Genomic DNA, 60,700 nt, shown 5'->3' with positions numbered 1-60,700 from the left:
GTAATTTTTCATTAACAAATCATTATTTTGTTCAACCACGAGAAGATGAGAAATCAGTTCAGAATATTTTTTGAAACCTTTCTCTCAATATTGTTGCTGTAGGAGCACATTCGAGGCATGAAATGTGGAGAACGTTTTTTTCATCATATCAATATTACTAACCGTATCTCCACATAGTTTCAATTGAGAAGTAATTTTAAACATGACAGAATTGTATTTATGAATAGACTTAAAGTCCTATAGTCTTAAATGCATCCAATCATATCGTGCCTTTGGATGTATGACTATTTTCAAGTGGTCATATCTTTCTTTCAAGTTATTCCACAGAATGAGTGGATCCTTGACTGTGAGATATTCAATTTTTAAAATTCCGTCAATATGATGACGTAAGAATATCATTGCTTTAGCACAATCTTGGTTTGATGCTTTATTTTCAAGTTTAATGGTGTCTCCAAGACCCATTGCATCCAAATGAATTTCAGCATCTAGTACCCTGAAAGATAGTTCTTGCCCGACCTTTGAAGGGCAACGAACTCAAGTTTAATCAGATTAGCTATAATAAATAGAATGAAAATTATAATACCTTAGCCTTCAAATTTAGTCTTCAAACTTTGAGACAGTAGAGTCTCGTGCTAATAACGTGTTACTAAGTAAAGATTAAATACTAAAATCGAATTAGTATCACTAGAGAAAACCAAGAAAAAGGAGTAATAGTAGAGAAAAAAGAGAGAGAAAACTTTATATTCTTTAGTTTTTGTGTGTGATTTTCTATCTAAATAACAATGCCTTTTATAGGCATAAAAAAAATATAATGGGCATTCATAAAATTATTTACGACATATATAAATATGTAAGTCATTACTAAACAGGTATTCCCAAAAAGAGAGAATGAAGTAAACAGTAAATAGAATTATTTCAATTACATAAAACTAAAAAGTGTCTTATTTTATGAATTTTACCGGTGATCGGCAGGCCCAATACTAGAAATTCCCAACTGGATTAATTTCCCGTTACTCACTCAGAGAAAGCAAAAAGCTCCGTCCGGAGCCTCGTCGGAGAGAGAGAGAGAGAGGGGTAAAGTAAGAGAAAATCTTGAAATTGTCGTCGTCCGAAGAAGAAAAGTATGGGTGTGGACTATTACAAGGTTCTTCAGGTGGACCGCAATGCCAAAGATGATGACCTCAAAAAAGCCTATCGAAAACTAGCCATGAAATGGCATCCTGATAAGAACCCTAACAACAAGAAAGAAGCTGAATCCAAATTCAAACAAATCTCTGAAGCCTACGATGTAAATAATTACACTTCTCGGGTTCGATTTATTTTTTCCAAATTATAAATTTCTCGTTAATTCTCAGAAAAAAAATAGAACTTATATTCTAACATAACCGATTGTTCCAATTTTCAAGTGTTCGATTTATTTCCGAAATTTGATGTTAATTTTGAACAAGAAAAATATATAGATCTCTGAATTCTGAGATGTAATAGGTAACCTCTATTTTCATGGGGGGTCGATTTATTTTTATTTTCCAAATTTTTAGTTAATTTTGAAGAATTTTGGAGTGTTTATTGCAGGTTTTGAGTGATCCACAGAAGAGAGTAGTGTATGATCAATACGGAGAAGAGGGGTTGAAAGGGCAGGTGCCACCACCAGGTGCCGGTGGATTTTCCAGCTCTTCAGATGGGGGTGGTCATGGGTCGTTCCGATTCAACCCGCGTAGTGCTGATGATATATTCTCTGAATTCTTTGGGTTTTCGACCCCGTATGGTGGGATGGGAGATATGGGTGGACGGGCTGGTGGTGCTCCAAGTTTTGCTAGGGGTATGTTTGGGGAAGATATTTTCACTTCGTTCAGGAATGCCGCTGGCGAAGGTGCATCGGGTAATGCACCACGAAAGGCCGCTCCAATAGAGCGGACACTGCCTTGTAGTTTGGAGGATCTATATAAGGGAACCACCAAGAAGATGAAGATATCCAGAGAAGTTACTGATGCTACTGGGTGAGTTTTCAGAGTATGCCTGCAGTGATAAAAATCTTACCTTTTCTCCCTTTTTCTTGAATAAGAAGTTTTAAGTTGGTATTTGTCAGGAGTTGGCATGTAGTCTGTGTAGGGATAAGAGTGAGATCTAGAGAACCTCAATGAAGGAAAAATATTGTGTATTGGAATAAGATTAACCTGAATAGAGTAGATACAAAGGATTTAGGCATATCTTTTGGAAATGCTCATGATTGAGGTATGTCATTTGGAGATGGTCACATTAATGGTGGTTTCTTTTTAAGTTAAAATCTGTAACTGAATCATTCATATGCAGACTTAACTTGAAAATAAAGATTTATATAGTACGATCCTAACTTATCTTATCTGATTGAGGCATAATTGATGAATTCATATAAATGTTAAATTTCAATGTGGTGGCAATAGCTTTGTATTTATCATTTTTCTTTTTGCAATGGGATGATCTGAGTGAATGCTATTTAATCATTGGTTGAACCCAAATATGAAAAGCCTTGTGTTAAAGATGGTGGTACCTATTGCTGATGGGAGGTACAAATCCTAACAGAGACAAAAATATTATGTGATTTCTTCCTACCTGTCCTAGTCTTGGTGGACAGAGTTTTCGGGTACATGTGGTAGGTGGAAGGTATCCCGTGGAATAGTCTAGGTGGGTGTAAGCTGACTCGGAAACGACGGTTATAAAAAAAAGACGGTGTTTCATTGTATGTGTCTCAAGCACTTTAGGGGTTCAAATTGTGAAAGAGGAAGGAATATGAATATTTATGAAGAGAGGGAGGGGTCGGGAAGAGGGGGTGGGGGTGGAGGTGGGGGGTTAAGAGAGAGAGAGGGATTATGAATGTTGCATTTTTATGCTGGGTACTACTTTAGCATGAGAAAATCGAGAAAGCTAAAACTCATAAAAATAAGACAGGCAGTAGGTTTGGTTTCCCTTTTTTGTTTTTATAGCATAACCTTGTTAAGGCTGAATTAACATTTATATTGTGCAAATGGAGCATCAAGTGGCCAATTATTATTTTCTGTAGTGTGAAGTGTGTTAGGTAGTCTAGTGGGAAACTTCCTTACTTCTTGAATTGGAAGAAGTTCTAGGCTAGTTATATTTGAACTTCTGTTGCTGGTAGCCGCTAGATCAATTGAGATGTCTTTAGTGTTGTCAAAAGCTTGCTTAAGTCCCCAACCGATGCTCAAAACATGTTGACCGCTTCACCCCGCTCAATGTGCGCTTCAGTGTCGTCATTAAGGCTCTAAGATAAGTTTTTCCTTGAGAATAATCGTTTCCTGAAGAGGCGACCATAAACAATTTGGTATTTCACTTTATTGTAAAAAAATCAATTTCTTTGTCCATATATTTGTTATTCATGCTTATATTTATTTGTCTTGGACTAAACACACACACACACACATATATATATCTTCAGAGGGTTGAGAAGAGACTAGCAGGGTGGTAGAAAGATATTTGCCAAAGGGTGGGAAGGAAGTGCTTAATAAGAGCACCTTGTCAAGCATTCCCACTACATGTCTCTATTTCATTCTGTCTCTGAAAAGTTGGGAAAAGATTCAGAGAAATTTCCTTTGGATGTGGTGCATGAGGCAAGGAAATTTCACTTAGTGACTTAGTGTCACATCTCCTAAAAAATGGGGAGGACTTAGAATTAAAGATTTGAAGTAAATGGTTATGGAGGTCTAGGGTTTGTGGAGGGGAGTGATAGTTGATAAATATGAGAGTATGGAAAGTGGATGGAAGACTAGAGATATCATTTTGCCTTTCGGTTGTGGTTTGTGGAGTAATATCATGAAGGAATGGGATAATTTTGTGCAACATATCTCATTCAAGTCCAGAGAGGGGAGGAGAGTTTATTTTTGAGGACATAGCTGGTGTGGGAACATAATATTGAATGTACAAAGTATTCTTGTCAAAGAGACTTGACAATTCATCAAATTAGGGGGGCACAAGGTGGAGAGATATTTTGGGATTTTCAAAATTAGGAAGTGAGTGAGTTTCAAAGACTATTAGCCTTTATGAGCAAGTCAATCTGATGGATAATTCCAACGTTTGGTGGTGGGGCTTGGGAGTAATGGAGTGTTCTCGGTCAAGTCCTTTTATGAGAAATTGTTGATTAGGAGGGAGCTTGCTTTCCCATAAATGCAATATGTGTTCCAAATGCACCGAGGAAGGTTTTTTTTTTCACTTGGCTAGCTACTATAGGGTGATTCTGATAGCCAAAGATCTGGGAAAATGGAAGGTCGTCTGCGTCAGTTGGTGTTACATGTGCAAGGAGGCGGGCGAGGATGTGGATCATCTTCTTTTATAGTGTGGGATAACCATGAGATTATGGTGGGATATGTGCAAGTGGTTTGGCACTCCTTAGGCAAGATGTTGAGTTGGAAGAGATGGAGGAGGAGAAGACGAAAGGTTTGGAAAGTGGTTCCGCTTGTGCTGAAGTGGGTCCTGGATAGAGGGGAATAAAAGAGCTTTTGAAGGAGTAGAATTGAGCTTCCCTTAGTTGAGAAGTAGTCTCTATTTCCTTATTTTCTTGTGGTGTAATCAGAAAGCCCCTTGTTGTATAGATGTTTGGGTGGAGTTTGTAGAGAATCATATTATGTAGATTCTTTTCCTTTTGGTATACCCTTGTAGACGATCGGTTTTAGCCATGTTTATGAAGAATATTTTTTTACTTGATCAAAAAAAGATATTCATTATTTTTTCTATTTGCGCCTTTTTTCATTAAAACCCATGTTTTATTTGCTCTTAAAGCCCCAATGTACCTTAGAGCTTTTTTGCGCTTTTCACTTTTGGTAGCACTACATGTCTTTAGAAGCTAAGTTGCTTGGACTCTTCTCTTTCGATGTCACACCCGTGTCGTCACGACATGGGTGTGGGCGTGGGCGTGGGATCCTTACTGAATTTGGTCAATTGATTTTGGGTACTTTGACCAAAATTAATGGAGAAATTTGGAACAGATACAATGAGATTTTTGTGTAATCAAAACAAAAGGTTGAGGTGAATTTGAAGAAAATGAAGTATATATATAGAAATTTCTATGTCAGTCTTTTTTCTTTTATTACTCCTTCCTATTGAGTTAATTGTTGGGGTATGACACACCCCGTACGAAAATTTTTTAAGGACATTCCACTATTACCCTTTAAATTATTTCCAAATTAGTCTCCTAGAAAATATAAAGTAGTTAAGAACCTCGTTAAATGAAGGGTAAATATGGAAAAAAGTTCCAACAATTTTCTTGAACTTCGAATAATTCATTGAATTTGAACTATGAAAAAGTCTCAGCAATTCACTTAATATGAACGAGAGGGAGTACAACTTTCTTTAATCTTTCCACATAATGTCTCATAATTTAGACATATAACTCTTTTTAAAAATATTTGAATTATTTTTACCCATATCTCCGCTCCTTATTCGTACCTGGAACCGTACCCCGAATCTTAAAATTTTGATCATGAAGGATCCAACCTCTAAATCCGCACCGTATGGACACCCGCACCCGAGTCCGAGCAACTTTGTGTAGAAGTAGAAATTTATATCATACAAAGAAGATGACCTTAGATTTGTTATCAAATCCATATTATAACCTCAACCAAGTTCATGATGTATTCTTTTAATCTCTTCTAATGGAGTGATGGTGATCTAGATTCTAGACAATGCATAAGACACACAAGTTATGAAATAAGCTCATTCTATGACTATGAGTGCCCATTTGGCCATGTGATATAAAATCATATGAGATGAAGTTGAAGTTTGTTTAGACATGCAATTTGGATTTTGAAGTTGTATTTTTTTGCTTATAAACATCAAAATCCCATAAGTTGTGAAAATTATCTAATTTGCCTCAATTCTTTAGAGAATTTTACCAAATAAGCAAAAGTTCATAAAAAAGGTATAATATACTATCACAAAGTTATTCTAAAAAAAATTCAACATTGATTGTTTGGACTTCAGTTCAATAAAAAAGTAAAAATGAACGTGAGTTGTAGTGTACTACTCTTTAAATTTGGTTGGTAATAATAAATAAAGTAGGCATTGGTTTGAAGTAATAAGAAATTTGGTTGGTGAGAGTAATGGTTTTATCCGATGTAAATGGTTTAAAAATTGGTAGGAGTAATAATATCAACTATAGATTTTGTTTACATATGAAATAAATGGTTGGTAGATATAAAATGGTGATTTTTGTTTTACAAAATATAAACTTATGGGTTAGTTTTTGTATTTGAAAAATGTGAAATCATGATATGAAATTCCCAAATCAAGCTTTTTGGAGAATTAGAGATTTCATATCATGATTTCAAATCATGAGATGAAATCGCATGTCAAAACGCTGATGTAATCTCATGATTTCGAATCACGAGATGAAATCGCATGTGCAAACGCCTACTAAGTTTAGAAGAAGCTGTATCAAAAAATCTGTTGCTTCCGCTTCTGCAAAGTCATCATAGGCTCATTTTCCTCTTCCGTTTTCTGCATTATTGATGTTGAGAAAGGAAAGGCAAGGTCTCATGTTGACGTATGCACCAACCGGTTTTTAGGCCTGACAATAAGCTATAAACTAGCATAAAGGAAAAAGTAGAAACTGTGATCTAAGAATTGGAACGACTTCCTTTATGAAAAAAATACACTAATCATTTTAGTGCTTGCTTTTCTCAGTAAAATGGTCTACAGTATCGCGAGTTGGTACCACCGCGGCATTAAGTGACCTCACTGTGTGCTCCAGAAGGAGATGAGTTAATCAATCTGTCTCACCAAAATGAGGATATACTGATAACTAGCTGGAGAATGTGAAGCACAGATATAAAGCATCATTTTACGGAAGGACACTTATGATTTGTATTTATCGGTGCCACTTCATTTAGTTATTACCTGCAAGCTGTGAGTATAAGTTACTGTATGAATGGTTGACAGAATAGTTATTAAGACTTACTGAGATCGTATTTTACCCTAGAACAGTTATGCAGTATGTGCCTAATAATCAACAAGTTGGTTGCTCATTTGAGTAATTTAATACAACTTTTTGTTTTGTTCTCCATTTGCCTGTTGCCCCTCCCCGGTTCATGCTTGGTAAGATCAGAGTCCCAAAAAGTGCAAGGGAGTTACCTCTTCACCCTTTTTCTTTTGATAAGTACCTCTTCCCTTTTCCTTTGGATAAGCAATAAAGTCCATGCTTGTTCTGAATGTTAAGAAATGTAAATCACATTTTCAAAAGATGATGGTAAATCAAGACTGAAAAGAGTGCTGTCCTCTTGTGATGTCTGTTCGAGACAAAAGCACTCTCATATTTATGGTGCTATTTCTCATTTCTTGCAAGCCTTGTTTGGTTTCAAGAGTTACTATTATCATCCTTTGTTTCTCTTTTGGAAAGCATCTGTGGATGTTTTTCCCGTGTGCACAGGGAAACAAGTCATGTTCACCTGTTTCATTTGTTATTATTATGTAGAATTCAAGGGTTTGTAGTAAACAAAGCGACAAGCCTAGGTGGAAGAACAAAATAAAAGAAGAGAGGAAAAGTAGAATACTGGGGAAAAGAAGTTTGATGCTAGTTCTTACAAACACTTATATCTTATTACTATTATTTTTGAATGCTTTTTGTAATCTTTTATTTGGATGGTTGAAAGTTTAAGTGACTGCTTGGTATGGGTTTTACTATCAGGGTAATTCCGTAGTCCCTCTAATTACGTAACCATTTTGTCTCTGGCTTTTTCCCTAGAAGGAATTAGTTGGTTTAGGGAACTGGTAAGTTCTTAAATGGATTTTAAATTTGGAAGAAAATATTAACTCATCACTTTTCTTTGGATTGGGAAATATAATGTGTGCATATACACACACATATACATACATATTGTCATTTTCTTTTGATGATGTAAAGATTATACATATATATCATCTCTTCAAGTGAAGCTTAATATTAAGTTGCTAATTTTGCTGTGATTTGAAGTTAGGACATTTTGGATGTGCAAATGATTACTTCGGTTAAATGATATCGGTCATTCATTCGAACTCTCGATGCAAACAAGAACCTGGTACTTTGGTGGGGAGGAAAATACAGGGTCAGCCTCGTTTTCACCGAGTTTCAAACTGTGTGCCATAGATCCTCGGGCATTTTTCCTATATGTGTTTGTATGAGTGTGTCGGTTCATGTCAATTCTTTTTTGTTTCTCTCTTTTTTTCAACCCAATCAGTGTGAAGTTTTCGCTTCCCACATTGTGAAGTGCTTTCTGCTTCTTATGAAAGAAACTACAGGTCCTTGGATTCCTGCTAGTGGGGCGCTTGGTGTTTTGGTGTTTAATGTTGAGTTGTATTTTTCATTTTCCTTTAATTATATTTCCAGTTATTCCTAGTAAAATTTTGTAATCGTGTTCACAATGTTGTTTGCACAGGAGACCCAGTACGACCGAGGAAATTCTAACGATTGATATCAAACCAGGATGGAAGAAGGGTACTAAAATAACATTTCCAGAGAAAGGAAACGAGCAACGAGGCATAATCCCGTCGGATCTTGTCTTCATAATTGATGAGAAGCCCCATAGTGTCTTCAAGAGAGATGGCAATGACCTCGTTATCACCCAGAAAATCTCCTTGGTAGAGGCTCTTACTGGATACACTGCACAAATAGCAACACTTGATGGCCGGAATCTAACTGTACCTATTAATTCCATCATTAGTCCAAATTATGAAGAAGTTATCAAAGGAGAAGGCATGCCCATTCCCAAGGAACCTAGCAGAAAAGGCAACTTGAGAGTAAAGTTTAACATCAAGTTCCCCAGTAAGCTTACTTCTGAGCAGAAAGCTGGCATTAAGCGATACTTGACATGATGAATGAACATTAGCTCCTAGAGTTTTCCATCAAATGCTACATAAGCCTCGCCTCATCTCATCTTTAGCATGCAAAGAAATGTGCACTCTGTTTATTTATTTATTTCTTCTGCAACATTTACGTCTGTTATTTCAATATCACTTGCCTTCTAGAGCTCACCCTTTTTAGAGCATTCCTTTGAATCTCTATTTCTTTTCCATGTTTTGTGTGGCGATAGAGTACAATTGGATCTAACGCTCTTCCTCTTGTGTACTCTTATGTCAATACTAGATGTGGGTGCTCGTGAGTGTAGGCCTGATGGCATGCTTCTCCTTTTCCTAGTTTATTATCATTTTATGTACTACTAATTATAAGAAAAACTGATTATTGAAGGCTAAGCCAGTTGGTAATTGATGTTAATTAAGCTTGACACATTATACTACTTTGTTTTTTGATATCAGAAACTACCTGGAAACCACATCTAAAGATTATATAATTCGAAAATTGTCTCAATATTACTTAGGTTTCACCTGTTGTATGCTTCAAGATAATATTTTTATAGACTCTTTGATCTTGTAACATAAACAAAAGTGCTTAAAGTTGAAAAATAACAATTTTGAATGGAAAAAAGTTGGCTGTTTTCTCTTGCCCACATTGAAACCCAGAACTGGAAATGGCTTGAGTATTTGTGTTGTTTTTTCAATTGACACAACTTCTGGAGTAGTTTCCTATATTGGCAATTCCTTTTTTCTGTTTTTGCGATTTGTCATAGACTTCAATCTTTATTCTTGTTTGATATGTCCTCACTATGGCTATAAAATCTTGAGTCCTCCAGCCATGTCTTTAAACACTTGAACCAAAGCAGACAAAACATGGTATCAAATGCTTCAAGCTGCATAGTTCTGTTGGCAGTGGCAATATCACTAGCCAATTTCCAAATGGTATCAGCTGGTGACCCTGATATTCTAACAGACTTTGTGTAGAATAGAATTTGTTTTGCCACTGGAGGTGCCATCAGTTGACCCTTCTTACTTCACCTTTTCGGGCCTAAGGGGTCTGGTTGGAGCTCCACCACCGAGTTTCCAGCCTTGAATGGACAAAGTGTTTCATACACGATCCTGCAGTACCCTGCAGGCTCTGTCAACCCTGTCCACACTCATCCACGTTCAGCCGAGCTACTCTTCCTCATGTCAGGCACACTGTAAGTGGGATTCATCGATACCACTAACAAGATCTTCGATCAAACATTGCAAACAGGTGACGTTTTCGTGTTCCCTAAAGGTCTAGTTCACTACCAGTACAATGCTGATGCTAACAACTGTGCTTGGGCTATATCTGCCTTTGGAAGTGCAAATGCAGGCACACTGTTTCTCTTCCTAACTCTCTGTTCAATGCAAGCATTCCTGATTAGTACCCTATTTGCTTCATTCTTATTTCATATTCTTGTTTTTCAATTTCCAATGTATAAAATAATTAACCTTCAGAGAATCTGAATAAGAGTGTTTATGGCATGGAATCAAAATACAAAGTATAAAGATAATTGTCTTTTTTAAATAATAAGGTTTATGGCATTGGAATGCAGTGATTAGACATAATTTATGAAGACTTAAAAAATATTCATTATCTTTTTTTCTTTTTCTATCCCTACCTAGTGACGGTTGTTAAGTACAAAGAATATAGACAAAGAAATTAAAGAGGTTATCATCTACTCTATACAACAAATCAACATTAACATATCTATTATAGTTTTACAAGTGGAGTTTGTGGACGATAGAATATATGTAAACCTTATTCCTATTCGTGTGAGATATAAAGTTGCCTTCAATAGATTCTCGACTAAGAAAATCATAATTTTAAATATAGAAAATAAATAAATGCAATCACAAAACAAATATGAGAAAAATAACCCGTGCTAAGCACAAATCCAATAATACTATGCTAGATGTTAGAATATAATTTTCTTTTCATAAGAAGAAGAAGATTATTTGCACCGTCTACTTTTTTCTATATTATTCTTTAAATTTTCTTTATATTAATTAACATGTTAAATTTAAATGACCTAAATACACAATTCATTTTACCATATTTTCTAAAATTTTCTACCATTTGAAAAAATTACAAAAATTCATACTTTCTCCTATTTTTGGACATATCACTTTATGCGATGTATCGATCGGATACATCACTTTACGTGATGTATCGAGACGTTGGATACATCACTTTACGTGATGAGTCGATCGGATACATCACTCTACGTGACGTATCGGAACGTTGGATAGGTCGGATACATCAATTTACGCGATGTATCGGTTGTATACATCACTTTACGTGATGAATCAAGAGGTTTTGAGATGTATCTGGATTCCACCAAATTTAAGGATTTTTTGTAATTTGGAAAAAAATAGGGATAAGATGTTGAACGCCTTCTTAAGTAACAACAACAATATCGCGAAAAGGGTTTTAAGAAATATTCCGAATTACTTTCTCACCTTCTTATTGCTGAACGCCACAACGAACTATTAATGAAAAATCATGATAGTCGACCCATTGGTTCTTTGCCACTCCCTGAAGTGAATTAGGCAAATTATAACCAACGAGAAAGAGATCATGGCCTAGTCGTGATCGTGGTCGTGGTCGAAAAAGAAATTATAATCATGATGCTCGGCTGGCACCGAAAAATGATCAACAGTATAAAAAGAAGAGTAAAAAGCAAGAACCTATACCAAAGAAAAATTCAGAAAGTATATGTCATAGATGTGGAGGTATGAGGCACTGGTCACGGACTTGCCGATCATCAAAACGTCTAGTTCAGCTATATCAGGCATCCTTGAAGAGGGCAGAAAATAATCCAGAATTTTTTTTTATCTCTGAAGATAATATTAAGCCTATGCATCTGGATGTAGCTGATTTCTTCAATTTCCTAGAAGGAAATATGAATATTGATAAGCCGAATAATATTTAAATAAATTTTTTTCATTTTGTTTGTACTAAATAATATGATTGTATTTTTCTAATTCATGCAAATAAATAAAATTTGTATAATGAGCCATGTTTTAATTATAATATTTACTTTATTTTTTTGAAGAAAAATATGGATATGCCTCAAATTTTATTTGGATCAATGATCAATCACGAGGGTATTTGTGTAATTGATAGTGGAACAACTCATGCAATTTTTAAAGACGAGAAATATTTTTCCTACTTGCTTAGAAGAAAAGCAAATGTTACTACAATTTTTGGTAATTTAAAAATTATTGAAGGCTCCGAAAGAGCTACTATATTTCTATCTAAGGGAACAAAGATTGTTATAGAAGATGCACTGTTCTTTTCTAAATCCCCCAAAAACTTGTTAAGTTTTAAAGATATCCGTAGAAATGGATATCATGTTGAGACACTAAATGAAATGAATACTGAATACCTTGGAATAACCAAGAGTGTCTCAGGCCAGAAATATATTTTGGAAAAATTATCAACTTTGTCGTCTGGCCTATATTATGCAAAAATTAGTGTAATTAAAGCACATTTGATCGTAAACCAGAAGTTTACTGATCTAAATACATTTTTGTTGTGGCATGATCGAATAGGTCATCCTGAATCAATAATGATAAGACAAATTCTTCAAAATTCAACTGGACATCCGTTAAAGAACTTGAAGATTCTTACGAATGATGAATTTTCATGTGCTGCTTATTATCAAAGCAAACTAATTGCTAGACCATCAACCCTGAAGGTTGACATCGAATCTCCTGACTTTTTAGATGTATACATGAGGGTATATGTGGACCTGTTCATCTATCTAGTGAATTGTTTAAATATTTGATGGTCCTAATAGATGCATCATCAAGATGGTCTCATGTGTTTCTCTTATCATCTCACAACTTGGCGTTTGCGAAGTTGTTGGCACAAATAATAAGATTAAGGGCGCAATTTCCATATTATCCAATTAAAGTTATTCGCCTTGATAATGTTGGAGAATTTACATCTCAAGCTTTTGATGATTATTGCTTATCAATTAGGATAAAAATTGAACATCTTGTTGCTCATGTTCATACTCAAAATGACCCTGCAAAGTCATTTATTAAGCGCCTACAATTGATAGCAAGACCTTTACTAATGAAAATAAAATTGTTGATTATTGTTTGGGGTCATGCTATCTTACATGCAGCAATACTTGTACGTCTCAGGTCAATAAATTATAAAAATACTCTCTGTCACAATTAGTATTTAGTCATGAGCCAAATATAGCCCATCTACGAATTTTTGATTGTGTGGTATACGTTCCTGCAGCATCACCACAACGTACAAAGATGGTCCCTCAATGAAGGTTCGGCATATATGTAGGGTTTGACTCACCCTCCATAATTTGCTACCTTGAACCATTGACAAGAGACTTATTTACTGCTCGATTTGCATATTGTCGATTTGATGAAATAACTTTTCTGCAATTAGGGGAGAGAAAAAAGAAACCCGAAAGAGAAATTGTGTGAAAAGTTTCATCACTATCTCATTTTGATCTATGTATCTGCACATGTGAGCAGGAGGTCCAAAAGATCACCCACTTAAAAAATAGCAAATCAAATGTCAAATGCATTTACTGATTTAAAACGGATAACTAAGTCACATATCCATACAGTGAATGTGCCGATCCGAATTGATGTCCCAAAAGGACCATCTACTAGTATCATAGCTTCTGAATCCCAAACATGCCTGAAGCGTGGTAGACCATTGGGTTCAAAGGATAAAAATCCTAGAAAGAGAAGCATAAAAAATAATAAATATAATATTACAAAAGAACCTCCTGAAGAAGGTCAAGATTTGAGTAATCCTGATATTCCTGAAGAAATCAGTGAACCCGAGCTCAGTTGAATAAAGAACTTTCAATAAGTTCTACCGATAATGAGATAAATTTAGATTAATTGAAAATCACGATTGATAATGTTTTTGCATATAATGTTGCACTTAACCTCATGCAAGATAGTGAAAGTCTTGAGCCTAAATCTGTCAAAGAATGTCGACGTAGATGTGTTTGACCAGAATGGCAAAAGGCAATTCAATCAGAATTAGACTCACTTTCTAAATGTGAGGTTTTTGAACCTGTAGTCCAAACCCCTAAAGGTGTAAAACCAGTTGGTTATAAATGGATTTTTGTGCAAAAACGAAATGAGAGAAATGAAATCGTAAGATACAAGGCACGCCTTATTACACAAGAATTCTCTCAAAAACCCGAGGTCAACTATGAAGAAACATATTCACCTGTTATGGATAAAATGACTTTTCGATATCTCATTAGTCTAGTTGTACATAAAAATCTTGAAATACATCTAATAGATGTAGTTACAGCTTACCTATATGGTTCACTTGATAATGAAATTTACATGAAAATCCAGAAGGATTAAAATTGCCTGAAGCATGTACTAAGTCATGGGAGATATACTCAATCAAATTACAAAGATCATAATATGGTCTAAAACAATCAAGGCGTATGTGGTATAATTGTCTTAGTGAGTACTTGATAAATGAAGGTTATATAAATGATGTCATTTGTCCATGTATTTTTATTAAGAAAGCGGAATTAGAGTTTGTTAAACTCGCCGTTTATGTTGATTACATAAATCTCATTGGAACCTGAAGAGGTCCAAAAGTCAATTGAATATCTAAAGAAAGAATTTGAGATGAAAGATCTTGTAAAGACAAAACTTTGTCTAAGTCTGCAAATTGAACATTTAGCAGACAGGGTCTTTGTCCACCAATCTGTAGAGTTTGTTAAACTCGTCGTTTATGTTGATTACATAAATCTCATTGGAACCTGAAGAGGTCCAAAAGTCAATTGAATATCTAAAGAAAGAATTTGAGATGAAAGATCTTGTAAAGACAAAACTTTGTCTAAGTCTGCAAATTGAACATTTAGCAGACAGGGTCTTTGTCCACCAATCTGCCTACACTGAGAAAATTTTAAAATAATTTTACATGGACAAAGCACATCCATTAAGTACTCCAATGGTTGTTCGATCACTTGAAGTGGAAAAAAATCAATTTTGACCTCTAGAAGAAAATGAAGAACTTCTTAGTCTTGAAGTACCATATCTCAGTGCTTGGTGTACTTATGTATCTTACTAACGCAACCAGACCTAATATAATATTTTCTGTTAATTTGCTGGCAAAGTATAGTTTATCCACAATGCGAAGACATTGGAACGGTATCAACCACTGATATGAGTTTGTTTTATACTAACAAAGGTTATGCAGACCTTATTGGTTATGCAGATGCAGGTTATTTATCAGACCCACATAAAACTCAATCTCAAACAGGCTATCTATTTACACACGAAGGAGTTACTATATCATGGCGATCTACAAAACAATCTATTGTTGCTACTTCTTCAAAACATGCTGAAATAATAGCAATTCATGAGGCAAGTAGAGAATGTGTGTGGTTGAGATCAATGATACAGTTCATCAAAGAAAGATGCATCCTGAAAAATGATGTCAAAGTACCCACGATTATATTCGAAGACAATGTCGCGTGCATAACTCAATTGAAATGTGGCTTCATAAAAGGAGACAAAACGAAATATATTTCACCAAAATTATTCTTCACATATGATCTCCAGAATAATGGTGATATTGATGTACAACAAGTTCGTTCGAGTGATAATCTTGCAGGTTTATTCACAAAGGCATTACCAATATCAACTTTTGAGAAACTAAGATATAAGATTGGAATGCGTCGTTTCCAAAATATCAAATGAAGTTTTCATCAAGGAGAGTAAAATACGCGTTGTACTCTTTTTTCCTTAATCAAGGTTTTTTTCCACTGGGTTTTTTCGGTATAATTTTTAATGGGGCAGCACTCATGGCGTATTATCAAATATGTGTACTCTTTTTCCTTTATTAGACTTTTTTTCACTAGATTTTTCTTAGTAAGGTTTTAACGAGGCACAACATCTATGAGTGTTCAGGATAACTATGTATATTATTTCTTGTAAAGTTTTTAATGAGTCATATTACACGTGGACATCCAAGAGGGAGTGTGATAAGATAAGAGGTGGATGTTCAGTCGAAATCCACCCACTTTTTACATACCAATCATATTTCTTTTTGGTGATTTAAGGATTATTATACTCATTTGGTTTGGGCTATAACTAGCCATGCTTTTGTTCATATAGATATACAGACAATACTCTCCATTCTCTCTTTCTATATGTGTCTTTCTTTTTATTTATCTAAGTTAATTTGTTTTATAACAGAAAACACATTACTATATTTTTTTGTCCTAATTAGTATACGTACCTCTGCAATGTGTAAGTTATATTAAAATATTACTTTTAAGCGTTTAGACTGCAATTCAACCATGTTAAACTATATTATGTTACGATAAAAGAAATATCCAACAATCATTTTGTTCCTCGATGAAATGTTCCCACCTCCACCTCATAATCAAATCTATATGGACAGAGGTAACAAATCATTTGTTCACTATTTAAAATTATTAGATTGTTAATATTAATTTTTATTAGTTTATCACTTGACTTAATATAATTATCAAGTACTCTTCTTATTAATATAGAATAAATATATTTATTTTATTTACTCATAATTTTTTAAAATTTTTATTCTATTGTTATGTTTCTTCAATTTAAAATTTATGGACAGTAATATGTGTATTATCTAATTACTTTTTTTAAAAAAAATAATTAGTTCAACATGTTATCTCCCTCTTTGTACATTTTTTTTTACTGTATTTTAATTATTTTTTGCTAATTTGACTTTGCATTAAATTTTTTTTGTGTTACACCAATTGAGATTTCTTTCTCTTTTATCTCAACACATAGAATATTGAGTTTAAACAACACATAGAATATTGAGCTTAAATTTAAGTTATTTAAAAAAATTATATTTTAATATTCTTTGAATTGGTTATTTATTGAGATTTTAGTTACTAGGTATACACAATTTAAGACTTTGCCCATTATAATTAAAAAATACGAAAAAGGCTAAAATTATTTCTGAACTTCGAAAAATAGTTCATCCATGCCCTTCGCTATACTTTAGGGCCAATTATATCCTTACCGTTATAATTTGGGCCAAATATGCCCTTGAGCATAACAGAGCGCAACGTGTCGGTTTTTCAGTGGCCAACTTATTTCTCCTCTTATTTTTTCATCCGGATCAAATAAATAGAGATCCGACCCAATCAATTTAGTACTCGACCTATCAATAACATATCATACCCAAATAAATCTAAACCTAACCCATCAATAACGCTGCTCTCTCTTTTTTCTCTCTCTAAAAAAATGCAAATCACCTCTCTCTATCATCTTCAACCTCCATTTCATCATCAAATATTGTACATATATACATTTATTTGTTGTTGTTGTTATTCATAAGGTTCTTATTGGAAAAAGGTTCTTCATAAGCTCCATAATGTTCGTTTATCTGCTACTGCTATTGTTGTGCTTTCATTTTTTTAAAGGCTTGTTGCGGATTGTTAAGTCTGAACATACGGGGGGAAGAGTTCTAGCTTGGCGAGAGTGAAATTTACAGTTTTCAAGGACATCTCAAATCTTCTTAGAGTCGCGTACCCCTATATCCATTGGCCCTCGAACTGGATCCACACCATCTCCTGCATAGATAAGTGTACTCATGAGATAAAGATCACCCAAGTCTCGTGGATTAAGCCACAACTCGGTTTCGTCAAGCTGAACACTAACGGCAGCGCGTTGGGTAATCCGGGGGCAATTGGGGGGGTGGCATCTTAAGAGATCACATGGGTAAATTCATCTTCACCTACGCCATACCGTTAGGGGAGGGAACCATCAATCAAGCTGAACTAGAGGAGGCAGTTTATGGGCTTAAATGGTGCATTTAATAGGGTTTTCAGCACGTTATCCTAGAAGTTGACTCAGAGTTGCTCACTAAATGGATCAATCATCAGACTAAACCTCCGTGGAGCCTTCACCAGGTAACTCAGGACCTTGTTGGTATTTTCAAATTATTTGTTCGCTTTTCTTGCAGGCATGTATACAGGGAGTCAAACTTCACTGCGGATGCTCTCTCCAAGCACAGTCACACTCTTACCACTCCAGGCCACTACACCACCCTCTAGCAGCTACCTCGTGGTACTCGAGGTTACTACATGCTAGATAGAGTCGGCCTGCCCAGCTTCAGACGAAGGAAGACCAAACGGATTAAAAAGCCTCCATGATCTACTATTTTGTGTTGCATCCTTGGATTGAGCACCCAATTGCAGTGTTTGTGATTTTCCATGTTATATCTTAGCCATGTTATTTGATGTTCATCATCTACGCTAATTTTGTTGTATACATAGCATTTATGAGGATTCATCCCCAGTTTTATTTAGATTTTTCTTTTATTTTATGTAAAGGGAGAGTCTTCCTTATTTATGCTTTCCGAGTTTCTTTGTATCGAGAGGAGTCATTTCCTTTAGGTGCATAGTTTCTAGGTTTTCTTTTCATGTGCTTGTATCGGGGATGAGTTGGCTTCCCTTAGTAGGATGGTCGGCTTATGAACCACCATAGGATTGGAGGTTAGGTTTATGTTCCCCTCCGTGTATTTTTTTGTTTTTATGTATAATACAACTTGGGGGTGAGCGGCTCAACCCCTGGCCGCGCACGAGAGGTGGGAGCCTCGTGTAAGGTCTGTTCCCTTAAAAAAAAAGTCTGAACATTAATGGATGTTGATTTTTTTTTTGAAATCTGGAATTTTGCCCAACAATTTTATATTCCTAGTTTATTATCAGTTGTTTATTTTTTTCCCCTTTTCTTTGTGGTTCTGATATGGTTCCGAAGGGGATAGACAGCAGCGCAAATTTCATTCGAGATCTGTTAAGAATGTTAGGTGGTGAAAATTATGAATTTAGCAATATAAACCCAAAGAGAGGTAAAGAAGAAATGCTTGGCTACTATAATTACCAATTTTCTATCTAATGGATAAATCTATGTCTTATCTATTTAGGGAGTGTGTTGGAGACTCTGGGACTTTCAGTTTCTACTTAGAGGTATAATGTAAGGGGAGTGGAAAGGGACATGAAATCGCACCCACATTTTTCCTTGAAGAGAAGGGTCTAATCAACTTAATTCAAAATTCATTTCTTGGGTACTATGGTTAATTAATTATTAATTCTCCATCACATGGATAAATGTTTGGCAATCTGTTAGAGGTTGGAGAGAGTACGTGTTAAGACTTTCAGATTTCCAGTTTCTAATAGAGGTATCATGCAAGGGGAATGGACAGGAAATAGAGAATAACAAACATTTTTTCTTGAAGAGAAGGCTCTTGTCAATATGTATCTGCATCTTATTGCTAATTTCTTTTTCTTTTTGCAGTATGAATCAATCGAGGCACTGCTGTCTAACTGCCCTGGGATAACCGAGGAGGACCACTAGATGCCATCTCCTAGTAGGCTTCAAAAGCAAACACCTTGAAAAGGATTTAGAATCTCTTCTACAACAAATGGATAATTCCAGAGATGATAGGATCATCTACAACTTATGTATCAAGTCAACTTATTTATCAGCTACAACTTATGTATCAACTTACTACTTCTGATACATCTACAACTTATGTATTATATACAACTTATGTATCAGCTACAACTTATGTATCAAGTCAACTTATGTATTAGCTACGACATATATATCAACTTACTGCTTCTGATACATCTACAACTTATGTATCAACTTACTGCTTCTGGTACATCTATAACTTATGTATCAGCTATAACTTATGTATCAGCTGCAACTTATGTATCGCTACAACTTATGTATCAGCTATAACTTATGTATCAAGTCAACTTATGTATCAGCTACGACTTATATATCAACTTACTACTTCTGATACATCTACAACTTATGTATCATCTGTAACTTATGTATCAGCTACAACTTATGTATCAACTACAACTTATGTATCAAGTCAACTTATATATCAACTACAACTTATGTATCAATTCAACTTATGTATCAACTACAACTTATGTATCCAACTTTACTGCTTCTGATACATCTACAACTTATGTATCATCTATTGTCATGTATCAAACTTTACTGCTTATGATACATCTACTACTGGGGTTTTGCCCAATAACTATAACTTATGTATCAACTACAACTTATGTATCAAGTCAACTTATGTATCAGCTACAACTTATGTATCAACTTACTGCTTCTGATATATCTACAACTTATGTATCAACTACAACTTATGTATCAAGTCAACTTATGTATCAGCTGCAACTTATGTATCAAGTCAAATTATGTATCAGCTACAACTTATGTATCAAGTCAACTTATGTATCAGCTACAACTTATGTATCAGCTATAACTTATGTATCAGCTACAACTTATGTATCAAGTCAACTTATATATCAACTTATTGCTTCTGATATATCTATAACTTATGTATCAGCTATGTATCAACTACAACTTATGTATTAAGTCAACTTATGTATCAGCTACAACTTATGTATCAACTATTCTCATGTATTAAACTCGAATATAAAATGAAAGTTTATGTACCATATTCTCATGTATCAAACTTTACTACTTCTGATATATATACAACTTATGTATCATATTCTCATGTATCAAACTTTACTACTTTTGATAAATCTGAATTTACTACACTTCATACACATTTCAACTGCACAACTTAACAACACAACTAGACATTCATTAATATTTCAGTAAAACTAAACATAATTTAATTTCCCAATCCTCTCTTGAGCTTTAGCCTCCAATTTGCTGGTAGTAACTACATCATTCCCTTGCCAAGTTAATCTTGTTAATGAGGCTGGAAGATTGGTTGCCTCACTAACACCATTGTGGTCACCTCTAAAGCTTATTGCCCTTCTACCTGTTGGTTGTTGTGCTTTTTGCCTCATTTGAAGTCTTGTGGAAAATTCAGAAATCATTATGATCCTTAGAAAAGGGTCTTCATCATCTTCCTCAACTAAAGGATATTCAAAGTTAGGAAATGAGGTGTTGCTACTAGGCATGGGCTGACTGTCTTGGGTTGGTTAGGGGCTGTTAAGTTGATTTTTTTCTTCAACTTGGGAATTTTCATCTTCATCAACTAAGCCCCGAGTCTGTCTCTTTTTGCCTCTAGCAGTATGTCTTTTCTTAGCTTGTTGCTTGCCTTTCTTTGGCTACAAAAAGGGGGGAAATTATTAGAAAATAATTAATTATACTAATATTAGATACACAACAGTTAATAGATGTGTTAATTTACCTTGCCACAACCCCTAACATTATGATTTGGCTCTCCATAGTTGTTGCAAGTCATCACTCTACCTTTCCTTGAAAGCTTCCATTCACCTTGCCTCTTAAGGGCCTCATCTTTCCCTCTATCCCTCTTAATACTGGGTCTGCCGGCAAGTTTGACCAAAACTGGTGGTTCCATGGCCTGAGAAGGGTCAACATTCCAAAATTGTACTCCCCTAACCGGTTGCAACTTGTGTTTGTATGCTAGCTTAAATGCCTCCTTGCTATGATACCAATGTTTCTCAGAAATAGGGTCAATTTTCTTGTGAATCATGGCCTTGATTGCATGTGGGCATGTGATTCCAGTAAGGTCTCATGTCCTACAAGTACACCGCTTTTGCCTCAAATTCACCACATGTCTATCATGTCCTTCTGTTACCTCATATCCACTGTCTCCATTACCATTGACCTTGCACACTTGGGCTATTTTCAAATATTTATTATACAACTTCATTGTATTAGGACTGACCAAACCATACGCCTTACTCACAAACTCATCATTTTCTCTTAACCTATTCATCACCTTAATCCTTATGTCATCCAACATCCCAATGATGAGCTTATACCTTGCTTCAAGTATCCAAGAGTTGAATGACTCAGTAAAATTATTGTCCACTCCTTGATTTTTACAGACTGTATCAAGATAAGCTCTACACCATATTTTTGGAGGATACCTGCTGATTAAGTCCTTTGCAATAGGTTCATCCAACTGCTTCATCTGTTCAAGTTGGTCTCCAAACTCCTTAGCATAGGAGGACCATGCACCCTACCACAGAAGCTTCTTCAACTCACATTTTCTCCACCTTTTGCACCAATTTGCCTCAATGTGCTTTACACAAAATCTTTAATGTGCTTCAGGCAGTACATTCTTTACTGCATCAACTAGTCCCTACATATAAGAAACAAACAATGCTCAATATTTACACAGATTTAAAATAATAGATAAAAAATAGATAAAAAAAATAGATTTAAAAGAAAGATTAAAAAACAGATTTAAAAAATAGATTAAAAATAGTGTAGTTTACCTTCTGCATGTCTGATATGAAGGTTGTCCCTTTGCCATTATGGAGTTCAAGTGAGTGTTGCAACTGCTGTAAGAACCAGCTCCAAGTCCTTTTAGTCTCTTTATCAACCACTGCCTATGCTAGAGGGTAAAATTGATTCATACTGTCTTGACCAACAACAATCAATACTTGACCCTTGGCTTTTCCTTTAAGGAATGTACCATCTAACCCAATAAATGATCTTAAACCTTCCTTAAAACCCATTTTCAATGCATTGAAACAAATATACACTCTTAAAAATTTTCTTTTACCTTGAGCTAGTGCCTCCTTGGATAAATTAATGACAATATCACTTCCTGAATTTGATTCCCTCAATTCATTTGCATAGGCCTCCAGTTTTTTATAATTATCTGTAAAACTACCTTCCATAGTTTCCAGGACCTTTTTTTTTGGCTCTTTCACATTTTTCTTCACTTACATTTAAATCAAAAACTCTATGTAAGTTAGCCCTCATATCTTTTACCTTGTATTTTGGGTCATCTTGTAACTTTCCCTTGAAATATTGAGCTATGATACTAGAGTTGACCAGTGGGTTATCATACACTACACCACAATCACTATGAGGAATTAAAGTCTTAACAGTCACCCCAACAGTAGTGTCATCATTAGATATGTGGTATATAAATGGGCATCCTACAGCATCACATGAATATCTCACCCTATGCGTATCACTTTTTTCAACAACTAACTTTTTTTTGTTTGCCAGTGCATAAAGTCTACAGAATTTCCTTGCTTCTGGTATGTCCTTGAAGGTCATACCCTTAACTAACTCCCTAAAATCATTCAAATTTTCAGTGATAGCCCTTCTCTTGTGGGTAGCAAGTCTCTCTAATTTCTCACTATCATATTCTGGACAATCAAATGCCATACCATTATCATCCTCAGTGTCACTACAATCTGTCCCAACTTCTGTAACAAAATTAGGTACTAAAGAAAGTGATTCATCATTTTGTAGAATATTTGGAACATGCACATCTGTCCCAACTTCATTAACAAAATTAGGTACTAAGAAAAATGATTCATCACTTTGTAGAATATTTGGAACATGCACATCTATTTCACATTCATCAGTAGCAAAGAAATGAATGACATGGTATTCTTCGGAGACAAATGATAATAATTTCCTAATACTTTCATCACCTTCTAATTCAAAGTACTTTTCAGATGGTCCAGCAATAATTAATTGTTGGACACCTACAAATCCTAAATGGAAAGTGTACTCATTTACAATGTCAATATAAGATAAAAGATCAGAATCATACTCTCTCCAATAGTGAACCCATTTCTTTTCATACAATACATGTGGTTCTCGAATCCAATCACCACCATGATGGAAGAATAAGTTGACTTTTATCATCTTAATAAGCTGCAATTAATTAGTAAGTAAAAGTTAATGTAAATGAGTAGACAAAATAAAATGCTGGACAAAACTTATTTTCTAACTCCCAAAATGATCTAGCCTATACAACAAATGAAGTTCTCATTATTGTCTATCACCAAAAATGAAAAGGAATTATTTTTTAAAATTGATTAAGTCAAGCATAGGGTAACAACAAATGAATTTTGCACTGCTGTCTATCCCCTTTGGAACCATATCAGAACCACGAAGAAAAGGGGGGAAAACAAACAACTGATAATAAATTAGGAATATAAAACTGTTGGGCAAAATCCCAGATTTCAAAAAAAAATAATCAACATCCATTAATGTTCAGACTTAACAATCCGCAACAAGCCTTTAAAAAACTGAAAACACAACAATAGCAGTAGCAGATAAACGAAGATTATGGAGTTTATGAAGAACCTTCTTCCAATAAGAACCTTATGAATAACAACAACAGCAGATGAATGCATATATGTACAATATTTGATGATGAAATGGAGGTTGAAGACGATAGAAAAAGGTGATATGCATTTTTTTTAGAGAGAGAGAGCAGCGTTATTGATGGGTTAGGTTTAGGTTTATTTGGGTATGATATGTTATTGATGGGTCGGGTACTAAATTGATTGAGTTGGATCTATATTTATTTGAACCGGATGAAAAAATAAGAGGGGAAATAAGTTGGCCACTGAAAAACCGACACGTGACACTCTGTTATGCTCAAGGGCATATTTGGCCCAAATTATAACAATAAGGATATAATTGGCCCTAAAGTATAACGAAGGGCATGGATGAACTATTTTTCGAAGTTCAAGGGTAATTTTGACCTTTTTCCGTAAAAAATATTTTCTCAAAGTTGTCCACATAATTTTTTTACATTGTATTTTTCTATTTTCTGAATAATAATAATAATAATGATAATAGAATTTCTATCTTTTCTCCAAAAAATTTATATAATAGACATTCCCCATAATACAAATATGATTATAACAAATATCTATATTTTTTCCCAATTTATTGACACTACTCAAAACATTTACTTTTTCACCAAAATTGACCTAACACCTTTATTCTTTAATATAAATATTTTATTTCTGAAAAATAAATATTTTTAATCTTTTAAAAATTTCGACCATATGTTTTTTTTTGTAAGAAATCAAATTATAAGAATCTAGTCTAGTTATATAAAATACTCTTATTCCACAGTTTCTTCTTCTTAATTTATGTTTATTAATTCTCACGTCACAACATGAGCTACCTCTTTATTTTCTCAATTTAATTCCCAGCAATTTTTCTTTCTTCTTTTTCTTAGATCTCAGAATAAATTCTTAAATTTTCTCCTTTTTTTTCCCTTGTTGAGGTTAAAAAATGGCCTCAATTTCTTCAAGTCCTCGAAGTGTAGAAGAGATCTTCAAAGATTACAGCGCTCGTCGTGTTGGAATAGTTCGTGCTTTAACTGATGGTACTTCATTTTAATGTTACTTTGTTATGATTTTTTTTCATTTGTTTTGTAATTCTTGATTAATTGTTTTGGGGTTTTCTCAGATGTGGATGAATTCTATAATCTTTGTGATCCAGGTAAATTTTCAGTTGAATTTACTTTGTGGGTTCTTGTAGATCGTGGATTATTGCTTTTGGTTACAGTGAAAAAGGTTGCCATTAAATATAATAATTTTTTTTAGCTATGGATGTGAAAAAATTGACATGCTTAATCTGAATATTTGATGCTAAATCTATAAGCTGCTATTTTAGTCCACAAAGTACAAAGTGAATTTTTGAAACTTTGTCTTATTGAAATATTTTGAGATTTTTTTAAAAAAAATTTGTCTGCATTTGCTTGATTGACCAGACACTGCAAAGATAATTGGTTCTCTTGGAAAAATCATATTTTTTTATAACATTCTCCAAAGTTTCTTAGCAAAAATGGTTCTATTAAAGAAAATATACTTTTTCGAAACATTCTTAACAAGGTGAATTTGAACAAAATGAAAATTTTAGTTTAAAGAAAGTTTTAACTAGACCTGTTGTGACTTGTCTTGACATGTTCTGTTTTTATGCTTTTTGTTTCTGTTAAAATGTGTCACTACTTGGGTGTAGAGAAGGAAAATTTGTGTCTGTATGGACATCCAAGTGAAACTTGGGAGGTCAACCTACCTGCGGAGGAAGTTCCACCTGAGCTGCCAGAGCCAGCACTTGGGATAAATTTTGCTAGGGATGGAATGAATCGTAGGGATTGGCTTTCACTGGTTGCTGTTCACAGTGATTGTTGGTTGCTTTCTGTGGCTTTTTATTTTGGAGCTCGTCTTAACCGAAATGAAAGGTACTATTTTGTTTGTTATTAATTAAGATAAATCAACATATATTGAATTGGAGTACTTTAAGAAAATGTGGGATCTCTCTCCACTATTTCTCTTGTGTTCTAGCTCATTGATATTTTCAGAACTCTAGATAGAGTTATGATTAGTTCTTTTTCACTATAGCCACCTCTGTCCTTTCCTGTATGTGGTTCTTGCTATGATGTTGATGTCTCATGAAAAAAGGGGATAACTTTTTGTCTGTATGTAAAGTTGCTAATTGGCTATAATTTGAACATTCTAGTTGTTGAGCAAGGCAATTTCAGTGTCCTGCAAAGCCATTGTAAGTGTCGAGTCAGTAATTATCTTGAATTTGTTCCACTTTTCTGGGTTTGTTGATAGAAATAGACCAAGAACTTCTTGTACATCTCATAGAGCACTTTCTCTTTTTGGAATTTTTAAGGAAAATATTAGAATGAAGACGGCTTTGTTTTTTGTTATGACTTCATAGAGAAATCCTGTGAGAGAAAAATAGTCTTCTGCAGCCAATGTGTCTTAATTGTGTAATGGAGGTGAAGATTTAAGAAAGAGAAGGTGTTGTTTATCACTATCAAAATGAAGCAGCTAGCACACTAAACCAAGATCAATATAATGTCCAAATGGGATTGCATCTCATAATTAGTCTAGATTTATGTGAAAGCAGAACTTGTCCTGGAAATCTATAGTATTTGATATTGGCTCTCAAAAGGGAAAATGAATTTGAAAGATGGATCCTTAATTCTTGTTGCTCATATGATTATTATGCATGCCTTTGGGATCACACTGAAAACTAGTTATTTGAAGAGAAAAGACATAAAGACACCACTGAAGTTGTCCCATTTTTTCAAAAAGACCCCTTAACTTTGCGTATGTCCTATTACCCCACAAAACTATTTAATACCTTTGTAAATAGACCATTTTGACCCAACGTTTGTGAACATGCAGCTGGCGGGCGTGAACAACTTTTTTTTCTTCCCAGAACGAATCATTTCATTACTTTTTTATTTTTATTTTTCTTTCCTTTTTTAGTTTTTATTTTCTATTGAATTCTTTGTTTTTCCGATCTTCTTCAACGCGTTGATAGCGATTTCCGTCGTCGTATTTGATTTTTTTTAATAGAAATGATGAAAAGGTAATAAAAATGACCAAAAAAATAAAGAGGGAGATGGTTACTATTGATTACCATTTTATCTGGTGAAAAAGCATTTTCCGGCGAGAAAGAGATGCTTTTTGTACTACATTGGTAATAAATTTCGTCGTTGTTATTTAATTTTTTCGATAAAGATGATGAAAAGATAATAAAAAGTCAAAGGAAAAAATGAAGAGGGAGATGATCATTACTAGTCACCATTTTTCCGGCGAAAAAACATTTTCCGACGACAAATGCTTTAAATTTTTCCTCCACTTTTATGGTCTACTTCACTATTTTTTTTATCTATAATATTAATTAATGTGAACTTCTTAATTAATGTGTCATTAAGAAGAAATGAAGTTGATTGAAGAATAAGAGAACAGAAAAAAATGGAAGAGGGCTTGAATGTGGGGGGTGGGGGTGGAAGGTGAGAAAGAAGAAAGAAAGAAAATTGGGGGAGGGGCTGGAACGTGGGGGTGGGTAGGGTGGGAAAAAGTAAAAAAAAGTAAGAGAGAAAAACAATTAAAAAAAAACTTAAAATTTAAAATATATATATTTTAATTTAAATTAACACGTGTCACGTAATAACTGATGCGTGATAACACTTGCTTTTTAAAATCTGGGACTGGTCGAAAAATAATGTAATAATATCAGTTCAAAATTGTTTAGGAGGGTAATAGGACGCCCTCAAAGTTAAGGTGTCTTTTGAAAAAATGGGACAACTTCAATGGTGACTTTTATGTCTTTTCTCTTATTTGAATTATATTTAATCAAGAAACAATATTGTTGCTGTTTTCACCTTTTGGTAAATGTATGTGCTGGAGAACTGTCTAATTCTGCTTATGTTGTGATATGTGTTGGAAGGGCCTTATCTTAGTATATGGTGGCATTTATAGTGTGGGATAATACATCAAAACCCCTCCAAACTTGACAGCATAACTTACTTTAGTATTTTAACTACACGGGCGTTTAAATACCCCCCTTAACAACTTCAAGTGAATTAAATACCACCCTAAAGGGTGACATGGCAAAGCTTAAAGCGAGCGAAGACATTTTTTTAAAAAAACAATTATAAAATCATACACATGACATTTTTTATAGGTCAATATATAATTAATATTTTAAATATTATTTTTTTGATATATTAACTTTTATTAAATATATGTAAACTTTCTTATTGGCCACAATTTTGTTAAATCTTTTTCTTTCTTTATTCTTCCCCAATATAGCTTCTTCTCCATAGAAGCGTCATTTTTTCCTCCATCTTCATCTTCAACTCTACGATACCATCATCGAAATATCAATTACATTTTTGCTTTGAAATTTCAATTTCTCAAATTTGCCATTGATGAACATCTTGGTGAGAAATTAAGATACATTAATGGTGATTTATTTTTAAAGAAAGAAAGCCTCCATTCTTATTTGCTCATCTCATTTTGAGGGAAAAGAAAGAAAGGAAGAAGATAAGGAAAAAAGGGGGAGAAAAGAAAAGAGAAAGAAGAAAGAAGAAGAACAGTGAAGGAAAAAAATGGTGAAGAAGAAAGAAGAAAGAAGTGGGGTGGGTGGGGGTGGGGGTGGGGGTGGGGGAAAATTAAAATGGGCCATTTTTATATTTTGATTTTTAAAAATATATATTTTAATTAGTTAATTAGGATAAATTAATTTAAGATGTGTTAAAGAATAAATAAAATTAATGACGTGGTGCTGACATGGCAGTGATGTGGTGCTTACATGACGATGATGTGGCATGTGAGAGTGGTTTTCTGATCTCAGGGTGATATTTAATTGATTTCAAGGTCGTTAAGGGGGACATTTAAACACCTGTGTAGTTAAAGTACTAAAGTAAGTTATGCTACCAAGTTTGGGGGGGGGGTTGATGTATTTTCCCTTTATAGTGCATTTGCAATGGGGAAAATCAGCATGGGAGAGGCATGATTATTCTTTTTTCAGTTATAGATGGAATTGTTGGATAGTTATGCAACAATAACATACCGGTGTAATCCCCCACAAATGGGGCGAATTGAGATTACTAATGACGGATAGAGGTTGAGGGTAGAACATGTTCAGTGCCTCGCCCTTGTCTCCTTTGCCGTAGACTGAAAATGATAGGAATCCTATCGAGAAAGAAGAGGCATACGCATCACCTTTCGATCCATACGCTTAACTACTTACTAGCCTTCTACTCTAATTCTTGACTTTCAAACCTTTCTATCTATGGTCATGTACACAGTACGTTGAAGTTATGCTACGTCCTGTCTAATCTCCTCCCCCAGTTCTTTTTCGACTTATCTCTACCTCTTCTAACTCATGTTTCAGCCAATCTCTCACACCTCCTTACTAGCATATCCGCACATGAAGCACCTGCTCTTTACATGCCTAAATCATCTCAGCCTCGCTTCCCTCATCTTGTCTGCTACAGAGGCCACTCCACCTTACTCCGTAGAACATTTCTAACTATATCTCTCCTAGTATGCCCACACATCCATATGACCATCCTCATCTTCATCTTCTGAACGTGGACATTCTTGACTGGCTAGCACTTTGCCCCATACAACATAGATGGTCTAACAACCACGCTGCAGAACTTACCTTTAATCCTTGACGACACGTTGTTATTGCACACTACCTCAGAGGCAAGCCTCCATTTCACCCACCTCGCTCCAATATGATCTACGACATCATCATCAATCTCCCGATGTCCTTAAATTATTGATCCAAAATACTTGAAACTTCCTCTCTTGGGTATGACTTATACATCTATCTTCACTTCCACCTTCGCTTCAGGCATTACGTCACTGAACTTGCTCTCTAGGTAATCTGTTTTAGTCCTGCTTAACCAAAACCTGGAGACTTTGGGGCGTGTCTTCAAACTTTCAGCCTATCATTAACTTAACCACACGTCTCGTCAATCAATACGATGTCATCAGCGAATAACATACACCACGACACCTATCCATGAATATTTCATGTCAATTCGTCCGTCACAAAGGCAAATAGGAGCGGGCTAAGGGCTGACCCCTGGTGCAACCCCGTCATGATCAAAAAGTGTTCTGAGTCACCTATCACATTTTATCCAGGTCTTGGCTCCATTGTACATGCCCTTAATTTCCTTAATATAAGTCACAAGTACACCTTTAGACTCCAAACATCTCCAAAGACCTCCCTATGGACTTTATCGTGAGTCTTTTCCAAGTTAATGAATTCCATGTGTAAGTCTCTCTTCCCTGTACTGCTCCAACAATCTCCGTACAAGATGAAAGACTTTTATTGTTGATCACCCCGGCATGAATCCGAGTTAGTTCTTGGAGGTACACTCACCCCTCTTCATCCTCATCTTGGCCTCCCTCTCCTAGCCTTTCATAGTATGACTTAGAGGGTGTTTGGATTGGCTTTAATCTCTTTTTAACTTTTGAAAGTGTTTGACAAATCAAAAAAGTACTTACAATAAGTTAAAATTTACTTTAAAAAGCTAAAAGTTAAAAGTTGTCCCCTTACTTTTTTCTTTTGGCTTAAAAGCCATTTATGTTTGACCAACAATTTCACCTTTCCAATATTTTTTATAATTACTATATTATTTTCCTCCTACTTTTTTCTTTGCAATTTTTTTCTTTTTCTTGCTCTTTCTTTCTTCGTTTTTTCTCTTCTTGCTCTTTCTTTTCATCATTTTTTTTCCTTCTTGCTCTTTCTTTCTTTTTTTTCCTTCTAAATTATGTTCTCCTTCTTTTACTTTTTTACTTATAAATTATTGTGGTAAAGAAGAAATATAGTCATTACTATTTATAAATATAATTGAAAAAGTTTTCATCAAAAATATATATTTGAAAAAGTATCTCAAATTTTTCATGTGCTTTATCAAAATGATATATTTTAAAAATTAAAAATAACTTATACATATAAATTAACTTATATAATCAATTTATATTGAAGTTGAATTAAAATATAAATTAATTTTTATTCGATTTATTTTAGAAATAAAAGCTTATAATAATTAGCATTTTATAATGTTTAACAACTTTAAAGGTATTTCAGACATTTTCACAAAACAAAAGTGTTTGACAACACTTGTGTACCAAACACATCAACTACTTTTTTTCCCAGCTTAAGCACTTTTATCCAAACACGCAACTGCTTATCTTTAAAATATGTTTTAGCAGTTTAAAAGGGCTTTTGAGGAACTTTTTAAAAAGCCATTTTTTTCTAGCCAATCCAAATAGGCTTTTAGTAGTTTAAATTCCTGTAGTTGTTGCAATTCTCGCATAAGCATCTATCACACTTCCTAAGGAGTAAGTAATCTATCTATGTCTTAGCTACTGAACTATGGTATGTCACCAAATGCTCCTCCCTCTTCTGGAAGCTCGAGTTAGCTATGAGCAACACAAAAGCTTTCACAAATTCTAAAAGCGAAACTCCTTCATTTCTGTCCCCAAAGCCAAAACCGTCATGCACATCGTCATATCCTCTTAAATCCCTTTGTGACCATTAAAATCTCCTCCTTACAGTAGTTTCGGTCTGCGGGATACCTCTCACAACCTCGTGTAACTCCCTCCCGGAAGTGCTTTTTGACCTCCCTGCTCAACTGCATGTGGCACATATGCACTAATAATGTTGAAAGTAGGGGTGTTCACAATTTGGGTAAAAATCGATCCAAACCGAAAAACCAAACCAAATTGATCAAATAAATCGATTTTTTATTTGGTTTGATTTAGTTTTACATTTTTAAAAACCAATAATATTTGATTTGGTTTAGATTTTGTTCAAAAAACCCGAAGAAATAACCGAACCGAACCGACAAATTATATACATATTTTTTTATAATTATATATACATAATATATTATTTTTATGAACATTTTTTAATGCAAAAAATGAAGCTCACTAATTTAAAATAGTATGGTATAATGCATCTTTTATTTGTACAATCATATCATTAGTTTATACATTATTCAGTAAATTTATATTGTTTAGTACATTGGATTAGTTAACAATATAAGTAGGTAGTTAAACATAATTAAAGTTCTGGTATAAGAATTATAAGATCAAAAATGGTACGAAGATAATTTTTTTTGAATGAATTTATGTCTTTTTTTTTCTTTTGAAGGATCGTTTCTTTTATTTTTGTGTATGGTTAATAACCGAATAACCAAACCGAACCAAACCAAACCGAAACCGATAACATCCAAACTGATGGATGTATATTTTATTTAGTTTGGTTTGATTTTGAATAATTTTAAAACTGATTAAATTAGTTTGGTTTTGATTTTGACCAATAACCGACCCAAACCGACCCGTGAATACCCCTAGTTGAAAGTTATCCCTCTCAAAACTATGTTAAGGACCATATCCTATCAGTCACCCTCCTAACCTCTACCACAACCAAACTGATGGATGTATATTTTATTTGGTTTGGTTTGATTTTAATAATTTTAAAACCGATTAAATTAGTTTGGTTTTGGTTTTGACCAATAACCGACCCAAATCGACCCGTGAACATCCCTAGTTGAAAGTTATCCCTCCCAAAACTATCTTAATGACCATCATCCTATTTGGTTTGGTTTGATTTTAATAATTTTAAAACCGATTAAATTAGTTTGGTTTTGGTTTTGACCAATAACCGACCCAAATCGACCCGTGAACATCCCTAGTTGAAAGTTATCCCTCCCAAAACTATCTTAATGACCATCATCCTATCAGTCACCCTCCTAACCTCTACCACTTGTTCACCGAGCTCCCTGTCTACTAAAATGCCTATGCTATTCCTACTCTTCGAGTTTCCTAAGTACTACAACTTAAACCTGTCTACATCCCTAGCCTTGGTTCCTGTCCATTTGGTTTCCTGGACTAAAGCTACATTGATCTTCCTTTCTTAAGAATCTTCACCAACTCTATCGACTTCCCGTCAATGTCCCTATGTTCCAAGATCCAACTCTCAACCTAGAAGCTCCCTTTTTACCCTTACCCACCCCTACCCCTCGCACCCACCCCCAATCGAGGACATGACTTTAAACTTCCATTGAACCCCGACACCACCAATGCAGGTTATAACAATACTCAAGTGAAATAATCAGGGGTATCCTAAATTGACACTACAACAACTGAAGAGTTTAGAATTAAAGGAAAATCAGCGCAACTAACTGGCAAGAAACAAGAATTAAAAATAATCAGGAGTTAACCAAAATTGACACCAAAACAATCGCAGAATCCAGAATTAAAGGAAAAACAGTCCAACTAACAAGCAAGAAACACAAATATACATCATCAAGCCATCTAATAAAAACACCATGAATTTTTTAGGTGCCGGGGGACTGGGTTGAATTTTCTTGGATTATCTATAGTATCATCTAAAACGACCTGGGGAACGACTCCAGTAGCCCCGGCGGTGCTTTAGAGGGGAGACTGTACAAAATTAATTCAATCCACCTACTAAAAAAACACAAACTGTTTCAGAATAAACAAGCAAGGTTTCTCAGTGATACCGGATGCAAGAAAAAGTTTCATAAGCAATACGCAAATAGCAAAAAGATGCATGCAAAATGCGATGCTAGATAGGTGATTAATTCAAACTTAAATTATTCTTCTAATATTTATGGCCAGAGGAAGTTCTAATCAATGTGTGTAATATCTCACTATAATCCCATGTGCTCCCCGATAGTAACTGCTTTTTATAGTCCGGAACCGCTCCTGGCCTGCAGTATCCCAGATTTACAGCTTGATTGTCTTTCCATCCTGTTCCAGTCCTAATTTTGAAATAAACTCCAATGGTGCTAATCTAACTGTCAACATACGTATCATTGGTGAATCTGAGAAGAAGACTGTATTTGCTTACAGAATAACCGCCGATTAACAACAATTTGAACAAGTAATTGCTGCAGCCAAAAAAAAACAGTAAAAGTAATGGAAAAAATCATATGAATATTGCAGAATTTCGAACTAGTCGTTGCTCATGTTTGCTTCTTCTGTTTTTGGCTATGGAGAAAATAGGTTTTTTCTTCTTCTGAGAAGTGAGAGGATTTCCTGTTGGATAGCTATGCAGTTTTTTTTTTGTTTTGAAACGGGTAACTTGTGTGTGTGTGTGTGTGTGTGTGTGTGTATATATGTATATATATATATAAATGAACAAAACAGTGCCATTGGTTGTACTGAAGCCATATTTACTAACATGTCTCTAAGAAACTGAAGCTATTCTGACCATCTAAATGGAATCTAGCACATCAAGAAATTTTACAGTTTCTCCTGGGTAGGACTGTACACCAAAAAAACAAAAGAGCAAAATACAGTTCAATTTGATCTTTTGCACAAAATTGCTCAGATCTTCAAAACATTTGGAATTTCTCTCTTTCTAGATTGTCCACCAAATGCTAGCTGGGACAATTATCCATCTTTCACTATTCGTTTGCCTCAACTCTTGCTTCCTCCTAAGTAATACATCAGATATCTTACCCGCATTATCCAAGTGATGCCTCTTAAGATTAATGAAGGTTGTTCACAGTTGTTCTGTTAGCTTGCAATGAAGAAAACTATGCTGTCTCTGCTCTTTCACCACATAAATTACATCTGGGATAGAGAGACATACCTCTTTTCATCAAGTTTTCCAGGGTACGAGCAGCTTCTTTTGTTAAAAGCCATACAAAGCAAGCCACTTTATGTGGTATCTTTGTCTTCCAGATGTGCTTCCAAGGCCAATTCTCAACCTGTTGATTGATCTGATTCAATACTTTATAAGCTGAACTCACCTTGTATGAATCACTACTATGCCCATTCCACCAGAATCTATAAGCCCCTCCGGTATACCACCAAAAATTTCCCAAGTACTGTAAAATTCAGTCACCCTATTCAACTCCCAGTCATTGAGCATCCTTCTGAAGGTAAGATCCCAACCTTGTTTTGTCCACAGTTCTGTTGGGGTCTTTGCTGATGTTTCACTAGGTTAAAAATATCAGGAGTATTGATAGCTATGCATTGTTAGGACTGTCATTAAATGGTGACAGTGCTTGGTTTAAGCAAATAAATGGTTGCTCTGTTCTATCAGGTTAGTATTCTGCAGCTTGCACTTCATTTAATCTTGAAATGTGACAAATTATGTTCATCCAAAAGATGAGTTCTTCTTGAGTCTGTATGGTTGCAGATTTTTTCTAATGGGGCAGAGGGGATGCATTCTGTTGGTTGTATATATTTGTCTTGTTTGTTGAGTATTGAGGTTATAACATTTTTCTTGATTACATGTAATTCCATGTCCATCTACCAACCTTTTAGAGTCAATTGCACGAGTTCTGAAGTCCATCTTTGTAACGCTCCATCTACTAAGTACACAAACTTACTGCATAATGCTTCTTCATGTTTTTTTACTTCTTATCCACCTCTTTCACCATTCCACCATCTTCTTTTGTGGTGGATGTGTGGAGGCTTGCAAGAGGTGAAAAGAATCACAATTTAGTGTTACTGTACTTGCTAAATTGCTATTTGCAGACAATTTTCTTATTTGATTCTTTATAACTTTCACCTTGGAAGTCTTCACTTTGTGGTGTAGCTTTTTTGTGAGGAAGTTCTTGTCAGTCTGACTTTCCATACTTATTGGACAGGAAGCGTCTATTCAGCTTGATCAATGAGGTGCCGACTGTCTTTGAAGTTGTGACAGAAAGAAAGCCTATAAAAGATAAGCCCAGTGCAGATAGTGGGAGCAGATCACGCGGTAGTAGCATAAAGGTAGGGAAAACATCAAAGCAATTATGTTATCTTCCCTTTAATTTGTTGTTCATGAGTTTGTAGGTGCCCTTAGTATTAGAATGATTATCGCGAAATATCAGTAACACCGTGACCCTCTTATCAAGTTTATTTAGTTTCTCCTTAGAATGTCATGATCTACTATTTATGTGCTTGCTCACTCTCTGCTTTACTAAAGTCAATTTCCTCATTTTGTGCAGAGATCTAGTGATGGTCAGGTGAAAAGCACCCCAAAGCTGGAAGATGAAAGTTACCAGGAGGATGAAGAAGAACATGGTGAAACACTCTGTGGAAGCTGTGGTGGGAATTACAGTGCTGATGAATTTTGGATTGGCTGTGACATCTGTGAGAAGTGGTACCATGGCAAGTGTGTGAAGATAACACCTGCTAAAGCTGAGAGTATAAAGCAATACAAATGCCCTTCTTGTACCTTGAAGCGGAGCAGACAGTAGTTGTCTCATGCATCAGAGAGGGAGCGGCCATGAATCTTGTTTCTGGCCATTAACAGAGTAGTACAGCAAATATTACACCTGTAATGGACATGCTATTGTAATTTTTCTTTACCTACATTTGCTCAGAAAGAGGATGAAGTTTCTCTTATTTCCTTCATCCATATTAACACAATCTCAAAATATAGAAAGTCTCTTGATTTACTCTACTTTATCATGTTAAATTGTTTTTTCACAGTTATTTGTCAATGAATTACATAGTTTGTTAATTTATTTTGATGGTTCCCTAGTTCTTATGTTGATTATATGCCTTTACAGGTACAACTTCCATAGATAGACTTGATCACTTCCATATTTGGTCTGTTACTATTTTATTAAATGGTGTGCTATTTGGATTTAGCCAACAGTATGAACCAAAAACTGAAAAGCTGGCTTGTAGATATGCCTTGTTTTGTCTTGTACACTCAAATTCCAATAGAGAAGTGCCAATTTTTACTGCTCTTGTTAGCTAGTTGTTGCTTATTAGTTTAGTTTTCTTCACCAAATGATTATAAAAATCAACGTCATTTGGAATTGGGGATATCTTTTTCACATAGCTTGGTTTGTTCAGAAAATTTATCACCATTCTACCTACCCTATTTCCATAGGATCCATCAACTTGTTAACATTATCTTGACAACAGCTTTACTTAAACTGCTCTTTCTTTCTTTGTTTATAAGCTTTGGCATAGTTCTCTGCAATGCCTGGGAAATTCAGAGAGCTGACAAGTTCCAATATGGCTTCGAATCGTTCTGATTGTTCATCAAAGGAGAGACTGAAATGGACTCAAGAGCTTCATGATCTGTTTGAGAAGGCAGTTAGTCAGCTCGGAGGTCCGGAAAGTAAGTGATCCGAGTGACTGTCTTATCTACAAGGTTTAACGGTTAAACAGAGCTCAGCTTTAATTTATTTATTTAATTACGATTTTGGACACTGCCCTTCACGTGCTGGCCTGATTGTTTTTTTATAGACCAAAGAATTGGAGATTGTTTTTGATAATGAGTGACAGTGAGATTCACTTTTATGTAGTTAATAATTATGTCTTAGACACGTTCATGTGCGCACATGTCAAGCATGTTAATCTTTTTTGATAATAGGGTGTCAATGACAATATAATGAGGCTCATAATTATTTTACTTAACTATGTCGTCTTACTTGCTGGCAAGCGTGATTCTCTTTCATGAATCAAACACGTGAAAATTATTTTTATCTTCAACCATCCTCACGTTGAATTTGAAACGTTTTAATTTCTATCATATTATTATCCTCTCACTCCTTTTTTTTTCTTTTCATTTTCTTCAAAAAAATTAAATTGGCATGCAGGAGCAACACCAAAAGGAATTTTGAAGGTTATGTCAATTCCTGGTCTAACAATCTTCCATGTGAAAAGCCACCTACAGGTTTTCTTATATCCCTAGTGATGATTTCTTTCATTTGTATATATAATTTATTCAAAATTCAATAAGCTGTATTTTCTACTATATAGAATCCATAAAATTAAAATTCTAGAAGCAGATCTAGAAGCCTGATTACGGATTCACGTGAATCCAGTAAGTTTTACTCATCGCTTCTATAAATATTTGACTATGAAGTCAATTATATTATAGTCTTAATTTGAGATTGCTAAAAAAACTCATAAATTTCAAATCTTGGATGCCTGAAATGCAACTTAGTACTTCAAATATGCATTTTCTTTTCATTTAAAACTCAGGTTATGTATAATATATGCATGAGAAACGTCAGTAATTGTCTAATACAGAAATTTTCATCTAAACAAACAAACTTATGCACTATATTTACCAAATATAGTGAGTGTTCAAAAGAATTATCAAATATAGCAAGAATTTTCGGAAATTCATTATGTATCACTGATATAAAGCGAATTGTTATATAACTGTAGTGAATTATTGTATCACTGATACAAAGTGAATTTCAAAAACTGCTATTCCTTAGAGTAATTATCCAAACTATCGCTATTTAATTTATGAAAATTTCGATATTATTTATTCATTTCTTATTTTTTGTCTCGATTTGCAACAGAAATACCGTATGTCAAAATTTGTACGCGAAGACCCTGTTAGTAAGTCTAATTTATTTTGTTGAAATTTCCATAATTGGTTATATGCAAATTAATTATGTTAATAATATATACTAAGTTCTATATATATATATATATTTCATTTTTCTAACATATAGTTGGCAAGTTTGAAAGGAGAAGCATATCAGAAATTTTGCCAAACTTCAGTGTTACAGCGTGAGTTACTGTTTCATTCCTTATAAATACAGAAACGAATTTTAAATTTAAATTTTATGAGTTCTTACGTGGACATCAATTATTATTCAATAACAATTAAATTTACAATTAAATATTTATAAATTAAAATTTTATTACATATATAAGGTTGAGCAAAGGCTACTAGGTTCACTACTAGAAAAGTGTCATTTACATGTGTCTTTTTATATTCGTACACTGCAACAAATAAAAGATTTAGCGGTAATAATATATTATATTTAGCAATTATAATAAATATAGATATTTATAACCAACAACACTATATATATATATGTTGTTAAAAACTTTAGCGATTGTACATCGCTAAATGTTTTTGAAGCAATAACTATTACTGTTAAAAGAAAATTTATTACCATTAAATGTTTTTTTTATTGTAATGGTAGAAACTACACGATATTTTAACAAGTTATAGGTAAGTCCCCCTTATGTTCCAAGTTACTAGTCCAACTAATCATGAACAATACCTATAATTATTTTTTAAGTAACTGTTCGATATTTTTTAATATCAATTTATAGAAGTTAAACTCTATATCGATTTATATAGGGGCGCTCAGCTTAATGAAGCATTACAAATGCATATGGATGCACACAAGCGATTAAGCGATCATCTTGAGGTTAACTAATTAAATTTATAATTTAAAAATCCTTTTCATGATTTTTATCCATATTTAGCAAGTTATAAATTAAGATTAATTTTGCTTTTGCTCTTATAAAGGTTCAAAAAAACTTGAAGATGAAACTTGAAGCACAGGGAAGATTTTTAGATCGAATAATGGAAGAACAAAAAGCTCGTGCTTCTGATTCTAGGTCAAGCTCCAAGTCTTATTCGTATTCACCCTTGTCATTACCATCCTTATGCGAGGAATCTGAATCAAACGTTAAGGAACTTGAGGTTGAATATGATTCCGAGGTTGATAGACGATTTGGTAGTCAATTAGCACAAAAAAAGACTCGATTTGAAGAAGACGATGGATTATTAAATCATCGATACAATAATACTAACAATGTTACATATTCACCAGAATGGAGTACTCTTGCAACTTACGAATCATCATCACATGATTTGCATGCTTTATATGATTATCTTATTTAATCAACTTAGTGAAATATATTTGAGTGAAGAAAAAGTGTGTTAGCTAGGCAAAATATGTATATTGAATGTATTTAAAATAAAACTATATATTGTGTCATACGTTGTGTAGTCTTGATAATTAATAAGCACAATCTACATATGGGGGGGGGGGGGGGGTTCTTAATTAGTCAATCATCAAGATGGACAATGGTTCACTTTTTTTTTTAAATGGCTAATAATGATATTCACATGTTTTTTTTTGAGCCTTCAAGGATTCTCATTCTTTTTTTGTTTTGTTTGGGGTGTGAGGGTGGGGACGCTTTTGAGTTGAAATTCTTCGATTTAGTTGGTCGACAATACAATCTAGTTGGTGAAAAAAATATGGAGAATTTTCACATATAGCCACTCAAAAATATCTTAATTATGCTCCATAGTTATAGTTTGCTAATTACAATTCGTAGCTATAGTTAGGGCTGTACAGAGCAAACCGATAAACTGCACCAAACCGACAAACCGAATCAAATCGAAAAAAAACCCGACTAGTGGTTTGATTTGACTTGGTTTGGTGTTTGAAAAAAAAAACCCGACCATTATAGGGTTGTGGTTTGGTTTTAACTAAAAAAAGTCAAACCGAACCCAAACCGACCCGATTATAGATATACTACTTTTAAATTATGTTATACATAAAAATATTTATTAAAATGTAATTTATAAATATTTTTAATTTTTTTTTTATAATTTTTGTTTTCTTTCTTATATTTAGATTTGGACTTGAGAAGCCTATCTAAATAATATACAAAAAAAATCCATCTTATAAAGTTATATTATAAAGTTAAAACTTCAAACAATGTTCTGCTTCCATCTTATATGGTGATATTTTGTACTAAAACTCTTTTTAAGAAGCACTGTTTTATGTTTTTTATTAGATACTATGAAAAACTCGAGAAACCCGAAAAAATCCGAAAAATCAGAGAAAAATTGATATCGAAAAATCCAACTTTTATTGGTTTAGTTTGATTTATAGATTTAATAACTCGACACAAATATTTTGGTTTGGTTTGTAAAAAATCCGAACCAACCCGGTCCATGTACACCCCTAGCTATAGTTATAGCAACGTTTGTATAATTCGCGCAGCATTTGTATAATTCGCTATACAATTTGTAGTTTTTGTATAATGTTTTTATATTTCACTATATAATTCATGCACAACGTAATTCGCTATACAATTTGTTGTGTTTGTATATTTCGCTATACAATTCGATTCGCGCATAGCGTTTGTATAAATCGCGCGAATTATACAAAACTCAACTGTATAATCGCGCGAATTATACAAAATTCAAACTGTAATTGCAGCTAGATGTTTGCCGCGAGTCATAATTAATTCAAACTATAGCTATGTTAGCTAATTAACTAATATATATTTGCTTATCCGCGTAATTTTCTCAATATTAAGTGAGAATTAATCTTTAGTTCTCTATATAAATAATTTAATATTTAATTAAGTGCACTATCTAATTTTTTCGTAGCATAACTATCAATGAATATATATATATATATATATATATATCTCTTTCATTTCGTCAAAATAATATTTTATATTATAGATGCTTATGAAACCCCCCCCCCCCCCCCAAGCCTAGTGGTAATGATTTCTTTAGCACTACGAGTTTTACACAACGATATAGTTTATAGATACTAATTTTTTTTATTTTTCATCCGATGTTTAATATCCATATTAAAATTCAACTAAATCTGAATTCGTATCAAAAAAATTTATATTGAGAAATAAAATACTCTTTAACAAAGATGGCTCCATAGATACGATTTCATTGTGTGTGCTCGGAACAATAGTTTTGCACAAATATATCATGATATTAAATATTTTAATTTAAGTTCTTTTTTTAAGAGATAGAATATAATAACCTAGTTAAAGCATAATGATGTCATGTAAGCATATTGGCTAATTATTTCCTTTCTTCGTAGTTGAAGAGGTGATATCACTAGAAAGAAATACTTTCGTATTCTTCTTCTTCTTTTTTTCTTCCTATTGTTTGTTTCTGACCCTCAATTTTGATTTTCCTATATCCTCTCAGATTGTTGTTTGACTAAATAAATATTTTTAAATTATTTTTTGTATATTTTTTAAAACTTTTTAAAATCTAATTATTCATGATTTATAAGTATATTATTTATTATTAAACATTTGCTATCGATTATCGTAAATTTCATATAGAATTCATCCTTAAAATAATACTTTGCGCACTTCAAATTTACATTCATAATATATATACATATATTTGTATAATATATGATGTATATGTATGTGTATACACATTTATAATTAAATAATAGAAAATTTACCTACCTTCCTTTTTTTTTTTTTTTTTTTTTTACCCCCCATTTTGGAGGATTTATAGTGTTTCCACACTTCCCCTCCAATGTGACTCGAACCCAGGACCTACCGGTCGTGGGTGGAGGTGCTTAACCAACTGAGCAAGCCTACACATTCTTATTTGCCATATTTTCTATTATTTCTTATCATTCCAAAATATTTCAAAAATCCCTCTTTTTCCTTTCTGAACCCCACTCATTCAGATACATTACTTCCTATTTTCTCTCATTCTATTTTCATTCCTCCAATCTCTCATATTTTCACTCCCTCAATCACAACAGTCACTTCATTCATTACCACTTTGAATTTTAATTTTTTTCTCTCTCTCCAGTCAATCGATTTCAACTTCCTCAATACGTAATTTTTCGTCTTTTCCATCTGAAAGTTCATTCATCTGTGTTATCTTTTTTATTTTTTTTATTTTTTTTATTTTGCATATTTAAAGTCCTGATACATATGCATGATGTTACTTTTTTTATCTTTGGAATTACCTAGTGAAACTTACCTAATATTGATCGTGTTTATAATTCTGACGATAAAGATTGGGCTAAAAACAAATTCAAATGATTGCACGATTCATTATCAATGACGAATCAGAATGTTGAGAAGACGAAGTCGAAGAAGGATGTACCTTCGTCTTCTAAAGTGATTGCGGAAAAAATCCTTAAAAAGGAGTAGAAAAGTTATTTTTTTTTCTTTCAGTAGAATAGATTATTGATTATTTTTTAAATTTTGTTGTTCATCTTTTTGTAATACATATAAGTTCAGATTTTTAATGTATCTAGTAGTTTTTGTTTCTTAAATTAATGTATAATGCATTTGTTTTAACATTATGACACATTAGCTAAAGCGTTTGAGTTGGTTAGTTCTAACTCGTGTTTTCTAAAGAGGAATAATCAATTGGTCACCTTTAGTAGCACGGTAGCTAGGACTCAGATTGATTACCTACTCCTCCGGAAGGATGATAGAAGCCTTTGTAAGGATTGCAAGGTTGTTTCGAGTGAAAATATTACTACCCAATATAAGCTTTTGGCGATGGACTTGGAGATTAGGAGAGATAGGTGAAAAAAAGACCCTTTATGACTGACCGAAGATTAGATTGGAGGGGGGGCTAACTCCCTCCCTTTCTCCGAAGATGGGGGAGAAGTTGACTGATTTAGGGGCTTGGAGTAGAAGTGGGGTTGTAAACAACATGTGGGACATGACAACTAATTGCATTAGAAAAGTAGCTACTGAGGTTCTAGGGGTATCGAGAGGAATTTTTGGTGGTCGTCAAAGAGATTGGTGGTGGAATGGAGAAGTACAAGGTAAAGTGAAAGCCAAGAAGGTTGCCTATATGAAGTGGTTGGAGTGCGTGGATGAGGAGGAGAAGAGTATGCTTAAATATATCTATAAGAAGGCAAAGATGAAAGCGAAGTTGGTGGTCACCAGTGCTAAGACGACAGCTTTTGAATGCTTGTATGTTGAGTTAGGGGAAAAAGGTAGGGAGAAGAGATTGTATAGGCTTGCTAAAGTGAGAGAAAGAAAAGCCCACGACCTGGATCTAGTAAAGTGCATCAAGGACGAGGAAGGTGAAGTGTTAGTGGATGAGACCTCTATCAAGCAAATGTGGCAAGCTTACTTTCACAAACTCCTAAATGAGAAAGGAGACAGAGACATTATACTGGGTGATTTGGTATACTCTCATAGTCTTCAAGACTTTGGGTACTGTAGGTTTTTTAGGGTTGATGAGGTTAGACATGCTATTAGTAGGATGAGGAGGGGGAGAGCGACTAGGCCCGATAAAATTTCAGTGGACTTTTGAAAGAGCATTGACAAAGCAGGTTTGGAGTGGTTGACTAAGTTGTTTAATGTTATTTTGAAGACTTCTAAGATGCCCGATGAATGAAGGTGGAGTACTATGGTTCCATTATACAAAAACAAGGGTGACATCCAAAACTATAATAATTACAAGGGTATAAAATTACTAAGCCACACTATGAAGATTTGAGAGAGAGTGGTCGAGATGAGGGTGAGGAGAGGAGTGTCAATCTTAGAGAACCAGTTCGGATCCATGCCGGGGTGTTTGATTAATGAAGCAATCCATCTTATGCGGAAACTAGTGAACAAATTTAGAGAAAGGAAAAGGAATCTCCATATGGTGATCATTGACCTTGAAAAAGCCTATGACAAAGTTCCGAGGGATGTTCTCAGGAGGTGTCTAAAGGCTAACGGTGTCCCGATGGTGTATATTAGGGCGATAAAGGACATGTATACTGGATACAAGACTCGGGTTAGAACGGTACGAGGTGACTCAGAGCATTTTCCTATTGAGATGGGACTGCATCAGGGATCTATGTTGAGTCCTTTTTTTTTGCCTCGGTGATGGATGAACTGAAACCTTCTATTTAGGAGGAGGTTCCATGGTATATGCTATTTGTGGATGACATAGTTTTAATTGATGAGAATCGGGACAGAGATAATGATAGGTTGGAGGTTTGGAGACAAACGTTGGAGTCCAAAGGTTTCAGATTGAGTAGAACCAAAATAGAATACTTGGAGTGCAAATTTAGTGGTGTGATGGATGAAGAGGGCATGGAAGTGAGGCTTTCCATCCAACCTATCCCCGAGATAGAAAACTTTAAATATCTTGAATCCATCATCCAGAGTAATAGGGACATCGATGAAGATGTCACGCACCACATTGGGGTAGCATGGATGAAATAGAGGTTTGTTTCTAGAGTTCTGTGTGATAAGAAAGTACCGCCTAAACTTAAAAGTAAGTTCTATAGAATGGTTGTTAGACCAACATTTTTATATGGAGTGGAGTGCTGGCCAGTAAAGAACTCTCATGTTCAGAAGATGCATGTTGCGGAGATGAGGATGCTGAGATGGATGTTTGGGCACACTAGGAGTGATAAGATTAGGAATGAGGTTATTCGAAAGAAGGTGGGAGTGACATTTGTGGCAGACAAGATGAGAGAAGCGAGATTGAGATGGTTTAGGCATGTACAGAGGAGGGGTATCGATGCCCCAGTTAGGAGGTGCAATTGGTTGGAAGTAGGGGTTATGCAGAGGGGTAGGGGTAGATCAAAAAAGTATTGGAGAGAGGTGATTAGGCAAGATTTGGCGCTACTCCATATCACTAAGGACATGACCTTAGATAGAAAGGAGTGGAGGTCGCGGATTAGGGTAGAAGGCTAGTAGGGATATAATGGTATCCTATCGTGTGTCGGTTTAGGGTAGTTGGAGGTCTAGGCGTGTATTTATAGTTGTGTGGTTATTGCCTTTGATTATCATATAACTTTGCTATCTTTATTGTTCTTGTCTTGTAAATTTGCATCGCTTTTCTCTTTTTTGCATTAAGCTATATATATATATATATTATTTTTCTCTCTTACTTGGGACTATGACTTTTGAGCGGAGGATCTTTCGGAATCAGCCTCTCTATTTCCATGAGGTAGTGGTAAGATTTGCATACATCCTACCCTCCCCAGACCCCACTTGTGGAATTTTACTGGATATGTTGTTATTGTACATTTGAATTATGTTTTCGAGATGGATAGACTTATCATGATACATTACTCTATTTATTATCTTGTTTAAATTGATAAGTATTGTATTTCTGCTAGATACATTAAATAAGTAATTTCTGCCCGTAAGATGTTAAATTTGAGATAGATACATTAACGTGTGGTAGTCGCTATGTATTATATACATTTATTATAATTCAAATTTATGTATCATACCTAAAAAATTAGTGCATGATACATTAATATATATAACAGTGGTGACTTGATATGTATATGATAGATGTGATAAATTTTAAAAATTGTTGAATTTGATATATATTATGTATCATGTACATATAAATTAATTTGATACACAGTGCTTTAGATATAGAACATTATGATTTTATATATCAAGTGTATTTATTATGTAAGTGCACAGACACATAACTTTCGAATTTAAATAAATCTGAACAAAAAGTAAATAATGCAGATACATAACAACAACTGATACATGATAGATGATATAATTTGTAATGATTATGTATGAGATAAATAATTAAAGACATGAGACACACATGTTTAGACATAAAAATAGACCAGAAGTCATATGTATCAGAAAAAGATTAACAACAAAAAATAAAATCAATAAGTTGCTCTATCAATATTGTGTCATATACATAACTATGACTATGATACAAACTGATATTGTTATAAGAATATTAGTGTTTATGTATCAACAATTATATTTTATAATGTCTACAGATACAGACTCTTCTAGTTGAATACGTTTGAGTGTATGTATCTAGTAGTAAAAAATAACAAAATTTGGAATAGTTATGTATCAAACACATAATTATGAACATGATACATACTAATTTTTGTTTCAATAAATTGAGGTTATGTATCAAAACTAATATTTGAATACGATACATTGTGCATGATAAAAATATAATGTCTCATAATGTTAAAACAAAAGCATTACACATTAATTTAAGAAAGAAAAATAACTAGATACATTAAAATTTTGAATATATATATCATAAAAAGATGAACAATAAAAAATTATTGAAAAAAAATTCAACAATCTGATATGCTTAAAGCAAAAAAAAAAAAATGATGACGAAATCGTTATACACTTTCTACTTTGCTCTGTATCAACTCTTGTAACTTTTTTTCACTTTCAATAATGACGCCATCCATGGATCTCGACCCAAAATCCTTACCGGAGCCACCACCAACTCGACCTTTTCCCCTCATTTTTTGGACTTTTTTTTCGCAGTCGATTCTGAAGTCGAATATACATCCTTCTTCGATTAATTGGGTAATCACACTACTAAAAGATAGAGCATATCCATATGTATCAGAAATTTGTAGATGAAAAAACTAAAATAAATATTAAAAAATTGATAACTTATGAATGTAAAGAAAAAAAATGGACGAAGAAGCAAGTTTGCTATGATTTAGGAGAAAAAAAATTGAAATTTGAATTGTTTGAAGTTGTTACCATTTTAGGGAGATTAATATCAATATGTTGTTTTTTGATTTGTGGAACAGACATTTTGTTTTACCTTTAATTTTCTTTTTAAGCTCAACAAACAAGTTGTATAATGTATCAACATTTATGTATCCGGATGTCACAAATTTGAAGAGATTTTTGTAAATTGATAAAGAATAGGGATATGATATAATTTGCTCCTTACACTAAGTGATTCCTAAAAATTATACAATAATAATCATCTTATTTTAATTATAAAGATCTTTATGTAACTTTATTAATTGCTTGTAATTAATTTAAAAAATAATATTTTTACATAGTATTATTATTTACTTAATTACTTACTAATTTATTTATATGTAGTATTTTATTAATTAAATAGCATCCTAATCAATCTCATCCCAAATTAATTTCAGTTCTATCTATATTTTTTTTTTACCTATTTAATGTCAATTTTAACGACAATTATACCAAAGTGACCCGATTTTTTAAAATTTCAAATCAATTCCCAATTAACCCATAGTCCGATGTAGATCCTTGTTTTAATCTCAGGCCTCCATTTGATCTAATCTAACGACCCTAATTAAACCCTCCCCTTTCCTTTTTTATTTTTACCCCAAAACCCTCTAACCCTATCCAATTTTACACTCACCATCCAAAATACTCAATTGCATGCTACTTGTTAAAAATTCAATTCATTTTACACTTTTTCAACCAAGAAATAGACGTATAGGACTTGATCTAGTGTTTGTAATTATCAAACTGATAAATAAAAAAATAAAAAAGTAAATAATCAAAACTCATGTAATAACAAACATGATAAATTAATATCCATTCATATTAATGCAATAAGATTCTATAACTTTATCTACTATTACTGGAAAAAAGAAGATGATAAAATATAAAGATAAACATAATTAAAGAACGATTTAGCATCGCCTAATCTATGTATTGATAATAGCAAAAATATAGAGATGCTACGTTGATTTTTTGTCCAATCCACCTTGGGAGATTAGAAGAATGAATAGTTCATCCTTAAACAAAAGATTTAGTAGGGAGTATTCATGCATGTTAGGAGTCCAGATTGGAAGATCATAGCCAGTAACATGCTTGATGTCATTAATAATAGATTGACAAGTATTTGGATCAACTAAGAAACAACACTTTCTTTTGTTAAGAAGCTAACCATAACAATTTTCATTAATAGTTAGCTTATTCATCATAGTCATAACAGATAAAGGGTCATCAGAAGATAATAAGATGGTATCATATTCAAAAATAATAATTAAAAAAGAAAATTGATACTTTAAGATGAAAATCCTTCAAAAACATTGCAAAAATAGATATGTTTTGTACCAACTCAACTTTATTCGTTTGCTCTTTTAGCCATTTTTTCTTCAAATTTTGGCTTTCATTTTTCTATTTGGCTATTTTCTCAAGTATTTGAAGTTGTTCAAACCCTTATGCTTTTCAAGGCTCCCAAAATCTGAAATTATATCATTCAAATCATTATTAGTCTATTAATCTTACAAATGGGACATGAACTCATTGTTAAAAAGTAGCATAACAATAAATATTTGTGATGCATAACAATAAACTTATATAATCAATGTATCGTTGTTGTATAATCAAATTAACAAAAAATGTGATGCATAACAATAAATGTTTTTTACTACCCAATATGTAACACTTACCAACTTTTGGCTTTTTTTTTTGATTTTGATTTATATGGCTACATACATTCACCCCCCCCCCCCCCAAAAAAAATAAAATAAAATAAAATATATATATATGATACACTCACACAAACCTTTCTGAAAAAACAAGGATTCTAAGGGCTCTTTATTGGTTTTCCTCACTTTTTTCTACAACAAGTAGAAAAGAAAAATTGCAACTTCCATTTTAATTACATACTCTTTTGAAATTTATTAGTTTGGCTTTATGATATTTTAGATTGCTGGAGTTTTCTGATACTTGTAAATCCGTATTTATCAAAACAAATTTTTTCTTTCATATCATAATCTCTCCGATCCCGTATCAATTAGTGAGCCGTTAGGAGTCTTTTTTTTGCTACTAATTAACTGTTAGAATTCTTGACCAAAGTATTGCCATTTTAAAAACTAATTCACAAACTATTAAGTTTTTTTGAAATTTTACAAAATTAGTATAAACGTATTTCTCAGTAACGTTTTAGGCTATATTTTATTAATAAATATTAAGCCGTGTAAGATATACGGAGTTGACGACGTTAAATAAAAACGTCACTTACAGTAACATTTTAAGTATAATACGTTACTATGAGTAACTTTTTATAAAACGTTACTCTGAGACTTGTTTTATCCTAAAATGTTACTCATAGTAACATTTCTTTAGAATCCAATCACGGGCCATCAAATCCTGCAAATTTGACTATAAAACATTACTGTCAGTAACATTTTAACTTAAAAATGTGACTGCAATTCCGACTCTATGTTAAAGTTATTCCAGACCTATGATTATAAAATAAACCTTGTTGGAAAGAATGTTCTGCATATTCCAACATTTTTCAGCAATTTTTTTTACTTGTGTTGCCCATTGATTAAATAATATTCACAAAACTTTATCAGGTATGCATTAAATAAGTCAAGTTGATATAGAATGTTAAGTTTTTATTATAGCTCTAAAATTATTTTTCTGATTTATTAATTATTTAAAAAGTTTTATTTTTATGTGTAGGACAAAGATGGCGAACTCTGAACATAATGTAATGGTAGCTTTTATTGGGGTGGTGAAATAATTACTGACATGAACGGATTCAGGTATACTGAATGTGCTAGAACGACCATTATCATGTCTACCTCAACTAACCATGTTGAATTGGTTGGATTGTTGCATGAGAAAATGGGAACAAATAGTGCAAATATTCAAATGGATATTTCTGGAAAATATCCATGTTCAATTCAAGGTTCATTGAGTTTAAAATTGAGAATGACCAATCTTTGGTACAATTCTTTTTCATACCTCAAAAATTTGCGGATAAGATTGATATAAATGTTTTGGAGATGTATGTAAAAACCAAATCAACAAATCAAAATGATGTATTTCAAATTAGTGGTCAGCACGGTTATCACATGAATCTATTGGCTCAAAATTATGAATTTTCCACGGCCAGCCAACCTCATTTTGCAGAACCGTTTGTTCCAACAATTGTTGATGCATGACCATCGATCATTTGATGAAGGCTCAAGTAGCCAAATATTGATAATAGCCACAGGGAATATGAGGCCAGGTAAAACAAAAAATTTATATTTTATTAAATTTGTGTAATAATTTGATAAGATAATGTTTTCTATCAGTATACACAAATTATCTCCTATTAACTCTATCGCTTTTAAAATAAGATTCTATATACCATAATCTTGCTAGAATATAACTAATATTTTTTTCCCACGGAGATAGTGAGTTCAATGTTGATCTATATAATGATGTAAATGCTAAAATTAGTGATGAAAGTTGAGAGGAAGATGAACCCTGAGAAGTGTTATGACGGAAGGACGCAAACCCAAAAAACAAAGAAAATAAATAACACTAAATTTAACGTGAAAAAACCTTTCAAATCGAAGGTAACAACCACGGGATCTTCAAAATCCGAATTGCTCCACTATAACAATAAGAGGGTTACAAATATTCTCCTAAATGGCTACACAACAATTGCCAAGTAAGGAGAAGCAATAGCTATACCAACAAAAGTAATAGGAAGAGAATCACCCAAAATAGAGCTACTATTCGGGGACCTAAAATGGGATGTTGCTGACCACCAAATCTGATCTTCACCATTCAAATCAAACACTAAGATGTTAGTAACACTCAGTAAATATTTCAGCCCGATCCAACGGTTAATGAATTGGCAAACAAAATTTGAAGGTCGCTGATCGGAGAGGCAAAACTCTTGCGGAAAACACTCTTTTCTTCTCTCTTCTCTCTTGTTGAAAGCTCTCTCAAAAACCTCTCTTATGTGCCTAATGTCTCTCAAAGACACTACCAATGAGCAATTACATAATTCTCTCAAATCATCCTATTATAGAGTGGTACTTTTTCCTAAAGCCAAAACCAACTCCAATTAGGATTATAATTCCAATCCTTTTTCAAATAGAATTGGAAACCAAATTAGGAGAATTATTCCAATTCTTTTCCAAATAGAATTGGAAACCAAATTAGGAGAATTATTTAAACTCTTTTATAAATAGGATTAGGCCATGGGCCTTTGGCTGAAACATGGGCCATAGCCCAACAAACTCCCCCTCCAGCCAAGGGGCCAGATGGGCTTCAAGTGGAGGAACTCTTAACAGGCTTCATGCCTGCCGCTATTCTACAAAACTCCTATTTTTCTGCGATCACCACTTTAGTAAGCATATCTGAAGGATTTTCATGACTGTGTATCTTCTCAACCTCAAATAATTTCTCTTCCACGGCCATTCTAATCCAATGATACTTTCTACTAATATGCTTGGACTTACAATGAAAGGTGGAGTGCTTGGTGAGATAACTAGCACTCTGATTATCACAGAATAAGACGAACCTTGGCTGTTCAAAGTCAAGATCTTTCATAAATTCCTTTATCCAAAGTAATTCTTTGGCACTTTCAGTGATAGCAATATATTCGGCTTCTGTGGTGGATAAAGCTATGCACTTCTGTAGTCTAGATTGCCAGGAAATAGCTCCCCCTGCAAAAGTGATCAAATAACCAGAAGTGGATTTTGAATTGTCAAGATTGCCTCCCAAATCAGTCTGTGTAGCATACAAGTTTAGGCTTGCCACTACCAAAGCACAACTCCATATCTGAAATGCCCTTCAAATATCTTAGTATCCATTTCACTGCATTCCAGTATTTTTTTCCAGAATTAGAAAGAAATCTGCTAACAGTGCCAATAGCATGTGCAATATCTAATCTAGTGCAAACCATAGCATACATCAGACTACCAACTGCAGAAGAGTATGAAATACATGACATCTCCTTCTTCTCTTCATTAGTAGATGGACTCTAGATCGTACTCAACTTAAGATGTTTAGCAAGAGGAGTACTAACCACTTTTGCTTCTGTCATATTGAATCTCTTGAGTACCTTCTCAATGTACTGCTTTTGGGATAATGATAACTCCTTCTTCTTTCTGTCTCGATGAATTTGTATGCCTAAAATTTTCTTTGCTGGCCCCAAGTCCTTCATTGTAAATGATTTGCTCAACTCTTTCTTAAGGAATACAATTCTAGATTTATTTCTACCAACAACATATCATCCACATAAAGTAGTAAGATAATAAAATCATCATCAGAGAACTTCTGAAAGAATACACAATGATCTGAAGAAGTTTTCTTGTATCCTTGATTTTTGATGACAGATTCAAACTTTAAGTACCACTGCCTTGGAGCTTGTTTCAAGCCGTACAAGCTCTTTCTTAATTTGCAGACAAAGTTTTCTTTTCCTTTAAACACGAAACCTTCAGGATGCTCCATGTAAATTTCTTCTTCTAAATCACCATGAAGAAAAGAAGTCTTGACATACATCTGCTCAACCTCTAAATCTAGACTTGCAGCTAAGCCTAGAACCATGCGAATAGAAGACATTTTCACAATAGGAGAGAAAATTTCATCAAAGTCAACACCCTTTCTCTGGCCAAAACCTTTGACAACTAACCTCGCTTTATATCTAGGTGCAGATGTATGTTGCTCTTGCTTTACTCTGAAGATCCATTTATTTGTCAAAACTTTCTTACCTTTCGGTAACTCCACTAACTCATATGTGTCATTCTCATGAAGTGACTTCATCTCATCTTCCATGGCTTCTATCCACTTATCTCTATGAGTATCTAGCATGACTTCATCATAATCTTCAGGTTCTCCCATGTCAGTCAAAAGTATATACTCATTAGGAGAATAACGTGTTGACTTTAGCTTCTCCCTAGTAGATCTTCTACAAGAGGTTTCTGGAGCATCTGGAGTAGTCATTTGAACATGAGTTAGTGGATGATCAATCATAACATCATTACTAGGAGCATCTTCAAGTTCTACACTCTGATGATCATTCTGATCTTGATCCCCATCGACATTTGTATCTTGGATTCCTTCATGTGTAAAAGATGTGTCAGTACTAGAAACTAGATCAACATCAACGAAGCTCTCATCAATCTGAGAATCTGTTTTCTCAGTCTTGTTAATATCTTCAATTGTTTGTTTTTCAAAGAACACAACATCACGACTTCTGATAAGCTTCTTATCAATCGGATCATAAAAACGATATCCAAACTCATCATGACCATAACCAATAAAGATGCACTGTTTCATTTTAACGTCTAATTTTGATCTCTCATCTTTTGGAACATGCACACAAGCTTTACACCCAAAGACTTTCAAGTGATCATAGGAGACATCCTTTGCAAACCAAACTCTATTTGGAACATCACCATCCAAAACAACAGTGGGAGACAACTTGATAACATAAGCAACAGTGTTAAGTGCTTCCGCCCAAAAGGAATTTGGAAGTTTAGCCTCTGAAAGCACACATCTAACTCTCTCAACAAGAGTTCTATTCATCCTTTCTGCCAAGCCATTCAATTGAGGCGTCTTGGGAGGAGTCTTCTGATGATGAATTCCTTGCGCTTTGCAGTAGTTGTCAAAGGGACCAATATACTCACCACCATTATCAGTGCGAATACATTTTAATTTCTTTCTAGTTTGTCTCTCAGATAAGGCTTGAAACTCCTTAAACACATCAAGTACTTGATCTTTGGATTTTAAAGAATATACCACAACTTGCGAGAATGATCATCAATAAAAGTTGCAAAGTAAAGTGCACCACCTTTTGATTGTACTTTAAAAGGACCACACAGGTCAGAGTGTACTAGCTTTAGTAGTTAAGACTTTCTTGAAGAAGGATTAGTGTGAAAAGAAACTCTTTTCTATTTCCCAGCTAAGTAATGAACACATTTTTTCACCTTTGCTTGTTTCACACCAGCAAGCAAATTCTTCTTAGCCAAACATGTGATCCCGCTCTCGCTCATATGACTGAGTATCTTGTGCCATAATTCTGATAAAGTCTCACTTTCTACCAAATTTATAGAGTCCCCTAGAATTGATCCTTGTGTCACGTATAAATTTGAATGCTTTCTTTCGCGAGCTACAATCAATGAGCCTTTGGTGAGCTTCCATTGGCCATTGATGTTATATCTTGCACTTTTGCGCATTCGGAAAGAAAAAATTTGACTTGCAAGGAAAGAGGTTATGATTTATTTTATTTAATACCGGTGTAATATTCAAGGAAAAATTGAGGTGGAAATACGGAGGAAGGCCGAGGAAAAAATTTATGTGGAATTTTTGGAAATTAGTTTTGCAAATTACAAAGTAAAGACTTATAGTTTTGGGCTTAAGGAAAAAAAAGATAATGACAATAAGAGAAGTTGAGGCCCAACACAAGAAATGGCCCAAGTTTTGGAAATTGAGTTCATTAATTAAGAGGCCCATTACCCATATACTATCTATATAGATATATTCTCTAGTTTGCTAGAAACTTCAAGAAAGCAAAGTCTAAAAGATGACTTAGTATTCATCTTGTTTTCTATTCCTAGAATTTTCAAGAAACTTGGAGAAAAGAGGAAAAAAAAATAAGAGAGGAAAATTGGCATAGCTAAGGATTTTATCCCTTGAAATCTTGTTCCAAAACTTATTTTTTCTAGTATTCCAAGAAAGTTGAAGGCCCTAATCAACATAGAGGGATTGTTGGAACAAGAAGACTATTCATTCTTGCAAGGCACAATTCTAGCCAAATTGAAGAACTAAGTGGAAAAGGTACGGTTTCAATCTTCTTTATATGTTATGGATGGTTGGTATATGTTGTAGAGTGAAGAAATGGATGAAGTATATAAAAATATGTATGTGGGTGTTGGCCGTGTATGTGTGATGTTGTGTGGAAAGAATAGATTAATTTTATGTAGTATGTGGTTGTTGTTGCAAGGTATAGGAATGGATGGAAAATTCATGAAAATATGCATATAGTTGTTGTGGCCGAATATGGGGGTGGTTTGGCAAGTTATGGTGAATTGAATCTATTTAGTGTTTTAGTTGTTGTTATGGATTCTATGTTGCTAATAAAAGCTTAAGGATCCTTATAAAGTTGTAGTAGTTGGAGACTTGTTTTAGAAGTTTGTAAATTTAATATAATGTTCTTGCATATATGGAAGCTAATATTGTTAGTATGATGTGGTTAGTGTGTAAATTATTGGGTTGTGGTAATTGAATTTGAAAGAAGGGATTACATTGTTATTGTTCTTATTGGAATTGAAAGGTCTTGGAGAAAGTAGTATATTAATTTGGTATGGTTGTTGGTAAATTGTCCGAGTTGAAATCTCGGATTGTTGTTGATAAAATTGGCCGAGTTAGATTCTCGGGGATGGTGTATTTACAGGGAAAGTGTTGTCGAAATTTTGGTAGACAAAATGTTAGTTTAGAATGAGGTTCTTGGATACCTATAGCTAATGTTGGCATTCATTAATCTTGTTATAGATTTTGGGAAGGCCAAGAGTTAAATGGGATTGACTAAGGAAGCGGACAAGGTATGTAAGGCTTACCCTTTTCTTCCAAGGCATGATCCCGATGTTATGGTTTCATAAGTGCTTCCATATTTTCTTTGTTTTCAAAAGTTAGGTGTCAATGGTCCCAAGGGAATGACTAATTTTTCTATAACCCGTCAATGTTTTCCCAAAATGTCTATAGCTTTCCAAGATAAAGGTTTACAGTATTACAAGCTTTTATGACAATAACGATGGATATGTTTTACAACGACATTGATGACGTCGAGAATGAGAATATGTTATAATGACTATGATAAGAACGGATTCATGTCTAAAAGGTTCTTGATATTACTCTCGTCTTGATTTTTAAATAATAGTCTCATCTTATAACAATTGTTCCTTCAAGGTGAGACGAAGCGACCATGATTAATCCATAATATAAGCAGAGGTTACCGACCTTCCGTCACTCCGATAAATATGCGACTTTCGTTGGGGTCTTGTGCATGCTGTCTATATATATATATGTATATGTATATGGGGGATATAGGGAGGTGTATATGTGGCGCTATAGACGCATTCCCACCTGATCAGTTGAAGTAATTTCCATCCCGGACGCGGGATGCTCGGACACGGGACATATGTGGGCGATATGACATGTTCTATTTTCTATGTATATGAAAAAGAAATGATTTTAAAGGAAAAGACAAGCATGCATGGCATCCAGCCTAAAAGGCACTCATATGTACAGGTTACTCTCTTATCTCACTTTATGTTCTATGATTCTATGATACGGTTGTTCATACCTTATGTTCGTTAATATGCTGATTTTCATGCCTTACATACTCGGTACATTACTCGTACTGACGTCCCTTCTTGTGGACGCTGCATTTCATGCCACGCAGGTAGGCAGGCAGATGAGTTCGGTCCTTAGGAGCCCCACTAGCAGTACACCAAGAGCGCTCCAGTTGTTTCGGAGCTTTATTTTATCGGTACTACTTTTGTGTATATATTTGGGCACGGAAGAAACTGGCCCTCCTTGTGGTCATATGTATCTTGTTTAGAGGCTCGAAGAGAGATATGTACAGCTAGATGTTTTGCAACTTTGTTCATTGCTATGTAATATGTTAGAAAAGTCTGTTGATGCATGGTTATAATTATGCTTTTAACAATGGTATCACTCATTCGGTCCACTCAGTAGTAAGAATAGGATACGTTATAGTAGGTGCTCGAAATAACACTTTCGGGTACCTATCGCGGCCCTAGTTGGGTCGTGACAATTGAATAAGTCATTATGGTAGCCATCATCATCTAGTTGTCCTACAGAGATCAAGAAATGTCTGGAGCGTGCTTGACATTCTGAAGGACTAACGTTGTACCAAGATTGGTCTTCAAACAAACCGTGCCAACACCAAGTACCTTAACTTCACCAGCATTACCCATCTTTAACACGCTGGAATTAACAGGAGTATAAGATGAAAAGAAGTCTTTCCTCGGTGTGACATGCGATGTAGATCTAGAATCTACTATCCAACTTGTATCTTGATATACAAAATTGATGACGTTTTTATCACAAGCAAATAAAAGGTCATCTCGGACAACAACAACAACATTGTCTCCATTATTTTCTTCTTTCTTTCCTTCTCTAAGCTCTTGCTTCAACTGATTGCAAAATCTTTTAATATGTCCTTTCTTTCCACAATAATGACATGAAACATTTTGATACCTGGATCTTGACTTGCTTCTACTTTTACCTCTACTTCTCGAACCTCTTGTTTTACCTCTCCCTCGATCTTCTGTAAAGAGAACGTCTGAATGTGAGGATGTTCCTTGAGATCTTCTTCTGACTTCTTTATTCAACACACCACTTTTTGCATATTCCATAGTAACCTTACCACCGGGAGCAGAATTTGTTAAAGAAACTCGAAGAGTTTCCCAAGAATCTGGTAGAGTGTTAAGAAGCCAAAGCCCTTGTATTTCATCATCAAAATTGACACTCTTTCTTGACAACTGATCAAGAACACCTTGAAAATCATTTATATGATCAAGAATAGGACTGCCCTCCTTGTATTTAAAGGTCATCAATTGCTTTAGCAAAAATAACTTGTTATTGCTAGTTTTTGAAGCGTAAAACATCTCCAACTTTTCCCACAATGTTCTAGCATGTGTCTCATTCACAATATGGTTGCGAACATTATCTTCAACCCATTGCCTTATATATCCATATACTTGTTGGTGCTCAAATCCATCGCTTAGATTTAGGGCGATAGGGCGCCTGTACATTCAGAGATGGATAAAATTGCTTCTTACCCTTATTTTTATGTAAAGGATCTAGTAGGTTGGGTAGCTTTTGTCCCAATTTTCATCTGTCACATTCTCGGGTTTATGAGCAGCAAAAATGGGAAGATGCATCTTTTTCACGAACAATAAATCTTTCATCTTGCTCTTTCATATGTTGTAGTTACTACCATTTAAACACACTATCTTGCTCATATTACCCTCTATCAAAAAATTCTTGATAGACAACCAAAGCTCTGATACCACTTGTTATGACGGAAGGACGCAAACCCAAAAAATAGAGAAAATAAATAACATCAAATTTAACGTGAAAAAACCTTTCAAATCGAAGGTAACAACCACGGAATCTTCAAAATCCGAATTGCTCCACTATAACAATAAGAGGGTTACAAATATTCTCCTAAATGGCTACACAACAATTGCCAAGTAAGGAGAAGCAATAGCTATACCAACAAAAGTAATAGGAAGAGAATCACTCAAAATAGAGCTACTATTCGGGGACCTAAAATGGGATGTTGCTGACCACCAAATCTGATCTTCACCATTCAAATCAAACACTAAGATGTTAGTAACACTCAGTAAATATTTCAGCCCGATCCAACGGTTAATGAATTGGCAAACAAAATTTGAAGGTCGCTGATCGGAGAGGCAAAACTCTTGCGGAAAACACTCTTTTCTTCTCTCTTCTCTCTTGTTGAAAGCTCTCTCAAAAACCTCTCTTATGTGCCTAATGTCTCTCAAAGACACTACCAATGAGCAATTACATAATTCTCTCAAATCATCCTATTATAGAGTGATACTTTTTCCTAAAGCCCAAACCAACTCCAATTAGGATTATAATTCCAATCCTTTTTCAAATAGAATTGGAAACCAAATTAGGAGAATTATTCCAATTCTTTTCCAAATAGAATTGGAAACCAAATTAGGAGAATTATTCAAATGCTTTTACAAATAGGATTACGCCATGGGCCTTTGGCTGGAACATGGGCCATAGCCCAACAAGAAGATGATGACGAGAGTGAACCTGATGAAGATATCAATGATACTAGCGTAAGTCTTCATAACCAATATGAACATGGTGTGTCTGCAATGCAAAATCATGATATATCATACTTCAGGACATTGGAGAATGAGGAAGACATTTTCATGTCTACATGTGAATCTGAGATGGAATATTGTTCTGTTTGGTTTGAGGAAGCCAAAAAAGACTTGAAAAAGGTATGTTTTATAGTAGTAAAAAAAAGATGAAACAGGCTGTAATGATTTGGAGTTTGCATAAGAATAAAGAATTCAAGGTGATAACATCAACCAAGAGTCTATGGGTTGTGAGATGCAAATTTTATAATTTATTAGGTTGTTTGTGGTTTCTTCGACGACGAAAGGTTGGAGATAACATTTGGAAGATAGGAAAATATATTGAAAATCATAGATGTGAGACTGAAGGGCTTTCTAGAGGTCACACCAACCTAACTACCAATTTGATTGCATCTTTGTTTCTAAACCAAATTAAAAAAAATCTTAAGTTCTTGGTGGTATATGTCATTTCAAAGGTTCACGAAAAATTTAGCCATTAAGTGACATACAGAAAAGCATGGCTTGGACGTCAATGCGCATTTCAAATAGTGTACGGTGACTTTGAGAAATCATTTGGTGACCTACCTAAAAATTTGCAGCTTTTCAGCACTTTAACCATGGAACAATTGTAGAATGGAAACACAGAGAGTCTCTGAGTGCATTAGAGGTAAAACTTTTAAATTTATATTTTGGAATTTCAAGCCATGCATTGCTGGATTCCAAACGTGTCGCCCTGTTATTTCAGTAGATGGAACTCATATGTATGGAAAATATGAGATCAATTTATTAATTGCTGTTGGAATTGATAGAAATGATAACATTCTTCCTCTAGCGTTTGCTATTGTAGACAAAGAGCCGAAAGAGGTTTTTTAGAAATTTGAGGGCATGTGATAAAAGATAGAGAAGATATATGTGTTATATCTGATAGGGCAAAAGGAATATTGACTAATTTGCAGGAGTTGAGATGATTTCAGGAGCCTCGAGCCTTCCACCGATTTTGCATAAGGCATCTTAAGAGCAACTATCAATCTAGATTTCCAAACAAGGACCTCAGTAGATTGATGTGGAGGGCTATCTTTCAGAGTCATTCAATGGATTGTTGAAAAAAGTACGAGGCTGGCCTGTCACTGCTATGGTTAGACTTTCATTGTAGCAAACTGTTGAACGATATATCCGTAGGTCTCAAGTAGCGCAACAACTTTTAGAACAAAATGAACTGTGGACCGAGAGGTTCAAAATGAAGTGGGAGAAGAATTATGAAAGTTCAAAAAGTCACTATGTTTTTGATTGGAATATACCCACAGGGGTATACGAAGTTAGATCTATACAGGTTGATGGTGCTGGTGGTAATCCTCACCGCGTTTCACTGAATGAAAGAAAATGTGATTGTGGAAAATGGGCTAATTTGTGTTTTGGGAGGAAGCACCACAGCTAAAGTTTGATATGACAAATAATATGAAAATAAATTGGACACGAGAATTTTACGTGGAAACCCTTCTAACTGATATAGGGGAAAAACCACGGGGTAGAAGGATCTCACTATTTTAATATGGAGTACACAACTCTCAAATACAAGGAGAAAATAACAATTAACACTTCTCTCTTGTAAAAGGAACAACTACTAAAGAGGACACTCAAGACTACAATATTTATCTTGGTGTATAATTCTCTTTGTATTCTTACTCTCTCTTTCTGGGATTTTTGGGATGATTTAAATGAGGGCATTAGGCCCTCTATTTATAGGAGGAACAAAACGCATAAAATTTCTTTTACGCGCTTTGTATTTCAGAAAACGTGTTGCCAACTTTTATTTCTGTCAAAAGTTGCCAACTTTTGGCAACT

General features: G+C 34.1%; 3 protein-coding genes and 2 pseudogenes across 3 annotated transcripts; 4 read left to right on the top strand and 1 right to left on the bottom strand.

The window, feature by feature from the left end:
* Positions 1 to 909: 909 nt before the first annotated feature.
* On the top strand, positions 910 to 9,249 carry LOC129882402 (uncharacterized). The gene is made up of 3 exons (XM_055956674.1): positions 910 to 1,288; positions 1,573 to 1,997; positions 8,397 to 9,249. The coding sequence occupies exons 1-3, from the start codon at positions 1,124 to 1,126 to the stop codon at positions 8,830 to 8,832; spliced, it is 1,026 nt and encodes a 341-aa protein (XP_055812649.1). The 5' UTR covers positions 910 to 1,123; the 3' UTR covers positions 8,833 to 9,249.
* Positions 9,250 to 9,684: 435 nt separating this feature from the next.
* On the top strand, positions 9,685 to 10,223 carry LOC129881546 (germin-like protein 9-3; annotated as a pseudogene).
* A 10,626-nt stretch (positions 10,224 to 20,849) lies between these two features.
* Positions 20,850 to 22,361, bottom strand: LOC129883449 (uncharacterized; annotated as a pseudogene).
* Positions 22,362 to 24,782: 2,421 nt separating this feature from the next.
* LOC129882400 (PHD finger protein ALFIN-LIKE 1-like) lies at positions 24,783 to 36,375 on the top strand. Its single transcript, XM_055956673.1, has 5 exons — positions 24,783 to 24,997; positions 25,081 to 25,113; positions 25,633 to 25,855; positions 35,576 to 35,699; positions 35,918 to 36,375. Exons 1-5 carry the CDS (start codon positions 24,904 to 24,906, stop codon positions 36,167 to 36,169), a joined length of 726 nt encoding a protein of 241 aa, XP_055812648.1. The 5' UTR covers positions 24,783 to 24,903; the 3' UTR covers positions 36,170 to 36,375.
* Positions 36,376 to 36,891: 516 nt separating this feature from the next.
* LOC129881545 (myb family transcription factor PHL7-like) lies at positions 36,892 to 39,591 on the top strand. Its single transcript, XM_055955727.1, has 6 exons — positions 36,892 to 37,047; positions 37,529 to 37,605; positions 38,246 to 38,285; positions 38,402 to 38,459; positions 39,043 to 39,112; positions 39,214 to 39,591. The coding sequence occupies exons 1-6, from the start codon at positions 36,906 to 36,908 to the stop codon at positions 39,589 to 39,591; spliced, it is 765 nt and encodes a 254-aa protein (XP_055811702.1). The 5' UTR covers positions 36,892 to 36,905.
* Positions 39,592 to 60,700: the final 21,109 nt, after the last annotated feature.

This window comes from Solanum dulcamara, chromosome 3, assembly GCF_947179165.1.
Source record: "Solanum dulcamara chromosome 3, daSolDulc1.2, whole genome shotgun sequence".
Taxonomy (NCBI): domain Eukaryota; kingdom Viridiplantae; phylum Streptophyta; class Magnoliopsida; order Solanales; family Solanaceae; genus Solanum; species Solanum dulcamara.
Note: the sequence above shows the minus strand (reverse complement) of the source record. Positions and strands in the feature narration are given on the sequence as shown.

What these genes read in the sequence shown, in the direction of transcription:
- LOC129882400 (XM_055956673.1), top strand. Translation starts at nt 24,904, where the DNA reads ATGGCCTCAATTTCTTCAAGTCCTCGAAGTGTAGAAGAGATCTTCAAA. An exon ending in CGTCTTAACCGAAATGAAAG is followed by an intron (nt 25,856 to 35,575) that starts GTACTATTTTGT and finishes CTTATTGGACAG; the next exon opens with GAAGCGTCTATTCAGCTTGA. An exon ending in CACGCGGTAGTAGCATAAAG is followed by an intron (nt 35,700 to 35,917) that starts GTAGGGAAAACA and finishes CATTTTGTGCAG; the next exon opens with AGATCTAGTGATGGTCAGGT.
- LOC129882402 (XM_055956674.1), top strand. Translation starts at nt 1,124, where the DNA reads ATGGGTGTGGACTATTACAAGGTTCTTCAGGTGGACCGCAATGCCAAA. An exon ending in AAATCTCTGAAGCCTACGAT is followed by an intron (nt 1,289 to 1,572) that starts GTAAATAATTAC and finishes TGTTTATTGCAG; the next exon opens with GTTTTGAGTGATCCACAGAA. An exon ending in GAAGTTACTGATGCTACTGG is followed by an intron (nt 1,998 to 8,396) that starts GTGAGTTTTCAG and finishes TTGTTTGCACAG; the next exon opens with GAGACCCAGTACGACCGAGG.
- LOC129881545 (XM_055955727.1), top strand. Translation starts at nt 36,906, where the DNA reads ATGCCTGGGAAATTCAGAGAGCTGACAAGTTCCAATATGGCTTCGAAT. An exon ending in ATGTGAAAAGCCACCTACAG is followed by an intron (nt 37,606 to 38,245) that starts GTTTTCTTATAT and finishes GATTTGCAACAG; the next exon opens with AAATACCGTATGTCAAAATT. An exon ending in GATTAAGCGATCATCTTGAG is followed by an intron (nt 39,113 to 39,213) that starts GTTAACTAATTA and finishes GCTCTTATAAAG; the next exon opens with GTTCAAAAAAACTTGAAGAT.